Source organism: Clinocottus analis, unplaced genomic scaffold (genome assembly GCF_023055335.1).
Source record: "Clinocottus analis isolate CAN_PGR_092001 unplaced genomic scaffold, fCliAna1.0.p SCAF_18, whole genome shotgun sequence".
NCBI lineage: Eukaryota > Metazoa > Chordata > Actinopteri > Perciformes > Cottidae > Clinocottus > Clinocottus analis.
In genome coordinates, this window is record NW_027175909.1 from 14,197,797 (window position 1) to 14,258,744 (window position 60,948).

General features: G+C 42.6%; 1 protein-coding gene across 1 annotated transcript; it reads left to right on the forward strand.

Annotated features, from left to right (window-relative positions):
* The first annotated feature begins 34,451 nt into the window (after nt 1-34,451).
* Nucleotides 34,452-56,126, forward strand: cdh19 (cadherin 19, type 2). The gene is made up of 12 exons (XM_068581619.1): nt 34,452-34,575; nt 38,940-39,322; nt 39,492-39,786; nt 41,298-41,417; nt 43,334-43,501; nt 44,582-44,772; nt 46,502-46,755; nt 47,990-48,126; nt 49,048-49,169; nt 49,460-49,577; nt 51,407-51,658; nt 53,271-56,126. Exons 2-12 carry the CDS (start codon nt 39,020-39,022, stop codon nt 53,792-53,794), a joined length of 2,484 nt encoding a protein of 827 aa, XP_068437720.1. The 5' UTR covers nt 34,452-34,575; nt 38,940-39,019; the 3' UTR covers nt 53,795-56,126.
* The last annotated feature ends 4,822 nt before the right edge of the window (nt 56,127-60,948 follow it).

Below are 60,948 nucleotides of genomic sequence, written 5' to 3' on the forward strand. Positions count from 1 at the left end.
ATCGATCACTTGTTGGCGCCATCCTGTAATGATACTCACTGTGCTGTTTATAGGGCATATTATTCCAATTGATAGCGATATGTGTTTACCCTTTAATAATACACATTTTAATCACTTCATGTGGATGCTTATACGTCACACACGTACGTAGAAATCTTTTATTAGATGTCATGTCATGTGAGGTGGATTGTTCATAAATCTGTCTCCAAGTTGAGTCGAAGTCAAAGCCCTTTAGTGAAGTGGAGTATCGAGTCAGCGGAGAGGAAGTTTAATAATACAAGATCAGACAATAAGTCTCAATAAACACGTCTGAATAATAACTAATTCCCTGGAAATGTCAGGACAATAAGGCAGCAGCTGTTTGAGGAGGCTGGCTAAATAGGAACGTGTCATCCTGAGGGATTATTTCCAAAAGGCCTTCAGATATGGTGGAGCTATTGGGACCAACAATGTGCTGCCTGTACTTTAGATATGCTACGCACAATACTGACGGAGTACACTGCGAATGTGAAGGGTAGAAACAATTCTGTAAACATTGACAACGGCATTGACAACAGCATTTTGGAGAGAAAGAGTCTCAACTTGTCAAACGTCTCGCAGACATCCTCATATTATATTTAGCTTCAAATCCTCGGCGAACGTTCGCGTCTGTCTCCTTACGCCGGAAACAAGAAAGACAATTTTGTCCCACGCTATAATGTGGAATGTCAGTCTGACTTCGCACCGAGCAGATCCATTGAAAATGAATTGTAAATGATAGAAAAATGTGACTTTGACAGTAATCCGGGATGATTTCCGGAGGATCAGGATGCATTTATGGCTCCGAATTTGCAGCGCCGCCCGGATATAAAACTCAATCAAATGGAAAAGTTTTGACAGGCATTGTCGAAATGTTTCTTAGTGCACAAAGTCTATTAATTATAGCAGGTGTTAGGTGTTCATCGGGACACCGTCTGGATTTGTAACGCTGCTCTAACGGTTCACACAGTCTGGCTGAATTCATTCAATTAATTGGGGTTATTCCAACAATAACCCCAAATTAGGTAAATGACCCTTTAGTGTGTTACAGTGATCAGTGTTTTAAATATGATGCTAAGCCCAGTAGCAGGTTAGCTTAGCATTACGGCTAAGTTTATGAAATGCATTACCTTCATATCTTGTTTCAATTAACAAGATATATCTAATTCATATAATCCGACAAAAGAAACGGCAAAGAGAAGCTGAAAGGACCAGAAGCAGGTCACGTGACGACAACCACGGTGTACAGTGAGAACTCGTTTGTCTTTTCAGGGATGAAAGATGTGTGTTGTGCGTCTCGGTCTCCAGTCTGCGGTGGAGTTTACCCACCGCTGCTGTTATGACGCATCGGGGGAAATCAATCAGGAAAGACTTAATCGCCCCTTTGAAGAGCACGAGTCACACGCGCTGATGCGCCGTGCCGCCATCGCCGCCATTTTTAATGTTCATCTCAGAGGTGTCTTCATCAACATATTGAATAACAGGTGTTGTTTGTAATGGATTAATTACAATTCTCCGTGGAGCGGGTTAGGGGTCGGGGGGGGGATTGCGAGGCAAAAACCCAATTATCATAATTAAGTCGTGATTTTTCAAATCGATATGTAAGCGGAGAATAAACCCGGTGCTGACAACTGTACATGAGCGTAATGAACGCAAGAGACTCGCACACATCAGCAGCTCATCAGGACGAGATGGATCTCCATCACAGGACACAAAAACTGTCTTTACATACATATATATATATATAAATATATATAGCTGGGATGTGTTTTCTTTCCTCAGTACTAGTTTATATATTCTGCCTTGTTATATTTCATTTGTTTGTTTGCATCGTCTAAATAATTTGAGTTTTAATGATTTATTTCTTCAGTAGGTGGTACAATTACATGAACCAGGAGGCAAAACTACATTATTTTGGATGAAAAAAACGGAAAAAAAACACAGCAACCGAGGTTTTGCCCCCGCTGATGTGTTGATTTCAGTTTCACCCAATCTGAAAATATCGAGCTTGACACGTGCACCTCCGTGTGCATCCTGTTGAAACTCTGCACCACAGGTGCTTTGACAGCAACCCCCCGGTTTTTACAACAAACTTCCCAGCACAACTCCGAACTGTTAAACACATCTCCCTCATCTTTCATCACTCTGTCTTCTCCGTCTCTCACTACATCTCTTCTCCTCTCCCACACACACACACACTCTCCCACGCACACAGACACACACACACACACATCATGAACTCCAGGCGTCCAAATCTTTCACTCACTTGAGTGAAATCTAATCCTCCATCGCCGCGCGGCTCTGCAGCGGCTAATCAGAGCAGCATCGCACAACGGGAGCCGAGCATGTCATTAGCGCTATAGCTGTGTTTACATGCAATAATCTCGTCATTGTCCTCACCCTGATTGCGTACATACACCTATTATGTTGTTTACAAGCGTTGCGTGTGGAGAGCAGCCTGTTAATAATTCCATCTTTATCCAATCTGGCATCTTGAAATTGATTAAATATAGTAATTGCCTTTCTGCTGCAGGACACGAGTGATGCCGGTCGTCTCCCTTTTCTTCTCACCTTCAGTCTCACTGATTGCAGCTTCTCCATATCATCTGCTGCGTGGATATGAGGAACATTGAAGGCTAGAGTCACCCAAACACCAACAAGTGAAACACATATTTATCCAATAAACCATTTCATAATATTTTGGTTTTATCTACTGAGGTTTAGAGAGTTCCCCCTCGAGCTGTTTTCCTGCTAATTCAGTACAAACGATGTGGCAGGAATGTTGTTTGTGGTGCTGGAAATGAACAAAATAGCATTAATATGTACATATATGTACAGTGTAATGTCCCCAGTGTGAGGCCTGCACGGCACCTTTGTTTCGAGCGTCCTCCTGTCACCTCTCTGCTTCCCGCCAGAGGCGTGAAGACAGACGGGCACGCAGTCCGGCTGCAGCGCGGCCGAAGGCCTGCGAGTCCCAACAAGATCCATTCCCATTACGACGGCCTGTAACTCATCCTCATCTGGCTGGACAGTCCCAAACATTGGAGGTAAAATATATACGTGTGTGTGTGGGCCCGTCTTAACTACTTTACCGCTTCCTGCCATGAAACAAAAGGTAAAACATCAGTGAGTTGATTGTCTTCGTGGTTGAACTGTAATAACATTTCAGCAACTCAACGGCTCGGTCTAGAAATGCTGCTCTTGTTCGGTTTAACACATCATTAAGATCTCAGTCGGCTTTCTAAATAGTCCCAGTGAACAGTGAAGTCACAAGAGAGGTGTGTTTTATTAGAAAGTGGCTGAACTGACCCTTTAAAGCTGAATAAAAACATAGTGCAGCAGCAACCTTACACATGCTCATTGGCACAAGTTGCACTTTTTTGGACAATACTTCTTTATTTACTAAAAGCACTGTCTTATAAGGAAGGTTACTTATGTTATTATCGATGCTAACTGATGATGAAGCTGATAATCAAACAATTGTGAGACATTTACAAGAAGAAAAAAAAGGATGAAAGTTAAACCAATAAAGTAGATTAAAAGAAAAAGAAATTGGAAAAGACTAACAAATAAAAAACGGAAATCTTTTGAATAAGATAATAAAATAGAATACATAATCTAAATTCATTTGAGTAATGGGGAACTTAATCTAATCAAAGGGTCATTTTTAAGTTTAAATGATCTAAGTATTTATTCATGATGAAGGTAAGTTCCTCACGTAAAATGTAACATTAGTAGTGATTGATTTATCACGTTACTTGCGACTTCTTTAGTTTTTTTAACTCAAACTTCCTCTTTTCCTCAACCAAAGAAGTAGTTTTGTTGGCTAAATCAAACTCTTTTTAAATATATTGCAAGCTAACCAGGATATCTCAGCCTCTGCATCCATTTGGCAGGTTGTTTTCCTTCACTTCTTTCAATCTCTCACAATCTCCCGGCTCCAGTGCCGTGGAATAATACTCAATTAGAGGAAAACCCCTTCACACCAGCCCGGTTATGGTTGTTAAAGTCGCCTCGATGTGGTTTCTCTGCCTCACAATGCAGACTGTTTTTATTAAAACACATCAAGCCAGCTCTACAAATGCAGCAAACTATCTCACGGACACAGCGCGAGTGTAAATAAAACACGACGTGAATGAATTAACATCGCACAGACGCGGACGCAGATTTGCCGAGCGAAAATATGAATGTCACGCAACGGCAAACGACCGCATTATAAAAACTCAGAGGGCGAAAAATAAAAAACTCTCCAGAGTGAGCCAGAGATTTGTCTGATATAATGTATCAGGAGACATATTACCTCAGGGACTGTCGCCCTACCAGGCCAGCCGCGATAAATAATGCAACAAAAATACATCATCATGATGTTTCTCTTTATCCAACATGTGTAGCTGTCAACTTTGATCAATACGAACGCACTAAAAAAGGCACCGGTATATGAACAGCTGCTTTTTTGTGTGTTTACGCATGCTGTTGAACTCGGGGAACACTGCGAATAACACGCGCAAACATATTTCAGCTCTTTAAAAAAGGCCCGAGAAATCTCCCAGGTTGACCCGCGGAGGGATGGAAATATTGAGAAAGCGGGGCGTTATTGCGTAATAATGTTCCAACTTACACGTCGTGTACACACTCTCTCCACATCCACTTTGTGTCCACTGTCGGCGTAATAAGATGGATCATTTGAAATTCAAATCCTTTTCTCTCATCTCTCGTCACTCGGGGTGTAGTGATCTGAGGACCGACGCGTCAATTTCCAGCGTCAGATCAAAAAAAAAAAAAAAAAAGGTCTTCATTTGCATCGGCCCGCGTGAATTCTCATCTCGCATATTGCTTTTTCATTGTCTGCCGGACCATTTGAATAATTAAAACAGTTTGGTGTTCCTGAAAAGCAGCTCCTGCGTCAGGGATGTGGAAGAGGATGAGGGGAGTTTTTCCATTTTAATCTTCGGTTTGCGTCCTCTTTAACATCAGCGTGATGCTTCATGACCTCTCCTCACTTTACGAGTCTGTTCACGGACAGGGTTTTTAAACTGAGGACGTCTTTCAGAAAATGACACCTTTTGTGTCTCACCTGTAAAATCTGGTTAAATAAAATAGTCTGTGATGTCGACAGGATGCTCTTTATGAATCTAGTTGTAGTTTTTACACTAGTATACGTCTCTCTGGGGTCTAATTTAAACATATGTTGCTATATACGATAAAATACTTATATTTCTTGGACAAAAGAGATATACAGTACCTTTGTTTGCCATATGAAGTCAGAAATATGTCTTTATTTGTCGCAACAATGCAATATGGTAATTTTGGTATTTGGTTACCTTTATCAAATGTGCAATCTTCCATACTTTAAATATATTTTCTAGACATCCTCTAATACGCTTTGCAGTCTGCGAGACAGCAATAAGTGCATTTTCATCCGCCTGTTTTATTCTTATGCTCAATTTGCACGTCCAAAAAGCAAAAAGTCGGCAAACGTTGTTTATGCTTATCCGCTGGATGAGAATGACGTATCGATAAATATGCAAAGACATCATTCATAACGTGAAGCCGGCGCCTTGAACCTCCACTGAAGAGATGAAAAATGGCAGCATCAGATGTGCGCTGAATGATGGGGAGACTGCAACACTCCTCTAATTAACACATTAACATACATTACTTCCATCATGTTTCCACCTCGTTTTTCCTCCGTTTGACTGCTGCTCTATTAATTACATCTTCTCATCGCTCCGTCTTCTCCTGTAATGTTTTAACGGCGCCTGACCGGAGAGCCGCAGCCACCGACTGGCCCAGCGTCTGCGTTGAGGGTAAGTAGTGCAACAGATGTGGGTCGGGCGTGCAAAGTGACGACTCAAGAGATGACTTTCCAGCAGTTATTTGCTCGCGCAGAAGACGATATCCAACTCACTCGTTGTCTCTTTTCCTCTCTTCTTCCCTCACCGATGCAAAACAGCACCATCTTAGTCAGAACTTTTCTTGAAATGCATAAAGATGCATTGTTTTGACAGTACAGTACTCAGCTTAGTGCAGCAATAAAATTCACAAAATACAAATGAAAGAAATCTTCTATTTTCTGAAAACGTTTTTTTTTTTTAAATGTGCCCTGAATTGGAGCGTAAACCTGGCTGATGAGGAAGTAAAGCCAGTCAAGTGTTGCAGGGGATCAATGGCTTCTGATATCAAACGTTCCCTCAGTGATGATCAAAATGTTTGACCCGGCACAAGCCTCTCAAACTGCCGCATCCTTTTCTTTCCACTGGATTAATTCGGCCCCCCGCTCACCGCTCACCGTCTCCGTCGTCTGAAGCCGGCACGTGTGATTAGCATCAGCGAGCTCGGCTCACCTCTCTGAATTACAATCCTGCCGCCGTTAATAAAGACGAGAGAGGAGGGGGGGGGGGAAGAGATGAAACCGGAGACGCGACCGCTCCGTCGTGCGGTTTTCGGCTTCGAGAGGTCCGCGGGGCCCCGGAGGGCTCCCAGGACTTTTCTCTGAAGCATCTTTTTGATGTAAAAGTCAAGGAGGGCTCTCTGTATTCCACAGGCAGCCGAGCAGCCGGCCTGACCGGGCCTGTAATAGCCTATGATCAGAGATCTATTACTCACCTCTTAGAGACGGGCTCGGGAAGCTCGCTCATTTGCCATTTCAAATTGATCTGTACCTTTTTGGTTTCTCGCCCGGTGGGACCAAAAAAAAAAAAAAAAAAAAAAATCCCTCATTTTCAATTTCCGCAGGCGATAAATTACTATCAATACATTATTAGAGCAATATCAGAGGCTATTCTCTGGACTCTGATTTGCATAGGTATTTGCATGTCGTAGCGGCTATGGGGATGGGCAGAGGGGTTTCCAATGCGGCACACAGATTGCGCAACGTGTCAGAGAGGGCCGTGGGATAGCGTTGAACTTCCTCTGGGCGAGCTCTCTCTCTCCCGGTTGTGTCCCCTCCTGCCCAAACATTTTAGCGTCATCCGCCACGAGCCGGGACCGAGCGGCACAGAGGAGGATTGTGGAATACATTTGGCTGAGGTAACAAATTAGATTAGTCTATTTATCTACTCGCCGCGCTCTCCTCCTGCCTTTGCCTGCTCTCTTTTCTCAGCGGGAGGCCACAGTTGTGTCACTCCCGTCTCCTCTTCCTGTTTCTCCCCCCGCAGACAAAACTGTCCACGCTGATCAGCATCACCGCCCGCAAGACAGAGAGGATATAGGGAATCAGGAGAGGGAGCGAGCGCATAGCATCTTGTGGCCAGATCATGAATATATTCAACACGCTGCGAAAAAAAAAAAAAAAAAGACTGCGACCCAGCTGTTGTAGGGATATTTCATATTACCATCCTCCACGTGTGAGGCAATAATTGTGTGAATGAAAGCAATGCATATTATATTTTCATTTCCCCTTTCTCCCTTTTCTGCACGAGGCAGCTGTGGACTTTTATTTGACGGAGCTGGAAAAAAAACAAAAAGGCGCTGTAATAATCCAACAGTTTGCTGCATGGAGGTAATGTTCTCCTTCTGTGTGGAGCTCTGTCAATATTCTGTTGTTATAGTGTACAATAACTGAGTAGCAGGTGTGTATTACAGAGGGGGGAGAGGAGAAAAAAAAGAAAACACATTGCAGTATTATTTCACAGCTGAAATGCTCATTGAACCGTATCCCAGAAAAGTCTTGAATTCATGGAAACTGTGTGAATGTTTTAGTTATGCAGTCAGGGTTGCGTTATAGTATTATGGGTATGATTGTGCAGAAGAACGCTCGGTACGGGGAAGAAAACGGTTTCATCTGCAGCCACACGGTGCTAAACCGAGCTGTTGTGCTACACGAGCAATGCAAGCGGCATAAAAAAAACAAAAATGAAACATTAAAGTGCATATATTCATAGCGTGTACCTCACACGTTGATTACAGTAAAGTGTGCAAGAACGCTGTAAACAAGTTGTGACAACGCTGTAAGTAAAAAAAGGCAAAACCTGGAGCCATGCCAGACATCTCGTGTCCCTGAAGGCACCGCGGGCCGGACAGTACCCCCCCCCCCTCTCATTTCATACCCAGCTCACGGCAGTTTCCATTGCACTTAAAAGCTCTCGTGGCTGTGCATCAACGAAACGGCTTAATTCGAGTAAACAAGTGACTTCAAAGCCACAAAGGTGTCGCGGTAAATCCAAATTAATTAATTTTGTTATCTGGTAATTACATTGTGTGTCATTAGAGATGGTTAGAGTGAATTATGGCTCACCGCGCCGTTTACCCGCAAACATTCGAGGTGGCATTTTATTCAAGTGTTAGATTAATATTTAAGTCTTTTGACGTGGAAGAGGAGCTCATTTAGCGCCACTCCAGCACGCCCGTGATTTACATGCACTCGGATGGAAAATGTATTGTTCATTATGAGCAGATTTAGAAACTTTTTGCATTTATAGTTCTGCTTTTTGTCGACAATTTGATTACTTATGCTGCACAATACGTTCATGCTAAATAAACCAATTTAAACAATCTGACATGAAGTAATATAAGAACAAAGCTTCCATTTGTCATCAAATAGAGCCAATAACTAGACGACGTAACCCTGGACGCACACATGTTAAAAGGGAGAGACATCTAGACTTTTGCAGTCAACTTCGTGATCATTTTTGCATCTTTTTCATAATTTTTGTCTCTTAGTTTTTGTATTGGAGGCCTTTATACTCATTTTGTGTAACCGTGGCTGCTTTGCACCCCTTATTGTCTTTTTGCGTCTTTATTTTTGCGTCTTTTTGTGTTTTATGTCTCTGTTTTGTCTCTTTGTGTTTATGTCTCTTTGTGTTGTATGTCTCTTTGTGTTTAAGTCTCTTTGTGGTCATTTTGCATCTCTTTGTGTTTAAGTCTCTTTGTGTTTAAGTCTCTTTGTGGTCATTTTGCATCTCTTTGTGTTTAAGTCTCTTTGTGTTTAAGTCTCTTCGTGGTCATTTTGCATCTCTTTGTGTTTAAGTCTCTTTGTGTTTAAGTCTCTTCGTGGTCATTTTGCATCTCTTTGTGTTTAAGTCTCTTTGTGTTTAAGTCTCTTCGTGGTCATTTTGCATCTCTTTGTGCCGGGCCTGGAATCGGTAGACTTGTCTAATAATCCATGCATGATACCAACAAGTCAACTACCTCCTTCACCTTCCATCTCTGGTGGGAGGAGCCTCACGGTTGGCCAATCAGCTTCCAGAGCCCCCCCCCCCCCCACCTCCTCCTCCCTCTGGCCCCTGTCATGATGTCCGTACGTCAGGACAGTTCACGGACTGGACTTCCCGCATCCACTGAAATCCCACCACGCAGCAAGAGCGGGAGCCTCCAGAGATAAGGTCTTATCTCGTCTCATACGACGAGACATCTTGTACGGCACCTTATCGCCGCCACGGCGCGCGTATCACAATAGGTTGAGCCACATTTTCAACGGGCGTTAAGTCTCAATGAAATACAGCGACAATTATCCAGTCGCCTGATATTACAATTGGAAGCGAGATACTTAATGAGCCCGGCGCGGCAGAGTGATGTTCTCGTTGTAAAGCCTTTGTGTGACATCCAATGACTGTCACCGCCTCTGTTGACCTAATTCAATTTTCTTTTCAATTACCTGTAGTATATTACCATCGCAGCCGTTGGTATTGTGGTATAAATCACCCAACCGGACCCTGTGGCTAGAGCGGACAGGCACCCCACTGGGTGATGTAGAGCCGTGTCCTGTCTGGCCCCTGACTCCCTTAAATATATTTTAGATTAAAGAAAAGAACACAAAAACACTCACGACCCACATTTCCGCAGCCAGACTACGCCGCTGGGCCCCTTCATAGGAAACGTAACGTGTAATTACAGTGACTCAAGGTTAGACACAGACTAAACCGATAGCGGAGAACAAAGCTCAAGGAGTTCTGGGATCTGAGGATTATTATTTGGGGGGATGTGTAATTAAAAGGGCCCGGGTGTAACGTACTCCCAGTCTTGCGTCTTTGTTTCAATCTTCACATCTTGAGAAGTAGTGGCAGGTTCAATGAGGTGAATGGTGGTTAACGAGTGGAGGGGGCATTGACTGGGTTGTGTTTCCAGTGTCACCTCGGTGTCCTGCTGAGGTGGGAGCATTGATTTATTCCAAGAGGGGAAGAACCCCCCAGAGATCAACCAGGTCTGAAAACACCCTTTAATCAGTATGGGCGGTTTACCCAATGTGCTTAATGTGCGAGAAGAATTAGCCATGCTGGCATGTGATGCGGTGCGGACCGAAACCAATACAGTGTGTAGACGCTAAATGAAATGTCATGCAGAAGTGCGGGCTTTCCTGAAAGGTCATGTGCATCAGCGCTGAAGGTGTTTGCAGGTTTTATTGGCAGTTCAAGTCAAGGTTAACAGGCTGAGCCGCCGCGTCTTTTGAGCAGTGGAAACCAGAACATCAGCCGCGTTGCGGGTTCTCGGTTCACGAGTTAATTTATACATTAATACACCGACAGCCGCGCTAGCGGCGGTGTGTTTGTCTGTTGGTCCGGATTGAGACGTCTCAGTGAATCCTTGATGGTAACGGACATTCACGCTCCCCAGAGGATGAATCCTAATGACTTTGGTGATCCTCTGACATTCATGGTTTTGAGTGAAATGTCTCACTTGTTATTGGATGGATTAGCATGCAATTACAGTAATTATCAGGCTGAATATACAACAACATTTTGTGTTCATTTCTAAGAGGCAAATATATGCATGCTAACAGTAATTGTGAATATTATTAGCATCGTGGTGATTAGCAGCATGTTAGTGTTGCCCTTTTGTTGTGTGCCGATGTTAGCATGTAGCTGCTAAACGCACGTTCATGTTCGTATCATTCAGACATGATTATGAGCAACGAAGGGAATTTCCGACAGCGTTAATATCTCCCACGAAGAGCTGCAGAGGAGTCAACAAACCTGTGACAAGTGAAGCCTGTGTAGCTTAAATAAAATCCAATATTCCACTAATACAAATGATTTAGCTAACGCAGCTATACACTCCAAAGTAGACACCACAGCTAAAGTCACAACTTCAGTCCATTTGAATGATGTGACCACAGGGCGAACAAACTCAGATTAACGAGAGGTTTTCATTTCCTCTCATGCTGCCAACATTGTTCGGCCTCACAGAGTCTTCGTGGGCGACTGAGGACTCTTATTTTTGTGATTAGACACGTACAAGTTCATCGTAGCTGATTGTATAAAGCATAAGGTTAAGATCTGTCAGCCAAAAGCCCAAAAACTGAAAGATTGATGATCCACAGCACGGTTTAATAGAAACAAGCACAGATGTGTGTGTGCAACCCTGAGATGACACTAAGAGGCAGAAGTAAGGGTGCTATATGGTTGTGTGTGTTTTTGTGGCAGGAGGTTCACTTTTCGGCGGTGCTAAGTGGCTTTGTAAAGGCTAGTTAATTAAATGAGATGCCTGAGTCGACTTGTCTATATTTACGGCCTTAACGAGGTTGATAACTGTGTTCCGTTTTAATTAAGCTCTATTGTCTCTGACAACCTGTAAATGGAGGTATAGTCGATGAAAACACATCACAAATTGCTTTTGAAGCCTCGAGACCCTTTGTCGGGAGATGTTTGCACCAAAGGAGAGTCTGTTGTGTCTCGCTAATAAGCTGTGAGGCGGAGGAAAAGCAAATATCATGCAACACATGAGAACTTTAGACTTTGGTGATAATTATGTGAGTTTGTCACTACAAGTGACACCTTTCACACACATGAAGCCGCGCTAATAGAACACAATCTGAGTATAACAGCTTTAAGTTAAAACAATTGACATTACCATATGAAGTGCCTTGAGTACCTTTTAAAGCGCCTTACAAATAACATGTATTATCATTTATTATTATTATCAATACTTGTGGCAGGATTTAAATGAGCTCATAGTGATAATTCTTGATTATCAGTGCATCGTTTTCTTCAAAATTAGGGTGTAGCAGCGGTAGCTTGCAACACATGCATGTGCAAAACTTTGAATACAACTGAATATTATCAAGATGGAAAATATATTGTGGTTGTTAACGTCATCTCTTTATAACATCTGAACTTGTATTGATTTGCGTGATCAAGTGGTGGAAGAGAAGGCTGATGCATTAAGTCCAGTCGGTAAGGACAGAGCGGAGGGGAGGCCTGAAGAGGCAATGTGCAGTGATTTATTTGCATTAAGTAAATTGGAGTTTTAGTTGTTTAAGCATTTCTCAGAGCCAGAGCCGCTCCAGAGGCACAAGTAATCTTGTTAGTTTAGTTAAACCTGGCAGAGCTAAATGACCAAAGTTCGTCTCTGCCCGTTAGGCCAAGTTTCTTATAGCGTTTTCCTTTTAAGGCCATAAACTACCTGCCGGAAGTAATTTATTCTCAGGACTATTAGATTAGAAGACGCAGGTTGTATGCTGTGTACAAAATATACAGCATCACATACATTTTGTTAAATAAGTTGGTGTGAGATGTGATGTGACGCAATTACATTTTAAATAAAGAAATATTTCACATTTTAGACATATACTTAGTTTCACTCAACAGTATTACATTGAGCAGTTTGATATGATTTATTACATTTAATAGTGCCAGAACATATTTTCCCACACATGATATAATGTGCACACATAATGTTTAACATTCAGAGCCACATGTTCACTCTCATAAGTGGTGAAATGCTGAACTGTAGAGTTCAGTAAAGAGAGGAAAGGACTTTGGCTTCATTTCATCTGATATTTATATTTTACATTCATTTGTATGACTCGCAGATTGATAGGAGGAGCTGTTATTGCCGCGACTCTGGACGCCTGTTAGCGGGAGAATAGAAGAAGGATATTAAGTCATATTAAAATATTTATTAAAATTGGCCTGAAAGATGAATTTATGCTTGATTTTAACACTTTTGGTCATTCTACCCAAACAAAAATTTGGAAAAGTAAAAAACAGGAAGTATAAAAATTGAATATCATTGGCTTGTTCTTTGAATTTCATAACCCTTCCTGTTTTTCAACCATGAGGCTGGTTCGCTTCAGAGTGGGAGAGTTGAGCGCTCAGCAGCGAGAAATTCCATTTGATTTTGAACTCGGTCCATTTTGCACGTAATTAACGGACGATTAGCGAGCCCGCCCTGCAGGGTTCGCTGTCAGTTGTCCATTCAGACTGAAGTCCTGCGTTCCACGTGTCCCACATCCTCGTTTCTGTCACATTTCTGCCTTTTATTACGAAACTGGTGAATTATGCATCAGTACTAACGATAAAAAAAAGGGGATCAGACAATATACTAGATGGATGAGTGGAGTGTGTGTGTCTCTCACTGGTTAAAAAAAAAATAAAAATCAATAAAACCTTGACACCGCAGACCCACACAAAACAAAGAAATAAAGAAAAAGTAGAGAAGCAACTCCACAAAAAGCTTCAGGGTATAGCTTTGTCAGCACCATCCACATCAGAGAAGCTTCAAAAACTTTCCTCCACATGTGTATTTTTATCAAGAATCTTGCAAAAACACACCCTTCATCCTAAATTAAATCAATCTTCAAGCGGACGTGCTCATTTTCAGGTACATCTGTACCTGAAATGCCTGAATATGTGTTTTCATCCTCCGCTTTGCTTCCTGTCAATTGGAGCCCCGCCCCTCATCCCCAAAAAAAGCAATTGCGAGTCAAGACAAGCAAACAGCAATAAGAACAGAACAAGGACACACACGACGGGGTCCTGTGTGTAACGCCAACACATCCTTTGGTTGTTGACAATTTAACCACCTCTGTTTTGCACTGTAGATAAAAATGTTTTTTTTTCTTCAGTGTGTCAATCAAACCCCCGGGTGGGCGGACCGAACAGCGGAAGTGAGACTTGAAAAGGTTAACGCTCGGCCCCGCTTCCAAGCGGAGTCTGGTGCGGTTGGTTTAGCGGTGTGACAGCACCTAATTTACCCACAATGCACTGCAGCAGCAGCGACGCGGCAGACATCAGAATGACCGTGAAGCCGAACCGACGCCTCTCTTCTCCGAAATCGGGACGTTGTGACCTTCACGACGGCTGGATTTATTGCAGGGCTGCTTTATTGTATTGCGTTGCAGCGTCCGCTAGGTGTGCCTAATAGGATAAATTACCGGGCCGCTACATGCACTGAGCTCAATGTCACCGTGCACCTGTGCGACTTGACTGACGGTACGGCCGGATTGACCTGAGATATGCCGAAGAGTGCCGAGAATATGGCGGGAGCGCGCTTTGTAATTAGCAATAAAACGTTCTCTGGTTCCTGGCCATGCACCGTGTTCCTCTCCGAAGAACTTCTGCAAACAATTATGCAAATGTCCTTAATTATTTTGATCTTTTTAATTAGTTTCTTACGCAAGTAATTGTGTCTCCAGGTGATTTCCATGTCGTCCTTTTAAAATGTTGTATGTTTATCTTACAGGCAGTGTTAATGCCACGTGAAAGGAGTTGATTTGTTTCCTAAAATTATATCAGTTTACTGTATTTATGTCAGTTTGTTTTCTCTCCTGCGCCCACAGATGCTCTCTTTGTGGTAACAGAAAAAAAAAAAAATCCCCCAAAACACACTTGACACTAACGGAGAAGAATCCAGGCGGCGCAGACGGAGCTCTGGGTTGTTTACAGAAGGATGACCAAATGGTCTGAACCTACTTTACGGTGTGTCCCATCATTTCTGCCGCCCCCCCCCCTCCTCTCCCGCTGGGACGTGTAGGACAGCGGAGCACCTGAGCTACGCCGCCGCAGCCCATCATGCATCAGCGGGAAGCTGTAGCCGCGCTCGGCCCGTCTGTGTGTATGTAAAAGAAGTGTGTTGGCGACAAAAAAAAAAAGAAGAAAAAAAAAGCGCCACCTCTGCAGTTCCACTATATTAGTTTGTCCTCGCCGGGGCAGGGGCGACAGAGAGCGGCGTCGCCGTGTATCTGCTGACAGATCAGTCTCTCGGCGGCGGGAGAAGCCCTTGTGTCAACGCGGTGAGACTGCACGGCTCGCCCTCCCAGCTGAACAAATAAGATCCCAGTCAAAATGAAAAGCATTATTACTGCTGACATCTTTATCTGCGGTCTACTTTATTTAATAACCAATTTCTTTCAAGGCTTCCTGGAGGAGTTTATCCTTTGGGCGAGTCTCTCTTTTTTGCAGCTGAGAATCTGCTGTTTAGTTATGTACACTGTGTTTCCAGAGGAGGGGAGGGGGGGCGATGTTTCATAGCCGTTAGCCTTACAGGATATTTGCTCAATGTCTGTCACACTGTCTAATATTATGCTTATTTCAATAAAAGCTCCGGGGTGTTTCATTGGACAACGCTGCTAAGAATACAGCACATGTAGCTGAGAAATCTTGAACGATTGCTGCATAATGTGGCATTTAATTTGTCTTTGAAAGCAATAAAACGAGTCGCATGATTAATTATTTATAAACTGTGGGCCATACATGTCCAAACATAAGACAAATATAATGTCTCTTTTCTGCTTCTTCACAAGAAAATCCACAGCCGTGCTTGCAGCTCTGAGGGTGCAGTGCTAAGTACAATGGTGCTTTGAGCTAAATGCTAATGCGTTAGCACATATAAGTCATGCTGCCTCCTTGTTAGGATGGGTCATCCATATCAGGTCCTGCAGAGGAGAAGCAAGACTCCTTCTTGGCATTTGGAGAGCACACATTGGAACAGTCGAGCTGAGTCAAAGCATGTAGCCCAAACAGATTTATGGAAAATAAACTACAAAAACATACAATCTATATGCTTTCATCAAAGCCACCAGGCATCATAGCACAACACAGAAATTTTACGTTGACGATTTATAAATCACAGTTCATTCGAGCTCTGGTTTGGTTCAACTCGCTCCGAGTCTGAACACTTTTATAAGTTAGGCCTCATATTGAATATGGGGGAAGATTCGGCAACTGGATTGGCAATTTCTCCCCCCAGATAGAGACTTTTTTGATTTGCTGAAGTAAAATAACTTTCTCTCCTTTCCAAATCCAGGGGCAGAAGATGTGTGCGCATAGGATTGTGGGTGTATATGAGCACGGAGCATCTTTAAAAAACCCTCTTCACGAAGGACTCAACAGAAACAGAAACATACCAACCTCAACGTTGGAACAGTTGCAGGCGATAGGCCATTTAAAATTGGTCAATTATAGACCTTTAACCTGTTGATAATGCAAAATAAAAAGTTGAATTCGGCCTGCGGCGTCATAAACGTCTGGCCAGAATGTCACAGTAATCCATCAAATATCGGTTATAACTAAAAGCTGAGTATTCAAACCTCATGGTGGCACTAATGAGGAAAAGTCAGACGACCACCAGAGTTAAGCTTCAACATGAGATGTTGAGATGTTTTCAGTCTGGCATCCCGATCGATCCACGATGCTGCCGTGACCAGAAAGAATAAAAGCATTTATTTTTTTCCACGATATTTGATTGTCTTATTATTGTTTGGACACCGGTTATCAGCACGTTGACGTCTTGATGAGAGCAAGCTCAACACTCTCCAGAGTCCCTCAGCTCTGGTTCTGTCTCGCGCAGCACTCCTGTATTGGAAACCGATGTCGGCTGATGAATGAAGTTTTAGTTTTAGAGTACAACACGTGTAGTGGGGGAGTTTGTGATTGAGAGAGGATTTACAATTAATGGTACAGCAAACGGGGATCAATTGCAATTAGGTGTCCGTAACACAGCGGGGCTGATAAGCATCCCCCCCGCCATCGATCAAAGTGCCAACGCCGCCGTCTCGTGAAGACCTCTGAGGCGTCTTCTCGCGGCCAAACGTAATTGACCCCGCGAGGTCAGCGAAACAAAGCTCTGGATTTTGTCACGGCTCCGGGATGATGGGAGGAGGGGGGGGGGGGAAATAGCAAGCTTTGCATTTGCAGTCGTGTTTTATTTTTATGCAAATGCTCAATAATCGACGAAAACACTGGCACAGTTGGGACAATATGGCATCATCATGCTGTATGCTAATGCTAAGCACGGAGACTGCGGGATGTTTTGAATTCTTCTGCATACTCAGCAGCACAAAGATTAGCTTGTGGAATAGATTCTGACACAGAGCTGTAAATGTCAAGCCCGGTTTGACATCTCTGACTGTTTTTTCTCCGTTTCTCACGATTGTGGCCACAGTTGGATATTTAATAATAATATAAAAGCGTAGTAATGTCGTCTGTGTGTGCTGTAAACTATTCAAAAGGATTTCAGCTGTCTCAACCCGCGTCTGCACTGAGCCTAATACCTCTGTGCTTTGATCCGTTTGTTACTGTGCATTGACGGTTCGGATGTTCTGAAGTGCGGCAGCGAGTGGATTTGCAAATACGGTAAATGTACATGATTTTTTTATCTTTCACAAATACTCCAAAAAATGTCACGTCCCTGCGCTTAATGACCCGGTTTTGCGCAACACTTTGGATCAAAGCGACTGAATGCTGAAAGTACAAACTTTTAACATGAATAGATGCACATTGTGGGAATCATCAACTTTAAAATGTGTCCCCAAAAGTACAACAAAATGTATTTTGATTGAGGAAGTGGCGTCGCAAAATACAGAAAGCAAAGTCTTGCTGGATTTTTTTTTCATATTTAAAATATAAAACTGTTCTCACATCGTATATTGCAAAGTAACAAACAGAAATAAAAATGTGTGTATGCACGAAAAGGTTTCGCCGTTTGCAACGTCATAATTTCTCATAATTTCTTGTCACCGGTCCTTATCCCTGGTGAGCCTTCGCAGACACATAATCATAGCTTTTATAATGCTATTAGGAAGACGGTTACAAAATGTATTCGATTCAAAAAAAGATTGGCAGTGATTTCAATTCACACGTCTAACAATGGCGGCAATCACGGCGGCGGCAGCGGCAGCAGAGAGGAGGAAGAGAAGAGAGTGCCGTGCCCGGAGCGAAGATGACCCTGTCATAAGAAATGGAGGCAGGATAGATTAAGTGAGGGGGGGAGGGGGGAAAGAGCATTCAAGAACTGAGTGAAAGAGAGCAGAGGCTAAAGTGAAGGAGATAGAGAACAGCTCGGCAGAAGTGGAGGCCGCAGCCAAATGTCACCAGGTGTCAAAATCTATACATTAGACAGAATACAGCTCTTTTGTCAGAAGGCGAACATGTAAGCGTTGTGCTCAGGCTGTAAGGTGAGGCCGACAAAGGTCTGGCAACGGTAATTGTATTTTTTGCACAAGTGACTTACATTCAGAAATAGATAGATAGATAGATAGATAGATATACACACACACACACACACTGGTTCAGACAACATTCATATGAATCATCAGTGGTAGAATGTGACTACATTCAAAGTACAATTGTGTCATGAATCTTCACCTTATTCATAATAGAGGGGCGTTGGGGCGACTGGCTCAGTGGTTTGAATGCCCGTCTTTCAATCAAATGCTCGGTGGTTCGAGCCCCGGCTCTGCTCGTTGCGTCCTTGCGTCCTTGAGTGACATTGCTGTGTCTACGGTGTATTGAACTAAAATGTAAGTCGCTTTGGATAAAAGCGTCAGCTAAATGTAATGTAATAATAAAGAAGAGCAAAGTCGTTCTTGCTAACATGGTTGCAGATTTCCCTTAAACTGATATTAATAATGATTATGTGCACAACGAATGTTCTATTTGGTCTTGACGTTGCAGAGAAGGAAGCTAACTCACGGCTTTGTTCTCAGGAAAAGTTGGACTACGTCCTCCAGAAACAAGTCAAAACGCCGCGTAAAGCTGTGACTCTCTACTCTATTCTGTAGACGGTGGACAGGTTTGATGCATTTGTGCAGAAACCGTCCCGGCTCAGCTCCACAACTGTGAGATCACTGACCTTGACCTTGAATCCCTCTTCTGGATTAATATGGGCAACTGTTTCCTGGAGCAGTCACAGTGCAGATTTATGATTTTGAGAAGTTTCTCTGCAGCTGTGCACCTCAAAATGTTTCTTTTGCACAAAAGAGACTCATCATATGAGCATACAACAAATATTAAGGGGGAGTATAATGATACTTTTTTACATATTTAAACAATTTAAGCAACAATACCTGAAATCAAGAAAAAATAACCACACAATAACCACACTTTCATTAAAGGGCAGTGTTGCAAAAGAAAGGATTCAACTAAAAAATAAAAACCAAGACCTTGACACGATTATGTATATTTACCTATAAAATAACAAACTTTCCATTAAATCAGCAGGCAGACATTATTAGGCCAGCAATACTAATTAAGTATGTATGTTAGTGCAACAATCCACACGATGCATCTCATTATTCTGTGTGTAAATGCATAAACATTGCCCTTGCATTTCTTCTCATCCTCCCTCATTATACTTTTAGTATTGAGACAAATATGCCTTAAATTCCTGTTTGTTATGCAACATCTGAGACTATACACAGCTACCAAAATGCATGGGCGTGTCCTCCTGGCATCGGACCGGAGGTCAAACTGTAGCATCAAATGACAGCAGCGACATGTTTGGGTTTATGTATTACCATATATTAAAATGCATTAGATGTATTTGATCTGATATTTGATCCTGCGCAAATTGAATATTTGTTCATTTTCAAACTGACAAAATAAATAGTCGGAGAACAACTAATCTAAATCCGTGTTTTCTCCTGGTTACAAAGCTCTTAATACCCGTCTAATGCAATATGCATACTGTGGCAATTCACAGCTTAAAATCAGCTTCTCAGGGAAAGACGACTCCGGCGTCGCTCAGTATGCGGCGCTCGGGCAGAATGCTGAGCTACGTTCACCTTTTTCCCCCCGAAGCTAAATACATAGAAGGCACCGCATAACAAAAACCTTCCGGCAAGCGATGAACGTACTTTTAGTTTTAGAGGGAAATCTCACCCCTATTGGAACCCGTGTGTTTGTCTGAGTGCCAAGAGGATTACACAGCTAACACTGGCATCATCATTTTCATTTTTTCGTGCATGAAAAGCAACAGTATGACTCAGGCTACGAAGGTTAATACCTTGAGCGCAAACAGGAACGGTTTCCCGTCAATGTAAACATTCACTTTCTGGCTCAACAGATTGCCGCGAGACGCTTACACGGTTTACTTGGAGGGTTTTCGAATCCGTGGATGTGCTTTGCTCCAAAAAAGTATGCATACTAAATGATATTCCACCACTGGAAACAATGATGGTGCATTCGGGGCCGAAGCGCCGACCCCTAGTTGCTGTTTATATGCCGGTCAAGCTGTTTATTCTACTACGGAAAGCAAACTACAGCTTCTCATTGATTTTTCCCCACGATCAATTTTAGTTCGCTGATATGACGACTGCGGCTGGCAGACTTTTGCCAGCTGCAGCTAGCTTAGCATAAGCTAAGGCAGATGCTGCAAGAGTTGAGTGGCGTGTCAACGCAAGCGTGACATCGTTTATGTGCAAGTGTTTTAATATGGTACGGTTTCAGCAAAGATGCATATGTTTGGGAAAACTGAGCATATGGACACATGGAAACGTGGCTCCAATTCATACATTTTATGACTAAGAATACATCATTTTTTGGGATTATTGGTTCACCAGCAGTGCATTGCAAGACAACGTTTCGTTTGAGGTAGTATTTAATATATAAATGGTTATTTTTGGGGTGAAGTATTCCCTTAAAGTTGTGTTTTCTCACACTTATACTTTCTCACTTCCATCCTATAGCTGCTCACCGGACATGCCGTTAGCGCATCACCATTTCATTTTGCTTCAGTTTAGTCCTCCGCTTGAAAGATGTTACGGGATCTGCCTGTACGCGTTATCGCTCCGTGTCATCTTCAGATGGCTGCGAGGAAGTGAGACATGATGTATGCTTCTGTCTCTTGTCATCAGGAAATTACCAGAGGCAGTGCAACTATTGCAATTATTCAATTTATTCTGATGATACTGATGTTCCTGCACTTGCATTCTTTGTAATCTATGATGCAATAGTTACACAAGGTGCATCCATAAAACATTACACAAATGTAAAAAGCCAACAAGCTGCGTGACACATGAATATGCTGATGGTTTGATTTACATTTTTTAAATGGTTTGAAACTCGACTTAAGAAGGCGCTCTGTTTTGCAATCGGATACGACGTCAGACTTGACATAATGAGGTGAAATGTATTTGAGGTGGCACTCGGCATCCCCCAAAGAGACTGGCTCAGCTCCGGTCTTAACGCGTCGAGAGAGAGAGACTCTCGACATCGACGAGTTCAACCCCGCTGATGCCGAAGACGCCACGCTCAGATCAAAAAGGAAAGTTAGAAGAGGCGGAGATTTGCAAAGTCAATCCCTACCACCCCGCTAGCTTCAGATACACCGCTTGATAAGGTTTTGGATCGATGCGCTGATGGACACGGTGGCAGAGGCAGGGCTGGTTATGTTCTCCCAACCACCGCGATGGTTTCATGGGTTGTGTGTTTGCCGGATTGGATCGGCACGCTGGACCTTGAGTGACCCACGAATGTCTTTCTGGAAGCAGCGTGAGCTTCTTACAGGATTTCACTGTGCTGGACAGTAATGAGGTACATTAACCTAAGTACAATTTGGAGGTATTTTAAAATGCACCTGTGTGCAAAGCCAGGTCCACGAAGACATTTTCTCAGTTTGGTGAGTAAAAGCTCTGCTGGCCTGCACAGAGCCCTCACCTTGACCTCTTTCAATACCTTCAGTATGAACTGGAATGCCGACGGCAAGCCGGGCCTTATCGCTAACATCAGTTTTGGACCTCGCTAATGCTCTAAATGTGAGTAAATCCGCGCAGCCGGCTCCCGAAATCTTGTGAAAAGCTTTCCTGGACGAGTGGAGGCTGTTATAGCAGCTGATATAATGCCCTTGGCTTTTAAGGGAGATCTTGTAATCGCACAAGGGTGTAACATCCTGATGCCCACACACTTTTTTTTTTTTTTAACCGTGTTTGCAACGTTATGAAAGGGGCCGTTCTGCAAATTGAGTTCTTTAATTTTGATATGTAAATAATCTGTACATCAGTAACAGTCTGAATGCTGGATTTATCTCTGTAATAATGCATTTTAACATGGTATTGCTACTTTGGATTGAGGGAGAGCTGCATAGATTTATACAGGTGCTGGACTTGCACAAGACATTTTATAATATAATAAGAATGTGGTGCAACTGAAGCCAAGGTCATAAATACACACGATCCTACACCTCCCATAATGCAACTCAATAGCATAGACACCCCAAGTTTGTTACACAGCCTCCGTGATATACTGTACATGTGTAGTATCCAAACCCACGATACGATAGCCGAGGGATTATACAACTGTAATACTCCCCCCGGGATTACATTTTATTTTACATTTGGTGGAGTGCTCCTTTAATTTACATAATATCCCGATACTTATAACCCACTGTATTTTGTCAGCACCTTTTGAACCGCGTACATAACATCAAGCGGTCTTTACAAAGACACAAACTGGCCACAAAGGTTTCCTCTCTTCACCTTCCTCTAAAAAAAAGAAACCATATTGTTGTGGAAAACGTATTGAGCTGAGCTGCAGAGGATGAGCTCCCGAATGTTGTTTTCCTCGGCGGTCTAATGGAGATTTTGATGTTACTGACACCAGTCCGTCAAGAGAAGACAGCCCTCCTCCTCCTCCTCCTCCTCCTCATCCTCTTCCTCCTTCGCGGACTCCTTCTGTTCTTATCAGCGCGAACGAGATTGAAAGTTTCAATTGGGTTTATCGTATCAATTGTCCACACTGACATTCAAGGTTCGGACTGGCAGCTTTGTCATGGTCAAGGAAAAAAGAGTCACTCTCGACATAGTTGTGCTCTTCACGTGGACGCAATGTCAAACTGCTGCCATAACGTGTCAGTGATGCCGTAATGTTATTTTATATAATCTAGTTACTGTATATTACGAAATCTATTCATCAAAAGTGCATTCGTGACAAATAATTAAGTGAGTATGGCCTGTCAAGTCTGTTCATGTGTCATTCTGCTTTATTGCTAATCCTCTTCTGGGTTGCAAGGAGGTCGTGTCCCAGCATGCATTGAGAGAGAGTCGGGATACACCGTGGACAGGTTGTCTATCAAAGAGAACACACACACACACACACACACACACACACGACTCGGGTTTCAGCCGAGGCCCTGCTGACTCTGAGCCACCGCGCTACCCGTCTCATCCCTTAAGGCATCATATCCCTTTGTGCCTTTTTGTTGTGTTATTCTATAGTAAAAAAAAAAGACATGTTGGTTTATTTATTTTCATGAAAATATGAATTCATGCTGCTTTTTAAAGTCCGGGGAGAGTAAAATCTGAGATTTGTTTCTAAACAGATTTTCAAAATGGTGGAAATTCATTGCTGAAAAAACATGTTACACTTCTCATAATACTCAAAATGAGAGCTAGTATACGTATCAGTGCTTCTGTTGTCGAATTGCGAGTTAACACAGCCAGCAGTTTGCCAGCTAGTCTAGTTTTTTAAACAACTAATTTATCGCCTAAAACATCCTAAAATTACTTCACGCAAGGTAACAGCAGTAGTATTTAGAAAGTTTCAACTTACAATTGTGTGTTGTTTCCTCCGCCATTTCTTCTATTTGCTGGAGTGAAATGCATTCTGGGATATTTTGCCATCCAAAGTACTCACAAGTCACCATCGATGCAGGCCCGGTAAAGTACACAGACGTACGCATATTGAGAAACAGCGCCTGTGTGTGTCTTCCCAGTGTTTCCTGATTGGTAATTACCTCCACCTGTTCTCGTTTCAGACTCCTCCCACCTCCTGTGCCTTCCTCCTGTGTGATTGCAAAGCCACGCCCTAATTGTTTCCACCTGTGCCTCGTTGCCTGCTTGTATTTAGTCTGTGCTTTTTTTTTTTTCCTTCCAGTTGTGAGATTGTCTTCTTTGTAGCACCCCTCTGTTTGCATTACCTTCAGGTTATAGTTTTCAGTACCAATAGTTCCCTGTTTTTCCACCTTCACTCCTCTGCGACTGAGTTTTTCCCCCACCACCCTCCGTTGTGACATCATGCGCTGAACCGTCAAAGAATCCATAATCCCTCTCCGTGTCATTTAGAGTGCACGTGCAAGGATGCAGCATACATTTTACATTACAATATATGCTTACATCATAGGCTACACTGACACTGTCGCTAGTGTTGTGTGGCAGTTAAACGGTGGATAGATTGTTGTTTTTGCGCATCACAACGCCCGCGAAATGATTAATTTCACTATCGTAATTTGATCAATTTGCTCGGATAATATATGGAAGGTCTCCAGCACTCAGTGTACATATGTAATCAACTCTCAGCACCAGCTTCAGTGGCCCTTCAGAACAGAGAGGTTTGCTTATTTTACCTTGGTTTTGAAATCAAGTTTGACATACTTGCCTTTTTTTTATCTTTTAAAAGTTGTTAATTGGTACAAACCATTAAGTTAATGGCTGAACAGGGAATGCCATTTAAGAAATCATTAATAAACTAAATTGTTGACCTGATGATGGCGCTAGATTAAAAGTCAGGGAATCACAACATAAATTAGTCTTGCAGGGGGAAATTTATATTTTTTTCAACCAAATATGGTGATTCATCGCTGTAGAGACAAATGTTACATTCGTGGGTGGCACACAAGAAAAAAAGACCACCACGGATATTTGTACCAAATGTCCTACTAATCCATTGAATAATCGTTCAGCTATTTCAGCCAGCACTTAAGTGGGGGTCGACCAACGGACCAACATTTCCATCCCCTGAGTCGCGCCGCTCGCACGGCTCAAAACGCATTATTTGTGAACTCTGACAAAAGACTCCGAAGAATATAGATCCGAGAGTCACGCAAAGACAAAACCTGGAGCTCTGAGCAATTAAATGTAATACATCGGAGACCTGGTCTGTGCTGAACATTTGTTTGAGAGATCGCACCCGAATTAGCTTTTGCAATAATCGTGCTGAAAGGTCTGAACCAGGAGATCAGAGTCTGTCTTATCTCACAGGTCCAACATGGGAAATATCCCCTTTTTTGGAGTTTAGCTCTGTCTTATAGTCTTATGTTTGTTTAGGGATGTCCTAGAATGAAGGTAGTGTTACCGAGGGGGTTGAAGGTTAGCGGTGAATAATTAAAAACCTGTGCAAACGTCTTTTTTTAATATTACTGACGTTCATGGCTTGTTCACTTTTGTGAGGTGTTGCGTGGCAACCCGTTCAGAAACAATCTCTCATGACTCGAGTGCTCTCTCTGTGGCCTTTTCAGATGGACTCCCTATTGCTCTTTTCACACTTATATTCAATTCAAATGGTTTTGTAATGTGAAATACATTCACAAAAGCGGCTCCCACTTGTTACACCGTGTTAAAAAGTGTCCTTTTTATGTCAGTGACAAAGGCTGTTGGAGCTTCTTGTCCTATTAGCTTTAAAGGTTTCTCACGCTTGTCAACTTGTGAGGTTAAAACTACACGAAATGGGGGGAGGGAGGGGGGGAAATACAAAATAAACCAGGAGTCAGTGTTTACTTCAGTGTTATTTCAAAGGCACAAAGTTGACTTCTCAACATGTGTCAAACAACTTTCAGAAACTGTGCTGCTTGTATTATTATTATTTTTTTTTTTAGATATGTCTCAATGCAGTAATTAGTTTTAAAAATAGCTCCTTGTGTAATTTCTTTCTGACAGTTCAGGTGTTGTTTATTTCTAACTTTCTAAATGGGTTTCTGATGAGGATGAGGTAACATTACCATGGTGGGTGATGCATTTATTATATAGCATAAAGTATATTTTTAGCACCTTTAAAAAAAAAAAAAAAGTAAATATGCAGCTGCTTTGTCACTTTCTTTTAGTATGATTGGATCATTTGTCTGAAATTGGCTCTGGAATTAATTTTGCCTCAAAACATTTACTCTTGTTCAGTAATCAGTGTACAATGTACAACATTGTCAACAAGTCAAAATTGGAGGCAACAGTTGATGTGTAGCTGTGAGAGCTGTAAAGATTTAACGGCGTTTTGATTCCATTTCTTGTTCTCTCAGAAAAAATGTGATGCAACATAAAAGTCTGACATTTTGCCCATGATTCAATTTAAAATGATTTATAACAATGCTTACAATGTGTAACGGCTCTATGAATGCAGAAAAGCAACAAACACCTGAAGGCAAGCAGGTTTGCGATGGAATGATTAGTGGGGCTCGAAACAGAGAACCAGAGTATTTTGCTAAAGATAACATTTTACAGGCGCAAATTAGCAACTCACATAATGTCAGAACTCCTAAGACTTACAATGATATACAGCTAAAGCTTAAAGGATTGATTTCTGTTTCTTTTTATCTCCTGCTTTAAAAGCAGGGTTGCTAATCTTAAGAAACCAACAGGAGTATGCTAGCTTGTTTTTTTAATGATCCAAATAAACCCAGCGCCAGTGTTGCCAAGCAAAATAAATTAGCCCACGGCGCTAGTTTCAAATGTCGCTAGAGCTAGCAAGAAAGTTGCCAAGTTAGCCACAATAACAACCCAGCCCTTCACCAAAAACCATAAAACCACACCCTAATATTATCACAATGAATGTACACAATGAACATGGCTACCGTTAGTGCTCGTAGCTGTCAAGCTAGCAGGTAGCCTGACCGATCATGTTTAAAGAAGAAAAAGAAGTTATAGTCCTGCTACAGCCGCAAATATCAGATTTTGTTCTGTTGGTCTGAGCAGTTTATTTGTATTGGATGTAACACAATATGAAAGGCTAGTGTACATTGTGTATGTTTTACTGATGAGAGGAAACGAAACATAACTGGTTAACTCTGCATAATTACATTTATTTGTTCTAATTAAGTTGAAAAGATATAAGATGAGACCTTTTGTGAATTGGGCCATGGTGGTTTGTACCCAGAAAAGAAAAGTTTGGGAAACACTGTTTTCCAGCATAAATCACAAACATAATTTTAACTGCAGTTTTGGGGAGCTCATCATTTTTTCTTTAAAAAAAAGTCCAGGATGAATTGACAGTGCAGCCTTCCAGCCAGAGAGAAACACAAGTGTCCAATAAATCCCCACGAAACTATTATAAAATATTAGCTAATCTTTTTACAATTCAGAATGACATGGATGGGGATTTTTTAACAGGTGCATTACTGCTGAAGTGCCTTGGGGGAAGAGATTAGCTACTGCGCCAATGCATGACTGCAGGACTGAATGAATAATGCCAGAAGCTCAGTATTACTGTGACCGGCTGCTATGAGCACGGATTCTGCTGCAATCTGAATGTCAATATTTAAGCCCATACTGTATATCCCCACGACTGACATTTGTTAACCCCACAGATATGTTTGCAGCTTATAAAAATAATGTCAGAGTCTGTAGCAATTTGTCAACTGCATCTATTATTTATCATAGACTAGCCGGGGCAATAAACTTCTCGCCGTACCAACAGATCCACATTAATAACTGCAAACACATTTTGTGCTCATTTGAACGTAAAATGCTGTCTTGCCATGGCAGGGTGGTTGCAAGATTAGGTGCAAAAATCAGGGTGGCAAAAGTTAACAAGACATGCTGTTCTTGCCGCTTGTCAGCTTGTGTCAAGATGCCCCTTGGCAAGCACTTTTATTTCCAATATCTTCAGATGGGCTGCTTGTGGCTTTAATAAGAGCTCACTAGTTTGGAGAGGTACCTGCGTTTAACTTCGTAGGGTGATTTGCTTTTTTAAAAGCAATGTATTAAAGTCAAACAGGGTAACACTTGATTATTCAGCCCACAGTGTAAATAATTACCCGGTACTGACCCTGTAAGTTCCCTTAATTCACAGTGTACTATAGTTTTTATGCACCAGTATAAATACATACTTTAATGTAGGTACAGCAGAGCAAGGGTGAAATAATTGGGAGTAGCCTACCTATGGGTTATTGAGGAGGAAATAAATTACTTATTTGTATATATTTTGTCGTCATCAGAAGAGTAAACCAACACTTACCAACGCTGGGTCTCTCTGCAAAATTTTGGTTTTGATTTAGTTTGTTTCCGGTTTTATTTTGAAATTCCCTGCCTCTTCTGTCCTGTGGTAGTTTCTTCCCGTCATTTTTGGTTTCCTCACCTTTTTTTTCTAACATCTTTTGTTGTATTCGTCTCGTCAGCCTGACAAAACTCCTGTGATCAACAAATCTCATTCAACGTTAGCTTGAAATGCTAACGCTGTGCTTGACAGTCATGTGATGCAGAGGAGAGGATAACGAGTTGACTTCAGAGAGAACAGTGAGCTGGTTCTGGCATAGACCACTTAATCGGTAGATATCTTAGCAGGCGGTTTGCAGTACATGCAGAGTACATGTGTGTGTGCAGTACATTAGTGCGGGAAATCCTCTCGCACAACAGGTTAGCCATTTTCCTGCTAATGGATCTCAGAAGCAACACGCTCTTGGAGAAAGACCTTGAAGAACAGATCTCTGCTGCTCCGCGCAATCATGGCTGCAATGTGGAACAGCTGTCTACCAGCAACACCAGCACAAATCACACATTAATCACCTGTTTGTCCTAAATACTGCGGCACAGAGGTGGCCAAAAAGGGTGCCGGCAATTTTATGCTTTCATTAGCGGCTAACGGCGATGATTACCCCGGAGGGCATTTGAAGGTAATATTCGACTTTTGTACATTTTTGAGATTATTATTATTAATAACTCTCAACCCTGGTTAGGAAAGCTTTTTGCAGGGATAGCAGCAGCTTCATGATAAATAGTATTTTTTTTATTTTTTGGGGGGTGGGATAGAGAGATTAAGAGTCTCTGCTGCAACGGAGATGAGATCACAAAGAGGCTGAGATGTTAACATTGTTCCTGTTGTCCTTATATAATGCTTTCCTGTCGCAGGTTTTAGACTTACCGCTTTTTATTCGAGTCCCCAGAGGTGCCTGCTTTCCCGCCGACTCAAGGTAGAGGACATTGTCGGGACACGGCAGCTTATACATGTTAATGTCCCCCTTTTTCTTATTCCGCTCCTGTTAGATTGATGGCTCGGCAGTGGTTCTCATTGATCAATCAGACACAATCTGCGTCTCAAATGAACCCAGGCCAGGGGGATTGTGCATTCTTCCAGGGGAACCACATCCCTAAGGGTATGACAGCGCGCCGCACCGGATCGATTGTTTTCAACTTATTTGTGTAAATACTTTGTAACCTTGCCGATTTATCATCCTCATTTCTTTGCCACTGTGTGAGGAAACTACAATAGATATCAAGCCCAGCCGGCTGACACCAGGGGCCCGCCGACTTGCAATTTCCATCTTTGCGGTCAAGTCTGGAAAAAGGATTACAGGAATGATGAGAATTAATTATGCATTTCATGAGCATGATGGATACCGCACGTTAAACTCAAAACTATATTTCCCCCGAGAACAGAGAGGAGTCGGCTCGCTCCTTGAGTGTCTCCTTTGAGGAATCCTGTCAGTTCTCACTCTCAGAAGATGAAACTTCAACATAACAAAACTAAAAAAAAAACTGATTTTCGTACCACAGTGGAAAATGGAGTGAGTCAAGCTAACACCGTGCAGACAAGTCTTCAGAATACTGCATTTAAATTGCATCTAAGTAAGTAAATGGACTGCAGAGGATACTTAGTGAGACACTGACTTTAATGACACTTGTCTCGAGCTAAGTGTGGAGGTTTTAGGCCAAATTTGTGCTTCAGTTCCACCTAATCTCCTCCATGTTGCCTCAGACCTCTTGTGTTGTCGCTCCATCATCTCTAATATGGATTTTTGCAGTTTAGAATTTTATATTATGAGCAGCAAAAATATTATTCAGTCCAAAACAACAAACCGAACCCTTTTGATTTGGTGTCGACGTTGCATCCTTCTTGTGTGTCATAAGTGCCTGATAATCCAGACTCGTCGGCCCCAAGTCTCTTCTTGCACAAGCACTTTGGCCACTTTCCAAGGGGAAAAAAAAGAAAAAAATCTAATTTATTCAAACGCACAGAAGTTTTTCCTAAAAAGCAATGACTCCCACTGAAAAGAATCCCATTCAATCGTCACTTATGACCCACCAGAAGAGCAGAGACGCTGCCCTCTGCCCGTATCCTCTGTTTTGTTTTCATCTCACTGTGATCGGGTCGTTTCTGAGCGTTCCTCTCCCTCTTCTTCCTCCTCTTCCTCCCCTCCTCCATCTCGTCTGCCCGAGGATTGCCAGTGTCGCTGAGCCAACTTTGAACGTTGTGTCTTTTCCACAACTGCAAACGGACGCGTCCTCCTTACTCTGTCGAGTGTTGTGGTGTTTTTTTAACCAATGATTACGCTTTCCGGTCACCGCATGGCAGCATATGGCGTCGGTGCTGTTGCTATGGTTATCTTCATCTTGATTAAGCTGTGAAATTGAGGTGGCTGCCAGGAAGTGTCACTCCGAATGTACCTTTACATGTTTTCTCTCAATGATAGTCTCAGTGTTACTCAACATAGAAATATGTCTCCCAGACGATGATGATGATGCCGATAATAAGAATATGCAATATGTTTTCTCTAAATAGCAGCATACTATAGTAACGCTCTGGTGCTGCGAGGACGACTCATGAATCAGAGCAAACTCAAAAAGCTTCATTATTGCAAATGGAACAACAATTTGCTTGAGTATTTTATTCAATACTACTTTGTACTTCTACTTTGATGACTGTGTATTCTTGCCCTGCTATTACAAATATATATATGTGTGTGTGTGTATGTGTGTATATATATATATATATCTGTGTGTGTGTATATATACATTGTGTGTGTATATATATGTGTATATATATATATATGTATATATATATATATGTGTGTATATGTGTATATATATATGTATATATATACGTGTGTATATATGTGTGTATATATGTGTGTATATGTGTATATATATATGTATATATATACGTGTGTGTATATGTGTGTATATACGTGTGTGTATATTTATGTGTGTATATATGTATATATATATATGTGTGTATATATATATATATATATATATATATATATATGTATACATATATTTATGTGTGTGTGTATATATATATATATACATATATACATATATATATATATACATATATATATATATATATATATATATATATATATATATATATATATATATATATATATGTGTGTGTGTGTGTGTGTGTGTGTGTATATATGTATTTGTATGTTTAACTGTTGCAGTAAGCGTACAGTTCTCAGGTAATTATACCTAAAAACTGTATTAAATGCACTGATTTATCAAATGCACCTTGTTGCGTGGAGCTTCATATTTTATGGACAAACCACTTAATGCAAACACAACATTGCGGTCTGGATCCAGGAGATTTCCCTCGCTGCCCCGGCGTGCAGTTAGTGCTCGTTTGAGGCAGATTCCTGGAGGATTTCGAAGACCCGAGATGTCTCACAAGTAGTCAGCGAGCAGCTGGTTGAGAGTTGGCGGCCGGCCATTAGTCGGCTGTCTCAGCTGGTTCAAACATTACTTGAAATCACAACAGCGTTCACAGATAAACAGCAATGTTTGAATTGTGGCTTTAGTTGAGCAGTTCCAGAGGAAAGTGACCAGGATTTATATATTATTTATCAGATGAAAGATTTTTCTTGCTTGTTTTTTGTTTTTTTTTCCCCTCTCGGACTTTTTGTTTCGATGTCTTTGCAACTTTTCAATTGTGACCCAATTTATTTTCCCCTCCATCAACCCAGGCAGTTGACAAATGCAGGGTCTCATGTGTGAGGAGGTAGACACCGAGCGGAGACGCTGATGTTTCCTGTCGAATAGAGAGATCCTCCTCGGGCAGCGGCGGCCTCGTCCTTATTTGTCATAAGTGTCCGCTGTTTCCCATGGCTAAAGACAAAGGCCACGCAACGTATGAGGAACATGCATTTTTAATGTGACATTCTCATCAAATCCGCCACAGTGGACCGCGCAGAATGCCAATGACGCTTTTATTCTTCCCCCAATTACAGCGAGACGACGCAACAATATGAATGTAAGCCGTGAAGGGCACAACACGACGACGCCCGAAAGCGCTCCGTCTCCTGCGAGTCTGAACTTGTGAACTTCGTATTGATGTTCCTGTCGCGTTGGATTAGGCATTAAGTTGTTTTTTCAAAAGAAATATTCAGAAATCATTAATCAGAAGAGCACAACAGTGGGGGTGGGAGGGAGGAGTGAGAAACAACAATGCACCTCTGTTTAGAAATAAGCAGCTTAACGTCGCCGCCGCCGATATCTTCTCTTTGTGCCTCCTGTGAGGAGAATGATGTCTTCGCTGATGGAGAGATACACGGGATGCAAACATGCAGTTTGTCATCATTACAGTTTACATTATTTACACATGACATCCGTGCGAATGCTGATTTGACCGGACTCACCTTTTTTATCTTGTTGCAAATCTGCTGACCATTACTCTGCTGGCCGTCATTCGACAGCCCCGAAATGTCACCGCAGACTGAGAGATAGTCCGGTTCAGAGAGGAGGAGAAGACGGCGGGAATGTAAATAATCGTTGCGGGCCGCCGAACCCACGAGCTTTTTCATCTCTGATGTTCTTTTCTTTCTTTTTTTTTTTTTGCAGTGGTCGGTCCACACTCCATCATTATAATGAGGGAGGTTCAATTAGACAAGGTCTACAATGGGGGTTTTAAATGTCACAGTGCAGGTCCTGACATTTCTCTGTTTGATATGGAATCAGAACGGGAGGCGGAGGAGTTCACGGGCAGAACTAATCTCAACCCGCCGAAATAACAAATTCCACCCTGTCACAAAAGCTCTGAGGGAAGGACGGTGCGTCCACTTAGGAGACATTTACACCCCAGCAGAGCGAGCGCGCTCCTGTTAGAGCATCCTAATGAGTGAATCTATTAGCATTGTTCCGGTTTGTAATTAGCCCTCGGAGGCTAGCGTGTGTACGAGAGGCATGTAATGAATGCTCTTTGGGCATTTTAACCAAAAGGTTATTTGGTCGTCAAATGAAAAAAAGACTCGATAAAATGAAAAACTTTTTTAACTCGTGGAAAAATTGGTAAAAAACCACCGTGAGCGAGGCCGGATTGGAGGGTGAACGCCGTTCAGAGCTGAAATCATCGAGCAAAAGATGATGCGTTGCGAGCTACGCCAACGTTTTCGACGTCGTGGGCGTGGTCACCGCGCGTCCGCCTCTTCTCCATCCCTCCACCTCGCTTGGGGGTGTTGTGACCGATGAAAGTAGATGGAGGTATGTTCACATGAAATACTTTCCTTTGCGAGGAGCGTTTTTGCTGTTGCGTTTCATTAATGTTTGTTGCTAGAAAGTGTTGGTGAGACAAAAAAGATTCATGAATTTTGCAAAAAAAAGCCATTTCAGTGTCTGAATATCGACTGAAAAATGGGTCAAATATTTATTTGGGTGACTATAGAGCAAAATAATGGGTCATATTCTGTGTTCAGGGTTCAACTCCAGTGAAGAGGAACAACCACAATAGAAAACTGAACAATTACCACACATTTGAAAGCAGTAAACCTTTGAAAATAATTGATCCATCCCTTTTCTTTTCTCACTAAAGACTTGGTACTACGATCATGAGTGAAACTCTGTAGCTAATTAACTCCCACAACATCCATTTAATCCACTGTTGTAGCGATCAACACTCGTCAAAAAGAAGCCGTTTTTATATTCAGGGTTATTTAGTGAGGAGACAGGAGTTTCTAGTGGAGGCACAGAAACATGGAGGAAGTAAATAGTGCAACTAATTCAGGATTTAAGAAAAAAGATGACAGTTTTCAAAACATAATTAAAATCCAACCCTGCAGAAACACAAGCTACATCTAAATTAGTGAGTTCTTGTGCTGTCAAAGCTTTATTTCAGGTGTGATCAACACGTAGATGTTTCTTCTATAAGCTCACAAATAGTTTTTCAAGACGTTCCGACTGATATATCTTTCTATTCAGAGTACACTGATGTGATTGGCCCTGCCCTTTATTTCCCACTATGAGCCCTCCATCACAAACATCCGGGACATTGCGCCGCACAAACGTCCCAAAGCGGTTGTGTATACTCCGTTCCATAACGCGTCAAATATTAAAATGCGAACGCGCAGTAGCAGCACGCCCTCTCGGCTTGAATGTCAAAAAACAGACTGTTGCTTTCCCTACGCCGAGCAGAAATAGTTGTCACTCGGCGGATGAATTACCATCAACCTCGCGAGCTCCATCTCGACTCTAATAAGCGGCTGGATTGTTCACAAAAATGGGGGAGAGACAGAGAGAGAGAGGAAAAAAAAAAACCCGGAGAGGGTGAAAAAAAAAGAAGATAGAAATCCATTTGTAAAGCTTTGGCTGTGACTATTTGCATGGCGATGAAGGCCCCGAGTGTTCTGCAAGCGTCCCAGACAATAGAGCCAGTGTTTGTTCTTCCCCGGGAAAGTTTGAGAAGGGCCGAAACGGGGGAGACGAGGCGAAGAAGAAGAAGAGGAAGAAAAGGGGAGGTCGTCAGCGGGAGGGGATTAGGCATTGTGAAAACCACACGCATTCGCTTCTGCTATTGTGGTGACAGAATTGCTTTCCGGTACCAGGGCGTTTAGTTAAGCAGATTGTGTTCCTTCACACCCCGCGCGATGATCTCTCTCTCGACGGCGGCTGGTGACAAGTGGCTCGAGGGAACCGAGGATTCGCACAGACAGGTGGGTGTGGGTGGTGGACATCCTGTCGGAGGTTTCGAGTTTGTTCTTGTCAGACGATATTTTGAGGCAGTTTTCATGTTTACCAGAGGATGTATAGAGGAAAAACGCAAATACATCGTAAATGTAAAAGCAGCAGAAGGGAAATCTGACATCTCTAATACCTGAATAAGTCCCAGAGGGTTCTTTGTGTTTGTCGTGGAGAGAAATCTTCATCTTTTGAGACGGTGTCTTGCTTCTTTTTTTTTACCTTTGGAAATAGCTGACCGTTACCTTTTACCTTGTGGAGGAATAGTATGTTGAGGAAAAAGCTTCAAAGTGGAATCTTAGTTTTCCAAAGTGCTTATTCAGGGTTGACAATCTGAGGCAGCTGTATTGATACGCTCACATTTTTACTTTAGTAAAATCCCATATTGAGTAACTGACCTCTGTGTATATTATGTGGCACCAGAGTGCTATCCTTCAGTGCATTCCACCTTTTGGAAACTGAGCGGCGTGTGGTTTTTCCGTGACCTTTTCTTTCAGGTGTCCCAATAGTTTGGTCTACTTATTCAATGGCAAGCGAGACAGTGAGGCACAAATAGCACATTTGTAACTGCAGCACATCCTGAGTGTATGAGGAGAAAAACCTTGGCCCAACAATGGCGTGCGGGGGAACCGCTAGCATCACGCCGCCTTTCAGCACGTTCGATAAAGTTCTTGTCTGATAGTTTGTGTGAAAATTGTGTTTAAACTTTTAACGCCCATAATTGATTCTGTCTCAATTGCCTGTAGTTTAACACCACTGCTCTCTCTTCTTTTTTTTCTTTTTTTAAAGCATGAGTTAATTGTTTTTGATGGAAAAAGGAAGGAAAAAAATAATGGGATGAAGTCCTATCGCTGATAAATGTCAGTGGAAATTCAGAACACTTTGCTTAAATGTAATGATTTCCACTTGTGCACATAATAAAATAACAAACAAATGACTTCCCAGCGAGTACACGATAGCTTGACATTTCCCCCGTTGCTCCGGCTCGGTCCCTGGACTCATTTGAGGTCCTGATTTAGGAAACATGAACTGCGTGTCAGTGTTGTTGTCTAACGGAGCTGAACGGTAAACAGCGGGTCCCATGACAGGCTCCCAAATGACCAATTAAGTGCATATTGTCTTGGAAGGGTAAACTTAAAGAAGCGAGGCCTAACAGATGGATTCGGCTTTGAGGTTGCAGATATCTATCGAGTCTAAATTCAGATCATTCTCACAGAGCTTTACACTTTAAAAAATATATATATATTCATCCTGGAAAAGCTACATAATTAATGCTCAAATAGTTAGCGTTACTTAGCAGTTAGCGGCGGCGCTGCACATTGACGTGTCATTCCCAATGTCAAGCAGCGGATTCTCTCCCTTTTTTATTGCCACGTTTAAACATCTTCAACGGCATCCGCGAACCATTTCTTCGACAGAGCGACATTTTATTAACTAGAACACATCGCCAATCTAGGAAAATAATGCGACGGTCTCGGCCCATGTGGCGCTTAACATTGTGCGACGGCGGCTCGTTGTCATTCTGTCATGCGGTGGAGGAACACACTGTACATACAGGCTACAAGAGGGGTGCTGGCAATGGGAGGAAGGCCTATCAGAGCTAATGAATGGCTGTCAACCACAGGGCAGCCGGCACGTCACGGAGGAATGAGGAGTTCTTTTGAAAGGAGAAAATTGACCATGTAGAGTGTTTCTCGGGGATATTATTAGTTTCTCATGGCATACACTCCTGTCCACGAAAACTGATTGATTCGTGCTTTTTAAGGCTTACCGCCATATGGATTTATCTTGGACTTTTTTAAAAATCTAACTTGGACACAGCCACAATTATGATCAAGCTCTATCAGGTTAGCTGTCACACATAGCCATGTGTTTTTTCCCCCCATCTCCCTAATACATTTGGCTATTTGCAGACCAGGAGCAGGATTTTTTTTGGGGTCTACTCATTATTTTCCCAGAATTTCATCACTTACTCCTTCTAAAAAAAAACGGTGCCATCTTGTTAAATTGGCACCTAAACATCTGTTGACCTGTTCACTATTCCAGGCAACACCAGAAAAAAAAAAAAGAGGCAGATACCCCTCAGGAAGGATTTCTAAGCAGCCTCCTTGGCACGCTGGCAGCCAAACGGTTGCTCAGAGTAACATCATTGAGGGCCGTTGTCTGGTTTTGGCTCAAGGCGTTCGGTTCGGGCGCGTGCTTGGCAGCCCCGCGAAAAGACCATAACGGCTCACGATTCACTGGCTGCTAATTGGACTGTCACTCCGCAACGCTGGGAGATTTGAATCTGCCCCCCCTCTGTAAAGACGTACATAAGCACAAACACACACTCTCTCATTCGCGGTCTGTATCGAAATTGAATTTCAGAAGTAAAAGCCTGCATCAGTAATTGATTTTACCAGCCCATTACAAATGGATCTTGGCAGCTAATTTAGTTTTACAAGATTAAACATGAACATTATGAGCTGTTAAGCATTAACACTGAGACTACTCTAACTGCCGAAACGACGTCCGGAAGTATACTCTGTAGTCTAAATTTCCACCGAGACCACCCATGCTAAAAAAAAAAAAAAGCATGCTCCTGCACGGCACTTTGGATTAAAGTGTCCACATATTTGGGACTCGATATGTTATGTGCTGATATAACAGTGTCAAAAAACTCTATTAGAATGGTTAAGAATTATGGCCGTTGTGACTCCTCGCCCTTAATAACGTCTGATCCCACCAAGTGGTGATGTATGGTTTGCTGCTCGACTGGAGAGCAGTAAAGTCGGGTTCAGGGTTTTCGCGTCTAGACAAATAATTTGTGTTGCTTCACAAAGCAAACAACCCGTACGAGAGGAAAGTCTGAAACAGGTAGGAAAGCAAAAAGGAGCAACCTCAGCTTCCAGGCAAACAAAGTCCCTGCTGCGGAGGCAAAAATGCACAAATTTCCACAGGAGAAATTAATTGCTAATTTACTGAAGGGAGTGAAAAAAAATAAAAAGCCGAGGTTGACACCGGTAATCACACGCGTGATATTTCGATCTCTTTGATAGTGACACGTTGACAGCGGATCATTACTGCCGCTGTAGAAGAAAGAAAATGGAAAAAGACACCACGGTTAATCTGTTTATCGAAAAGGGAATTGATGAAATTGTTGAAGTTCAACTCCGTTAACTTTGACAAGGGGAGGTGGAGTTGGTCAAGATATTGTATTTGTGTTGCCGTGACTAATTTGCTGTCTGGTCTGACTTTCGTTGTCCTTTCACTCTTGACCCTCCTCCGTGCACATTGTAATTGCATCGATTCCACTCATATAGTTTGTCAGAGGCATGTGTGTGTCTCTGTTTTCCATGTCTGGGGAGACATTGATCTAATTAGAAATCTTCATTAGTCAGCTGCAGAGTGCAGTGTCATGCTTTAGGAATGATGTTCAGGCCCCGCTCCTCCTCCTCCCCACCACCCCCACGAAACACAAGGCAGGGCCTTGTCTGAATTCAAAACAGAGGGCTGTGCAGGATGCAAGACACAAAAAATAAAAAAGGGAGAGTTCGAACAAAGGGTTTGCCTTGTAAAATGCAACCCCTGCTCTGGCTCTCTTGCTTGAATTTGTTAAGCATCTGAGTTGCCGTTGTGCAATAGATTTGACAAAACTCTTGATAGATTTGACTGATTCAAAGATGGAAGGTTATCCTAATGTCATCATGGAGCCCATCCAAGCCCCACCATGTTGGATTTTATTTTGAACCTGCATGTTGTTTAACAGCATTAATAATAAAAAAAAGGGCATTTTCGTTTTTCATGCAATTAAACTGCCAATGTTTTGGAGGTTTGGTTCATTCTATTTATGGGCAAATTCTTGAAATAGCTGAATCTGCAACATGTTCATACCATTTATCCTTACGTTAAGGGTGTTAACCTGTGATTAAATATGTATAGCTAACATGTACAAAACGTACACCTTACATATTGAAAACATGCATCGGTTATGTTTGCTCACATTAACTATTTAAAAATACATATAAATCATAATATTTTTTTCCAATCAAGTGAACAACTCTATAATCTTTACACGTAACCCTCAAGCAACTGCAGGAATCCTCCCGGAGGTACAAGTACGCCTTGGTTGTAATCGCTGATACAGAATACAGCTTTTATTTATTTACTGCATTTAAACTCTGTCATTTGCCTTTCATATACACAACCTTTACAGAATACACAATATCCCACGTATGTATTTACAGCTTCTTCCGAATCTACGGTGATACATATTTAAATTTCCTCATTCAGCAAACTCTGCACTGCTGGAAATTCCTCGACCACGGCCATTAATTAAACTGTTAACTTTTTATTTCAGAGACATGAGCGCGCATACAAACCTCGTCGTAACGAGATGGGATACGGCACTGCCGGGATCGTGAGTTACTCCGCCGCTGAATGAAGCGCCGGTTATACTGGACCGGCGAAACCTCCTGTGTCCTCTGTCCGCCAACCATGGGAAGTGAGGAGGAAATGCACGGGTGGACAGTAAAAATGAGCATGCCGAGTGTTCTGGCCATGGTTACGGTCTTGTCTATGATTCCTGGCGGAGTGCTGAGCGATATGAGAGGTACTCGGGGTCTGGAAGCCCAACAATTGGCCCAAGGGTCTACTCATCTGCACCGCCGCCTGAAGAGAGGCTGGATCTGGAAACAGCTGTTTGTCCCCGAGGAAGATCCCACTCCTCGCGTTATTGGCCAGGTACCATTACAGATTGAATGTCCTCCATGTCCTTGACACACTACTTCTCTTTTGGAAAAAGCTTGTTTTCTGTTTCCCTCTGAGTGTGTTTATCTTTTTTTTTTAAATTAAGCTTTCATACACCCTCCTTCCCCCTCCCTCCTCCCTCCTTCCCCTCGTCTTTTTGCAGCTCAAATCCGACTATGACCGAGGTGAGTTTTCCATCAAGTACATATTGTCGGGAGAAGGGGCCGGAGACGCGTTCGAGATCGACGAGTATTCCGGCGAGATCAGGACGCTGAAGAAGCTCGACCGAGAGGAAAAGGCCTTCTACGTCCTTCGGGCCCAGGCGATCAACAGGAGGTCCAACGAACCCGAGGAACCCGAGTCGGAGTTCATCATCAAGGTGCAGGACATCAATGACAATGCCCCGCAGTTCCAGAACGAACCGTATGTGTCCAGCATCCCTGAGATGTGTCCAACCGGTATGTTTTTGTAAAGATGAAAGGAACGTTTCACACACACACACACACACACACACACACACACACACACACACACACACACACACACACAAAAAGCAAAAAGAAGCAAAGGCAAGTTCAATGAAATGGATTCAACAAAAGAATATGGATTTTTTTTTTTTTAAATGTTAGTTTCAAAGAAAACTGAAAATTCAACAGCAACATCTGTTTCCAAAATTACCTCCAAATGTCCCCATATGATTCTCTGTGATCTGTTCTTACTGGAACGGCATTGAACCGAATGAAAAGTACAGAAACCAGTCGGCGTGAGGTCTCTGGTTTAGCCAGAAGATGGTGTGAACACTGGTTTTGATGAGCGTTTCTTTTTGATGTCGACAACTTTAGTTCAGTCTGAAATATCGTGGTCATTAGATGAGTGGAACATTCGTACGGATATTACTCGTCTGCAAGTTGACCCCCCTCTTACTTTTCATCTAATTGTGTACTTCTTTTGGTTTGTGACAAAAAGACAATCATGAAATTCGTTTTCTGCCATTTAGCACATTTAGCCATTTAATACCTGGTTTTGGTAACGCCTGTTATATGCTAGCGGCATTTTTTTTTATGATTCCAATTTGTTGGGGGAATTATGCATTAAAAATATTATTTGCACCAACAAGTGAATTGTTTGTTTACGCGTAAAAGTTAAACATTTGCTTTTGAACAGATAAGAACTTGCAGTTTTTATACTTTTAAAATGAATTTTCTTAACTTAAATCTTGACTGAAGTCGATGAACAAAAGGTTATATGAATGTCTGTCATCTGTCCCCGTTCAGGAAGTTAAAAGTATTAGATTCTGAGTTGTAGCGTGGATGCCTTTATGGAAACATTTCTTATATAATGTTATTATAACCACTGCCCTTTCATACCCCAAACATTACCATTTCAATTTATATGTAATCTGCCTTTTGCAGCATAATATCTCACTCGTAATAAATCATAATGCAGAAAGAAATAAAAATCGAGAGGAAGGTTGTGCTACACTCCTGCCTGGGAAGAGAAAAAAAATACCAGAGTGCTTTCTGGGGGAAAAAAAAAAAAAAAAGCAGAAGATGGACGAGGACCGTGGGAGAGGATATGGTCAGTGGAGAAAAGGGTAGTAAGTGTGAAAGATAGAGAGGTGAAACTAAATGAGAACGCGATGGAGAGAAAACGAGCAGCAGGTGGACGGAGAGAGAGACGTCGCTATCAGGCCGCGGAGGTTGTCACGCACACCTGCACCTCCGTACGGAGTTGTGAAAAGGCCAACGCCGCTCCTCCCCCATTGTCAACATCCCTCCTCGAACCCCACCTACACCCCGCCTCCCTCCCTCCATTTCCACTCTTCCCCCCCTCCCTTTGAGCCAGACAGACAGACCCTGCGGGGCTGTGGCATAATCACTTTATTTCCCCGTCGACTGGAACTGCTTCCCGAGCTAACTCTGACTGTGTGACCCTCCTCCCCCTCCTCCCCCCTCCCTCCCCCCAACAGGGACCACAGTGGCCCAGGTGACAGCCACAGATGCCGACGATCCCATGTTCGGAAACAACGCCAAGCTCATCTACTCCGTCCTGCAGGGGGAGCCCTACTTCTCCGTGGAGCCAAAGACGGGTACCACTCCCCAGATAAAAGGGGCTTTTAGTTTTTAACCGCACTGCGTTCAGTATCGTCATCGGGGGGGGGGGGAGCCGCACACATCTCTCCACAACCTCGGTCTGGGCTACCCAGGGAGGCCGCTTGAGATTTAATGTTCAACTTCATAGCGACCGGGCTCACAGAACAAACAAAGAGGGGCAGGGATGTTTTCAATCTCGCACTCTCGAGACGGAAATCTGTTTTGTCTTCGGCTTCCTCCCCCTGGTCCTAGCCACTTTTGACAAGTCATACACTGCTCATCACTTTGAAATTGGGTGAATTCCCCCATGGCAACGTTCTTTTCTTTAAACAACTATTCACACAGTTCGCTGCGGTTTTGAAGCCGGTGGGGAATATGTGAGTGTTTTACACCCCCCCCCCATCTCCTCCCCCGACGAAGAGTCTGGCTCCATTGAAGCCGATGCATGTACATTTACACTACTTATTTGTGCGGTACAGAGGTCAGCTGCAGCGCTTCCCACACACATTGTTGACCTGGACTCTGAAGAGTTGGGGAAGGGCATTATTGATGTCGGAAAAAATGTCGGCATTGAAATTAATGCAGTGTTGCGAAAGGGTAAATCTAACTTTTTGGGGGGACCAACTGTTGTGGGCAGCAGTCAATATAAGTTAGTTGTGCTCATGGCTTCAGTTAACCTGTGAGGATAAAGCCCGGAGCTATTTTTTATTTTTCTTATCCAGATTCCATGAAAAGACCAAAACCCCTAACATATGCAGTCTGGGTTTCTCGTCTGGGTACTTTATTGTTTGGCGAAATGTGTTTAAACCATCAATGAGGCAGAGTGTTGCTTCGGTGGACCACCAGCACAACCCGATGCTGAATAAGACATGTTTTTAGAGGACAAAAAAAGGTTTCAATCAACATCCGTGAACTGAAAACACTGTGAAATGTTAAAGTTGTAGGATGAAAGCGAGGACAACTCCCAGTACCCGGAGATCTGTCAATCACACGGTAGCCCCGCCCTAAAGAATACCCGGCCTGATGGTCTATTTTTCTCGAAATGATACCAAACTTTAAAGTATTGAATAAGACTGGAAACTAGCGAAGCAGACTATAAACTCATGTTCGTAATGTTTACTAGGATACAACCAGACTTCTTTATGATTATTTGAAAGTTCACAGCTTTTCCCCTTTGGCTTTCATATTCGGACCACAATATTTTATGCCATATTCGCCGTTCTTTCATTACAAAGGACATTGTCACCTCACATATAATGTAACATATGTATTACCTCAAATATGTAATAATCCGCTGCGAAAAACTCACCCCCCCCAAAAAAAGAAATGTAGTCATTTTTGTGTCACATTTTCCAAAAAAACGTGTCTATTTGTAAAAGGACATTTTTAAGCCTTTTAATTTTTCCGTCTGAATGAAGACAGACAGACACATATTTGGTTTTGCTCTTTACGTGAGGAAAACTCAAGAAAAAACAGTTTTATCCTTGAAAAAGACCATCAGGCTTGTTCCAAATACCCCTAACGACGGACTAGATATTGCTGATAGGTAAAACGTCCATCTTTCAAACACAAGATTAGACGAACAAATAGTTTAAATGCCGACTTCTCTTTTTTAGCGTCTAATTCTCTTGATTCAAATTGTTTACTGTCGCCTACAGCCTCGGCTTTGGCCAGACAGCGTTAGTCATTGTAAAGCCCTCCTGATAATACTACGTATCAATCCAGTTTGCAGACTTTCAATTTATCGCGGCGCAGTTTTACAGCCGGCAGCCTTGAAGACAACTTGAGGCAAAGTTTACTCACATTTTCTTGAAAACAAACATGGAAAAAAAAAACCCACCCACAGACACACTCGACAGCATCCTGTGAACCTCCCTCCCTCCGTCTGTCTCACCCTTCATTCAACCTGCAGGGACCATTGTGACATCATGGCCAAACATGGACCGCGAGGCCAGGGCGCAGTACCTGGTGGTGGTGCAGGTGAAGGATATGCTCGGGCTCAGCGGCGGCTACTCCTCCTCCACCACCGTCACCGTCAGCCTGACGGATGTCAACGACAACGGCCCCACGTTCCAGCACCGTGAGTCACTGCCATGAGTCACGCTGATGCAAACACCGGCGGCCATTACGCACTCCGGGAATCAATGGGGGAAGAGGCACAAAAAGCGTCGCGGGGCCCGCGAGGAGATGTTTAATATTACACCTAAGAGGCATTTATTTGATCACACTTCTTCGATTCGGGTGGGCGGTTTGTGCTGCGGGCGCCGCATTCGGCTCCGTGCGAGAGTCTTGTTGTTCAGCCGGCAGCTAAAATTAAAAGAGGAGGCAGTCGAAGAATGGGAGAGAGGGAGAGAGACGGGGAAAAGCTGAAGGAGGGAGGGGGGGGGGGTTTCATCTACTCGTGCACGCGTCGCCCACTGGATGAATTTAATCATTCACACATGAAAGGACATTTGTCATGACCTTTTGAAACAAACCTGGGCTCCTCAGTGATAAACCTCACTAAATGAATGCCCCGGGAAGAAATCAATTCTGCGGGAATGAGACAGCAAGGATGATACCTTTAACTATTAATGTCACATTCACATTCATCGCCGGCGCTACTGTATCCCTTGAATTCAACGCCGGAGTCAAAAGGCCTTATAAATATTGTATGACCACGCTTCACTTTGAACTGCGCCCTCTGTTTTGTAACATAATTGGTAATTATTATCAGGGTCTTTTTTTTTCTTCTTTCCAGGAGCAGCTGGTTGCCGTTAGGTTTCCTCCCAGTTGTGGCAGCCATCCAAATAGAGTCACTCAAAGACACAATCACATTTCCTCATCTTCTTATTAGAGAGTGGCGAGGATTATGTGGAGTTGCCACAACTTATCTGTGACTCACACGAATTGACCCTCCGCCACAATGTTCTCCCTCCTTATCACGTTACACACTAGCAGACTCTCTTGACTAGCTATTAACAACTTTCTGTCAAGCTCTGCAGGCGGTGTTTTAAGTAAAGAAACTTTTTTTTTTTGTCGTTTTTTTTTTTTTTTAACAAAAGTGAGCTGCAAAAGTATGAATTTGGTATTATCAAGATTTTGAATTCCTTTTGAAATGCTATCCCGACGTCCTCCAGGCTAATATTTTTTTTTTTTTTAAATGTCCTTGTTTCTTCAGACCTGTACACCTTTGCCGTCCCTGAAAATGCGGCAGTGGGCACCACGGTGGGCAGGATCATGGCACAGGACGCAGACACCGGCATCAACGCCAGGATGACCTACAGCCTGGAGGATGACCTGGAGGAGAGCGCCACCTTCATCATCACAACAGACCCGGTGACGCAGGGGGGAGTGGTTCTCCTCGCCAAGGTGAACACACACACACACACACACACACACACTAAATATCGCTTCCCTTCTAATACATCAATTTTATATGGTCTTATTTTAATCTGATGTTTCAAGGGCAGCCGTGTAGACAGAAATCAAAGCGGTGGGCCACGGAGGGCCGGTAGGTTCTGAAACACTATTTCTCCAAAACTCTTTAATCTCCGGCGTGATGGATTTAATTAACATTACAGACACCGACGCAAACTAAATTTAAAACAAATCATTACGGCTGATAGAGGGCATGGCAACACATCCTGGCACTTTGCGCACACACACACACACACACACACACACACACACACACACAGACAGCTGGCAGACACAACAGCAAGCAGCGGCGGCGGTGGCGTCAAAGCCGACCAGACGCAACAGTGTAAGAGCGCCTGGCACGGGGACCCAACTGTCACACAAAGCCACACACCTGGCAGCCATTTTGACTCCTTTCCAGGTCACGAACATATAGCAGCAGAATCTGAGCCAATGTGCGCAGTAAACTACTGAGAGCCGGGGCTTCGACTTCAGGATGGAGAACGTTAATAGCTTGCTTTGATCGTTGCACATGAGCACTGAAATTAGCCAGTTTGTGTCCAATGGACACATTGGATGAGTGATCACTGTGCAGTTAGTTGTGTAGGGGGATGTATGTGAAATGTCGACCATCATTTTAGGGGTGAAAAAGCAGCCGCAAATGTCTACTTACTGGAACACTAGTTACATAGAGTGAGTCTATGGAGGAAGGTTTTTTTTTTTTAAATGGAGCTAATTGGGTAAAGTTGCATACCCAAACTAAAACTGAAAGAGTTTATCTGCAACCACAATGTCTGTTTTAAAAATATTGGTATCAAGATATAAAGTAACACTTGTGAGATATTGCTCAGCTGTGTTAATATTGTTTATGTTACTGGTTATGAGGAAAGAAGATGGCCCAGAAAATACTAGGGGGGCCCAGAAGGGACCCTGGATTACTGCTGGAAATGGGCCTTGATATTTCATTAAAAAACAGACAATTTCACCTAGAATAGCCTTTCACCACATTTACAACGTATAGAGTGTCTTTCTGATTAATTTAATGTTATCTTCATTGAAAAAAACTGTGCTTTTCGTTGAAAAATAAGGACATTTCTAAGTGACCCCAAACTTTTGAACAGCAGTGTGTATATTACTGAAGTACCTGAGTAAATGTACTTTGTTTCAATCCATAACCTAGCACTCCTAAATATGTTACGTGAAAAATACTCACAGATTATTCTTGTTTTCCGCTTGGACTTGTTTTCCCACATACCGTCTGCGTCTTCGTAACACTGGAGAATTCAATTTAGATGCCATGATAATGAAATGAAAAAAGACATTATTGACTCTGTCTCTGAATCATTCTTGGAAATGCAGTAATGCTTTTCATGCTGTTTATGCTGTTTTCTTATTACTGGGATCATAATGTTTTTAAAAAAAATCGATTAAGCAGCATTATTTAAGCGCACACTCACAGCTGGGAACTTATTGGCATTGACGAAACAATTTCAACATCTATTTGGCGTCGTGTCCCGCTCCCTCAGGAATAATCATCTGTCTTCAATTCAAGTTGGCAGAGCATATTTGGAAAGCTGTTCCTCTTTAAGCCTGCTTAATGATGATGGACCAGGTGTTCTCTGCTTATAAGAGCCACTGTATTAATATAAATCGTTAAAACGTGTTTTTCTTTTCGTCACAGCCTTTGGACTACGAAACCAAGAGGCGTTTCGTCATGGCCGCGGAGGCGGTCAACGACCACGTGGACACTCGTTTTCTGACTCTGGAGGAGTTCAGGGACCGCACGACGCTGAAGATCGTGGTGGAGGACGTGGACGAGCCGCCCGTCTTCCTCTCGGCGGCCCACGAGTGGAAAGTCCCCGAGAACGCGGCTGTGGGAACCGTGGTGGGCAGTGTCAGCGCCAGAGACACCGACGCTGTCAACAATCCCATCAGGTGCAGTAATGTGAACCGTCTACAGCGGGGAGAATGGCACCTGCCACCCAAAACCTTGAGTACGATAACGACGAGGTAGCTGCCCGAGCCGGTGGGGGCGTGACGTCCCGAGACAGCTTTCCTCCACGCGGTGAAAAATCATTCCATTTTAAAAAGTGTTACTGGCTCGGTGCATCCGTTTTTACCCTTGATCTCTGGATACCCTGTACATGGTCATATTTATCTGACATTACGTTAGTAGGAATTGAGCCCCGCTGAATAAATCATGACGCTTTTTTTTCTTCATTTTTTTTATTTATTTCATACCTCACAGGCTTTTCTATCTATTGCCGAGGTATTATCACAAAGCGACGTGGCGAGGACGCGGGGATGTAATAAAGCGCCATACGCTCTGGCATATGGAACTGAGATTTGCAGTCATTTGCAGCTGGGGCACGTTGCAGAGGAGACATCAGCAGTGCCGGTGCCTGTAGTCCATCTCAGCAGAGCTTAAGAGTGGCAGGTGCTGCATATCATCCTCAGCCTAGCGTGTATTACTGTCCCTTTGGAAACAGTGTCTGGTTGATTAATAAAAATCGGGCTGACATTTTCGGGGGTTTCCACAGTTCTACTAAATATGATGAAGTTTGCTTTGCGGTTATTAGAAAAGTGGCTCACGGAAATGATTCATTAGTTCGTGTGTTTCAGTGCTTGTTAGCGTAATTCAGCATAGTGCTACAATGACTTATGCAAATGAGTCTTAAAGATATGGTTGTGCAGTATTTCTTACAGTAATGTCGTTTGCTTGGTCTGTGGATGATAAATCTATGGTTATGTGTGTTTTTTTTTTATTTTTAACAAACAATAATCTCCGGCTCTAACTTGTCGCTCACTATCAGAAAACAATACACCTGTAACGTTCTCTTTTATTGTGTCGCTGTTTTTAAATCACATTTCCTCACTGAAGACAAATAGACAGTAAATGGTTCTGTGGTCACGTTTGAAAGAATATAACATTTTAAATGATATGAAAATTGTGTCAATGCCATCTGTGTGAGATGCTTTGTTTTCACGTTGTTGTTGTCACACTTGCTCGTGTTGCGTGCTCTCTTTGTTGGATATCTGTCAACAGATTTTTTTTTTTTTTTAAATGAGCATTTTCGCCTAATTAATCTCCCTGTGGTATCGCCGTGTTTTGTTGGCCCAGAAAGCAACCTTGACTGCTAAATGTGTGTCTCCGTGGTTTCTCTTCCAGATATTCGATTGACAAAAGGAGCGATAACACAAAAGCCTTCAGAATAGACCCGAACAATGGAACTATAACTGTCGCTAAAGCTTTGGATCGGGAGACTACAGACTGGCACAATGTGACGGTTGAAGCCAAGGAAACAAGTAAGGAGAATGTCCGCGTTTCGCTCAATAGCATCTTGTTGATAGAGCCAATTTAAGGCTTATTTATCTTCCCTCAGTCATGGAACCTGTTCAGAATATATTAACAGCAATGTGTTGATCTTTGTCTCGAGCTGTGGTTCACAGCCAGAAGTACCTCAGGGGGGTACAGCGGCTGTCTGATGTAATACTGGAAAGATTATGCAGTTAATGAACTAGTTTGAAACAACAAAATGTACTCTGCTGTAAAACCTAAACAACACACGTTGTGTGTGCATGCGCGAAAACTAGCTAACGTAGAAACTAAGTACGCAGAGATCACGTTAGATAGCTATGAAGCTGTCACCTATCTAGCTATCTAGCTATCTGTCTGTCTGTCTGAAATAAGGTGAATTACCTTTTGTAGGTATAAATTCAAACAGTGAGTTTGTATTTATACCCACAAAAGGTAATCCACTGTAATTTCCGTAGTCTGAATCATTCACTCAAAGTAATGAGTAAACGATTGAAATAGAAAAGTGTTTGATAAGGAATTGAAAGTATTAGCTAAGACTAATAAATACATGCCGCTTTATACCATAGTACAAACTTGGCAGATCATTGAGCGCTCAATTCTATGACAACATTATTGTACTAAATAACACCCAGTTTAGAATAATTTAATATTATATGAAGAAAAGTGATTGCTTCAAAAGGTCGGGGGATTACTCAAGAGTGTCAAAAAATAAACCTCAAATCTTCTTCAAAGAATTTAGTTTCCACTGTCTTCGTTTGGAGGAAGCAATAAAACGTCGCCGCACAGTCATGTTTCTAAAAGAAGAAACATTCATCAGTCTTAAGTATGATTTTGACAGAGCTTTTAGGAAGCATTCATGATACATGTACCCAGTGGACTCCAGCAAATGTCTATCTTCACTACTGCAGCGCTGAACCATTTATCCTCCTCTGCGGTGGTGTTCATCAAAGTGCTGGACATAAACGACAATGTGCCACGGCTTGCGAGAGATTACCAGCCATTTATCTGCGAGGGAACACCGGCGGGAGAAGTATGTATATTATGATGCGCTCATGTTCATGATTTGATATATAGGAGTGTTGAGAAATTACATAAAGTGGACGGTTAAGGTTTTCGTATTGCAACATGTTGTATTGCATCCGTGTACTTTTTTTTTCAGCCTTAAATGACTCACAAGGAACCAACTTAGTATTGAACAGTTCATTGCCAAAATGCATTGTTAGTTGACGAATAGTATGCTGAGTGTCTTTCTGAGAAAGGCAATACAAATGAAATCCACTTGTATTTTTTTTTTTAGAAATGTGTCTTTGTGTCTCTCAGCTTATTCAGCTGCTCAGTGTCGTGGACCTGGACGACCCCGTTGAGGGACACCACTTCTACTTCTCCATGGTCTCTGAGAAGCACATCAATCCAAACTTCACCATAAGAGACAATCAAGGTTATAATCATTGAGCAATGCTGGAAGAAATGTTTGGAACTCTGACAAAAACGCAGTTTAGAAACAAGTAGAAAAAAGTAAAGGTATACCAGCATTAATACATACTTTGAGTACCATGAATCAAACTTTCTCATTTCAGTATATCAATGGCCAAAGAGCAAAACCATTGGAAAAAAAATCACTTTTTTGAAAATACCCCCAAAACATGGATACCCAATACAAAATAAAAAAGACACACAAACATACACACAAATGCAGATAGGCGGTTGCCCCACTTTTCCTGCATCATTTCGCAGATACATTATTTTTGGTCATTGATATTATTGATGCATTCATATCATCATTAATGCTGCTGCTGGTAAATCTGGGGCTCAGTCCTTTTGCACTGTTTTCTAGTCTCTATGCTAAGCTAACCGTACCGCTGCAGTGACGCACTCAGCATGAACTAAAACAGGTTGCCCCAGTACATTTCATCCTGCAAATCACTAACATTTTCTGTTCGGAGGCTTTAAGCCGTGGAACACGAGTAAATACGTGAAAACCAGACAAAGCTATACTTAAAGTCCCAATCGGTGGCTGGAGGAACGAGCCGCGGCTTAACTGCAACCTGCGTGAGCCGTGTGGTACAACAGTGTGACAAAGGCAACATGAAGGCATATTGTTATGATTGCAAGAATTTGAATTTAAATGAACACGATGCACCGTAAGTGTTTTTTAGCCATTTTGGAATGAAACCCTTCAGTAGGTTGTTGTTTTGTTGTTTGTGTGTGTGTGTGTGTGTGTGTGTGTGTGTGTGCGTGTGTGTGTGACACAGCCTCTCGAGTATGTAAATCGGAAGATTGTTTTCCTTGTAGTCAGTGGGTGGTCAACCTCTCCTCAAAGTTTATAATGAAAACGTGCAGCAGATATCAAACGTAAAGTGTTGTTGAAGTGAGCAGCAGATGGATATTTGATCAAATCGAAGCCGTTGGGATGAAATGCACGCAGGTGCTGCTGCTCGGCCGCGCAGGCACAGCAGTCCAGCAACCAGGAAGATGATAATGAATCAAGTGTTCAATAAAAGACGTTTTTGGAATGCCACAAGGTATGTTTGACTTCCAAAAAGTTACTTAAAATCCTTATTGGGTAGCACTTTATAATAACTACACACTATTTAGCATTAGTTAAGCATGAGAAAAACACTTCACCTTTCATAAAGCATAAACGTATCACTTATTAAAGTTATGTTTTATTCTTGATAAATAAGCTTGACTATTATGAATTCATTATCTGTTTTTCATACTTTCTAAATGATGGATTCCCCTTAATTGTAAATTAAGTAAGGGCTTATAGATGATTCATAAGATTATTTATAAATAATAACAAAATGATTTAAATGTCATTTATTCATGCATTTCTTAAAACATGTAATGATTTAGATATGCATTAATGGTTAGGGGCTATGCTAACATGTGCTTTATAAACATGTTTTAATACTGAAATTCATGATTAATTCAGTTAGTTACTAGTTATTAGTTTAATATTAGTTAAATATGTTGTGTGACCTCATCTAGAGGACTATCTATGCTTTACAATGCATTATTATTGACTCAACTAATGCTAAATAGCATGTAGTTCTTATAAAGTGCAACCTGTTATTGTCGCACAGGTGAATCAGAACCAGATTTTCCAAAATGACATGTGAACGTGCTCCTTCCATCCAGAAGACTGGGATTGTATTTGTAAATCTGCATTACGCGTGTCGACTGAATTCAACGACCTCAGCACTCGCAGTGGAAGCAGTCCTCGAGCATATGTTCAAAGCGCTCCTCTGTTGGCTTCGTCTCCAGACAATACAGCCGGCGTCGTGGCGCGCAGGAGTACTTTCACGCGGAAGGACCGAACCCAGTACCTCCTGCCGGTCGTGGTGACGGACAGCGGCTCTCCGGCTCTGTCCAGCACCAGCACTTTGACCATCAGCGTGTGCAGCTGCCAGCCGGCCGGACATTGTCCCTCGGGGGGGGTGGAGGCCCTCGCCCTGTCCATGGGGGTCAGCCTGCAGACCTTGTTGGGGCTGCTGGTCTGCGTCGTCACGCTCACAGGTGAGAGAGCGCGGATGTATAATATCCATCCGTGGTATAATAAGGATGGATATAAAGGAATACAGCGTTTTGTTTTGGCTGAGCGAGCCACGGTGAAGGCAGACAGGTCTTCTTCGCTGGTCTCTGACAGGCGGACAGGAGGAGCTGGCTGGGGTTACCCGCTCAGCCACAGCGGCACACACACACAGAAGAAAATAAGGAATTTGAGGCTGAAAAATGTATTTATTTAAAGGAAAGATGCCCAAATGTAGAGCTCCGAAACCATTAAAATTGAGCTTCATGGTTTTCCTTTAACTTCCAATCAGTTTTATTGAACGTATACACCTTTTTTTGGGGGGTACATTCAAAACAGAATGTTTAAACATACTTAAAAGTTACTATTGTTTATCTTCCTTCATGTACTTGTGCATACAGCTAATGTCTGGAGCAGTTGAAGTGCAACAGAAACCCCGTCAGGATTATTATATCCAGTACAAGCCAATCGAAAATCATCCAGAGGGTCTGTTTCTTCAAACATCTTTCAAACAGACAATCAAAAGGCCGCTGCAGAAATCACCAAAGATCTCGTTTTCTGCCAATTTTGTTTTGTTTTTTTTTTGGCACGGGTTTCTGCAGACCTCTGAGAGACGCGAGAGGCATTTCGCGAGTTTGTTTTTGTTTCCGCGGAAGAAGTGAAGTGTACGAGCGAGCTGATTGTTTTTGCTCTGCGGGCCCCACGAAGGATTTCACTAACGATGTATAGACTGAGCTTTACAGAAGGTAGAAAACATTGTCAACCTTGAATAATGCCAGACATCTATTTAATTAATGTATAATCCTCAGAAATGATGGTAACCGGTGCTCAAACTCCTAAAATAATCTGTATATGATTGATTGATTGATGGGTGGATGTATGGATGTTTGTCTATCGCTCTTGATATTCTGTTGTTAAAAAAGTCATTCTTTTCCAGCGGATCTGTTGAGCTAGAACAGCTCCACCTCACATAATTTTGGCAAGTACATAAACGTGTGTTAAACAGCAGGATTTCCCATTAACAAATTTGCTCATTTTCATTTGATTCCCTTTTTCTTTTTTTAACTCGCCAGCGTGCCTTTAACACTGACTTTTAAAATGCTGAAAGCTCGCCGAGCAAATGATGTCAGGTAATGAGCATACCGGTTGCAATACATCAGTAGCGACGCCATCCTGGGACGTTGATGGGTTTGCATAGTGAAGAGCTCTATTATGACCTCGGCTGCTTTGTGTCCCCTCTGTGCCCATCACATGAAAGATTAATGACAATACCTGCTATGCTAACGTTCTGTCGGATGAGCACAATGCACAGGCAGAGTGAAATAAACACTCTTTTAGCATTCGGTGCCGCATGGAGCAAATAAAGAAGTCTTCTTTATGTGCGAGCTGGAATAAAAATAAAAAAAACTTGGCGCCTAATTTGCGTTCATTTAGATTTTTTTTTCCGTTCTAGGAAAAACCAATCTGCCTGCCATTATTTTTGGTGCACAAGTAGACGCTCTGCTCCATCAGGCACCCGAGATGCTTTTTTTTTTTATCCCGCTAAGCTCATGCCCTGGTGTTTAACGGTAATGGTCTCCCGCTGTGTCGTGTCTGCAGTGCTGTCGGTTCTAATGCTCATGGTGAGGAGGCACAGGCGGAAGAAGCAGCAGCAGCAGGAGGGATTAGAGGTGGAGGTGGAGGATCTGGAGCTGCCAGAGACGGTGTCGCAGAAGGTGCTGTACTACGGAGGCGGGGCAGCCGACCGGGACGTCTGCCGGCCCGCCGGTGTCCCGTTGCGCCACCACCCGAGGAGGCGGGAGAGGAGGCTGCGGAGGGAGGACGTCAGGGCCAGCATACGGATGTCCCTCAGAGAATCCCACCTCATCGGGCCGGACGACGACCTCTTCCGACAGTTCATTCTGGACCGGCTGGCGGAGGCGGATCAGGACGCTCACGTGCCCCCATTCGACTGCCTGAGAACCTACGCATACGAGGGGTCGGGGTCCCCCGCGGGGTCCCTGAGCTCTCTGGAGTCCTGTTCTTTGGCGCTGGAACCCGAGCCGCCCGTTTGTAACCCCAGACCCTTCGTGGTTAAGCTCACCCCGTGGTATTGGGGAGGAGAGGAAGACACCATCTTCTGAAGGGCTCTTCTTCTTCTTCTTCTTCATCATCTTCTCCTTGACTGGCTGTTTATCTGATCTCACCTATATGCTACTATGCTATTACCTCCAGGCGTTGCTCTTGACTCCGCTCCTGCCTCCCTGAGACGATTACGAGGAAATTCAATTTTCCGCTCGCCTCTTTTGTCGGCTTTAAATCCAAAATGTAGCCACGTTGGCGTGTTTTTAGTTTTCTATGAGAGATGAACTCTGCCAGCTCTCGTCTCAGCACACCCAAAAAACACTCAAACTTTCTACTGAACAAACACGACGTGCGACTCATCCCGCCTCCCACGTCTACAGATCTCCTTCTCGTCGCCAGGCTCGGCTCGGCGGTGGCTTCAGGAGTCGGTTTATAAGCAAACATAATGTTATGTTAATCAAGTTGTCATACTGCTTATTGCTAATGCCATACAAGCTAGCATTTAGCGCTGTGGTGCCGTCGACATCGGTCGCTGATATTTTTAATTTTCCAAATAAAGAATGCCGGTTCAGCCGGTTTCCATGCAATCAAAACCGGTTTAGACCGGACCGGACTGGAAAAACATTGACCCAACTCTATGATGGACCAGTTCAGTGCATTTAAAATGGCCGCTCATCAGTGAAATTAGGTTTTACTTGAAGAAAAGTTTCAACAATTTGGGAAAGATGTTTTTTTTTCCTTTTCTGGCTCAGAGTGAGATGAGAAGAATGATACCACTCTTATGTAGCCACGGTAAGTATGAGGCTACAGCAGCCTGTTAGCTTAGCTTAGCTTAAAGAAACAGGTGGAAACAGTTAGCTTGACTCCTCCTTTAGAGTTGTTCTTCCTCTCTTCTGTTTAGCCGCTGGCTGTCGCTCCATATTTATCCTACAGACATGAGACGGGAATCTCAATCTCTGAACGACTCTCTGAGTATTCGCCAAAATGTCGAGCAATTTCTTTAAAGCTTGAATCCACCCGTAATAATCATTTCACTCATGTCTCGCGTATTTGGACCCGTTTTTTTGTTTTTCTCTATTTTTTTTTTCTGCTTCTATCTTTTTTTCCCTGACAAGCGACCTGTTTATGGTTGTGCAAATATTGTGTGTGGGTTCAGCATGACCTGACAACATGTTGAGGCTACAGACATGGTATTTACGCTCCAGAAACTGCACTTGGCATCCGTTGTTGTACCAAAAGTGAGTGTTAACGTTGACACAGAATGCAGTATTGTGACAGCGTGAGTTAACATGTTACACATCCACGTGAAATAGATGTGTGAGAATATTATAATTCATTTTAAGTCCTCACCAACCCCTGAGCTAAGTCGTATGGCTTCTTAGCTGGAAGCTGCATCACTATGTTTAGTGTGTCTGTCTGTTGTGTTGCACACAGGGTTTACCAGAAGAAATATATTCTGAAAACAGCTGGCTGCTGCAGCTGGAAAAAAAAGAAGCTCTGTTAAGAGCCGTCTTTGTCGGCTGGAAAACCGAAACAATGAGTTTTAAAAAGGCTAAAGGCTCCTCGAGGTGAGGGAAATGCAAAGTCGGCGGCGAGTCTTTGTTGGATCGTCACCGCGAGAGGCCGCTTAACGCCGCACGCCGTCATTTGATCATTCATGATTCATTAATGCAGCTTTTACCGAGTACTCTGCACTAAATTTAATCCAAACTTTCATCAAAAATGGATCATTTTTAATCCCTTACATGATTTTTTGGGCGTTCACAAACAAGCTACTGCGTTGTACTGTACTTGTTCCATGTGCAGCAGTGTCAGTAGGCTGTGATGAGATATTCCTCTGATCCACCTCCACTGTGCACCGAGTCCTCGCTGCACCCGCGCTCACACTTCTTCACCGGTGAGCGCACAGATTAGTCCACGCCCAGTCGTTGAGTCCGAGTATAAAGTCACTTCGGCAGATATATGTACGTCAAAATATGAAATACAACTCGGGGGGGAAAATCATCGCAGAAGAAAGTAGATACACCAAAAGGGTAAATTAGACCATCGCGAAGGTAAATGCATTGCCACAATGAGCAGAGTGAGAGTACAGTACAAAGAGTGCAACACTGGGATCCATGCTTTAAGTATTAGTGTGTTATTATTACACTATTGTCTAATACCTGCAGTATTACTCACCTGTGAAATGCACAATTCTGATACTATTTGTCATATCTTGTTTTTAATCATGTTTTATACTTGGTATTTTTGCTCAGGCCAGTTTGTACTGTACAGTTATGTGTATTTGTATTATGAAATTATATAAATTAACGCATCTCTTCCCTTCTGTATATGTACGGCAACATTTTCTTTTTTTAAACAGAGATTTTGTTTCCTGATTAGTTTGCACATGTGGGGTTTTTTCATTAAATATGAACTCTTTAACATGTATGATGCCGTATGATATGACTTTCTGCTTTTTGTCAAGTCACGAGAGAGCAAATCACAGGACTCGTGTCGGCCAATCAGCAGCGAGCGACCGAGCGAGAGAGAGAGAGAGAGAGAGAGAGCACGGGTGACTGGCAGCAAAAGTAAGCCCGAGAGGAGAGAAAAAGGCTCGATTTTGAAATGTTTAAAGAGCGAAGCTCGAGAAACACAACAGCTGTGAAGAAATAATGTATACGGCACCTTCGTCTTTTCCTTCTCTTGGCCATTTACAGTATTATTGGCAAACACGCTCTTGTTTGTTTGTGTGGGTGGCTGCTGGCGGGGTGACTCGAGGTAATTGCAGGGAGCTCGGGTCCAGCCCTCCTTCACCTTCCCGTCCACTAATTGGGCCGTCTGCAAAGGTCGGCTTTCAGACCAGAGAGAGAAGAGTATAAAGTTCTCACTGAGGCAAAAACTGAACACAAATATATTTACACACCAATTCGGAAAGTGGTTGGAAAGCCTCGAGGTAGGAGATTAGGAAGGAAACGACTAATCGCTTGAATCTCGTCGGCTTTTCCACGTACTTGTATGAAAGGTGCGCCACTCAGCGGGACAATTTCCAGACATCACTGCGCCTCAAAGTGAGCTTCAAAAAGCTTCTCGCTCTTTTCTATCCGGCCAGTTCTTTTTAGACTAAGTCATTGTCTCGCCACAGCTTCTAAAGACACAGGTGGAAAAAAAAAAAAGATCTTTTTAAAGTCCTTCCAACCCAATCTCCACAGTCCAACATGGAGGGTATTGGATTTGCCCACAAAAGCTCCGTTATAATTCCCTTTTTCAAAAAGTACCTTAATGTCAAAAGTCATTCAGCTCCTGGTGTCATTTAACCTTCTGAATTTCTGTCATTACCCATGGTGAATATCACGGGTAATTTAACCTAACAGCTCCTTTCTTTGTGTAATTATACCCATTACAGCAATGTGAAGGATTTCGCTCCGTCAACTGTCTCCGTCCTCTGCGCAGGTTATAGATTCAGCTCTTCTTTTCAAACCCAGTGCCAACTCCATCACAAAGCAGCACAATGCTCACTGGAGGGCCTTTTTGAGAGCCGGCTCGCATTTGGCAGAGCGTGAGTTGATTGAAAAGATGCCTGAAAGGATTTCGAGACTTATTTTTTTAATAAAAAATAATAAAAATAATTAACATTTATGCCTCAAGGTCCGGCCGATCAGATCGCTCCTGTGCAGGTTAGTCATGTGAATGTAATTAAAAGTGTGAAGATAAAGACGTGATTCTCAGCATCACAATACTACATTAGTGTCTCTAAGAGTTTTTATCCAGCCAAACTCAATGGAAGATGAGTTGAATTGTGTATGTTACAACCTCAGTGCATACGGCCAATATGTGTAGTATCCGTTTGTTTTAACATAACGTATGATGTCCATATTGCCAGCATTTTAAAATTAATGATATGACCTTGAACAATGCGAGCCAAGGGGCAAAACAACCAAATTAGAGAGCTCCATAAATTAGGCCCCTAGGTTTTATATCTGATCCCAGCTCGTACAGTAAGATGCTCGGGAAGATGGTATGTGAATATGTTTATGTATTCGAAACCTTTGTTGATTAGCCACTGATCCCAGTAATGTCAAATTGCAAATAATTAAGCAGAGACTGAAGCCTCGCCACACCATAATATTCACCATCAGAGACGGCTTGAACGCATGAGCCTGTACACACGAGGCTGTTCATGTGTGCTGGTGTCAAACCCCACAGCAAATGTGTTAAAAGATTATGCAAACTTTAATATTTTGGGATTTACAGAATACATTTCCTGCAAGTTGCTCCATGTGAGCCTTTTTCGCCACTCCGGTCCATTGATGAGCTTCCTCCTCTCATTGTGAGGAGACTTTGGGGGATTGTCACACTTTGAAAAATAAATTAATAATGTACCAAAAAACAACTTGTTTTGTTGCTCAACAGAGGCCAATCAGGGCGCCTCGTTTACAAGACAGCATAAAGTTTCATATCTTGCCCGAGGCAACTCCATTATTGTCAGGATTGTTTTGGGTCTCGAGCTGGATTTTGTTTTGGGTTGATGGGTCTGGCTGAAGAAACCGTTTACATTGCAAATTGACCGTTTGCTAAACCCTTTCCCCCCCGACGGTGATTCAATCATAGCGACTGAGTCCAGCAGGTCTGTTCTCCACACGCTGAAGTGCAGGCAGAGTAATGCTCCAGATGCTAAGTTGAGAGGACGGTGTGTTTTATATGTTCAACAAATTCAAAATACCTAAAACACAAATCCCTGAAATAGCCAAATTGTGAGGAATGGATTAGACCAGGGGTGTCAAACATACGGCCGCATGGGCAGGTTTGGATAGCCAAAAGAAGCATAAAGTAGCATTTTCAGTTGCGATTGATGAGCGCACGGTCATTACAGATGTTGCTCAACTGGTCTGGTTGATGGGAAACTGGAAACATTAGAAAATCAGCCAAATCTAATTTCCATTTCAGTGTATTATAGCTAAACAGGACCAACACACTGACTGTTGGTATGGATCCTCCATATGGAAATTAGCTTTAAGCTAACTAGAATCCATAACATTGTATGTTGTACATATATTGTATATGATCCCTTACAAAAAAATAGATTATCAAATATCAAGGAAATAGTTGCCAGATTGGGATATCTTTGATGAAGTTGGGTTGGGGGAAATAGCAGGTGGATGAAATTTGCGGTGCTTTTGTCGACATTTGGAAGAAATTTAAAAATATTGTGAAAACCATTTTAACAAGCTGTCATGGTCTAAAACACAGATTCATGAAACCTCCTTGTGTCCACTTACTTATATTATCGTCTCATTTCATTTGAGAAATTTTTGATGGTGAAGAGTCATTTTGTCAGATTGACCTATGACCTTGACGTCATCAGCTTTGACGTACATAGCCTATTTATCTAACATTGTGTATCTGTGTTGTTTTCAGATATGAAGTTTTAGATGCTTGTGATGCGTTTTCTATTTATTGGTTTTGCTATGTTACATTTGCTTTCTGGCAAAGATTTTGGCTGTTTCGCTTTTTTTTTTTATTGAATGGCCCCAAGTTGTGATGAGGTTGGGAACTGGCAGTCAGATCTGGAAACACTGCGTGTTTCTGTTTGGATTTCAGTGAATGTTATTTCTGCGAGAGGAATATTCTCACATGACCATAATAGTCAATAATTGCGTCGGTGAGACTACAATCTTTACAATATAATGTGAGTATTTCCTCCCGGCCAGCAGGAGGCAGTGTGGAGACATGGCGTCTCTTTTTGTCCGTTGACTCCTCCCACAGCCGCTTTACAATTGAATTATGGTTTGCATAACTTTAACTTCCAAAGTTTCCATCCCATTTAGAAGTTATGTCTGTATTTAAGACATTAAGACATTTTAAGACCCACATAAAATCCAAACTAAATGTGAGTACACAAATTACTGCGCAGTTAAAACGTGTGAATTACTCCGGTGACCTTGTTAGCCTTAATTGAATAACACAATGCCGCACACGCTTAAGGTTAGGCATTGCCAGCTTTTAAAATATAATACCGCTCACGATGTTAATTTAAGAAGCAGCCATTTTGCGAGCGCCAGCCCGTGTAGTGTGACTTCTTCCTAAAAATGAGAGCAGAGCAGACTTTGATGGTGCGGCGGTGGAGTTAGTGAGCCTGTTGCTAATCACCAATCATCATTTTGACTACAGCATAAAACGAACATAAAAAAAGCATGTCCTGCCATTTCCGATGACAAATCCGATTGCAATTCACCGCGTGTCATGACAAGTGAACGGCGAGCTGCACGATAGGCGATGGAGCGGCGATGGAGCGGCGTTATGAGCGGCGGAGAGGTCATCCTTCAACTACAAAGACTCGGATTCAAGCCCCATCACAGCCGTCATCGTCACCGACAAAGTGCGCTCGGCACTTCTGTAATTTCCTGTTTGACTTTAATTGGTCGAGATGCACTTTTTGTTGCAGCTAACTAACCTCGCACTCTGATAAAACACACAAATAAATGAGCTGCCTCGGGGATATTGGATAATTAAAGGCCTTGAACAATTATAAAATATCATAGTTTCTCACTATAAGAGATGATTTCTGACATGAACGCACTATTTTCTGCCAAGTTTAAAAACATCTTTGGTTATTTTTACTCTAAAGATTTTTGTATTTCTTGTTTTCCACTGTGCTCTTTTCACGGGTTTGAAGTGGGCGGGACTCAGTTGACAGTTGGTGGGTTGTGTGGTTACTGTCCGTCAAATCTGAGCACAAAAAAAACACCCACACACTCCTGATGAAGCAGATAAACTGAGTTCTTGAGCATTAACCTCCTAATAAGATTACCTCAGATGTCTGTTTCTATTTTTGACGATGCTTATTAAGCCATCAATGTTCAATTTTATAGAGAAATCCTTATAACAACACATTTTATGGCCCCTTAACACAACTTTTACGTCACACTTTTTCAATTGCATCCAGTTTACATGCTCTATCTGAGATAAATTATAGTATCTAGCTCCAAGTTTCAGTATGAGCAATATCATTCACATCCAACAAAGTGAATTGATCCAGTATTATTGCAACATATCGATTTTGGGAGCTTTAAAGGTGCTTAATTCCGAATGTAAAGCAAATCTAGGCATGTGATTGACTCTACGTGGCTCTCAACATGGGGACGGCTCCCCCGTCTCGTGCCCTTGGGTCTATTTGCTCGTGTTGGTTTAAAGAGGGCCGTCTCATGCCACAGCGTATGCAGCAATCGGCTTT

Coding starts and splice junctions, on each gene's coding strand:
- cdh19 (XM_068581619.1), top strand. CDS start 39,020: ATGAAGCGCCGGTTATACTGGACCGGCGAAACCTCCTGTGTCCTCTGT. Junction 41,418..43,333: donor CTCCGTGGAGCCAAAGACGG/GTACCACTCCCC, acceptor TTCAACCTGCAG/GGACCATTGTGACATCATGG. Junction 51,659..53,270: donor CTGCGTCGTCACGCTCACAG/GTGAGAGAGCGC, acceptor TCGTGTCTGCAG/TGCTGTCGGTTCTAATGCTC.